Here is a 72,089-nt window from a genome sequence, read left to right as displayed (position 1 = left end):
CCAAGTAAGCAAAAGCAGCAGAGAATGTTCTTCTTGTTGGTGTAACACCAACAATATCAAGCAACGACAGTTTGTACCTATTTGTTTTGTAGGTATTGTCGATCAAGAAAACCAAATTACAAGAATTGGTTAACTTTACTGCATCAAGATGACTCCAGAACAAGTCACGTACAACATTATCATCCTTCAGCCTATGCCAGTGAATATATTGATCTTGATCAAGCAGCATCATCATTTGTTGCATTTCGGTGTTACTCCCTCTTATGGAAGAACAATAAGCATGTCTGGCATTGTAAATCTATTTGATTGTTGTATAATTGTTGTCATTGTGGTCCTTCAACGTCAACAAAATATTTCTTGGCTTCACCATGAACTTCGTCATATCAGCAACAACAATCTTCTCATCCTTTGTTAGTCAACTTGCATATGGATGCCCAACTAATGACTTTGCCATTTCGTGATTGTGAACCCTACAAATTAATTTCACCATCCATCATTCTCCTCCCAAAACTGGCTTCGCACGCAACTTAAACGGGCATCCACATTTTCTAGTGCCAGTGCATGTTCTTACCAAATTATGTTTCTTAAGCCTATACTCACCACTCCTTTCACAGGCTATCAACAGAAATAAGGCTCTTCCTCAAACACCAATATTGGTGTCTAACCTCATTATAACAACAACAAATCCAATGTCATGAGCCATCGATCGAGCCCATTATAAAACTTCATCACGGCTAGCAAATAGCTAGAACATAATTCAAATAAGGTCTGACATCAATAAAACTCTATGTAATATAATTACTATACCAACAACAACAAATTACACAAATACTTGAGAAGTATTAAAGGCATCAGAGCAATCAACGTGTTCTACTTTAACGCCAACATCTTCCAAATTTTCAACATTTATATCAACTTCTTTAGACATCATATTATCATACATCTACTGGTCTTCGTCCATCTTAATAAAAATTTAACAAATTCAATTAAATGATAAATTATACAATCTAATGTTACTTAATGTTACTTAATTATTAATCATTAGAATTTTTTTATTAATCAGTTAAACATGTAAATACATAATCATTGTCATATAAATTTGTTTAATTATTAATCATTAGTATATTAATTTTTAAGCAATCAAATGTTAATTATAAATCATCATCATTTTTTTTCACAATTCTAATTACTAAATACATTTTTTATATCACTATAAAATCATATCGCCAAATCAAATTTTCTGAAATTACTAAAACTTGCACAAAAAAAATTAAAAAAATAATAATAATTAAATTAGCAATAATTAAATTGCAATTTAATAAATAAAATAAAAATAAAGCAAATTTTTACGAACCTACGGATTGGCAATCCATATAAAATTTTTTTGCGTACCTCTTCTTCTCCGGCGATGAAAATCGACCAAACTTCACCGTGTACTCTTGAACAACGCACGTACACCACCAGACACCAAATACACTTTGAAACTGACCTTAATGGAAGTAGCTTGCACTAAGTGACCGAGATTTTGCGGAAAAAAATGGCACTACAAAAATTAAAATTTGCTCTTGCTATTTATAACCTAAGGGTATGTTTGGCATTTACAACTGAAAATACCCATAAGGGTATTTTCAACATTTATGAAAATTGTTGGGTGCCTCAGCAAAAATGCTGGGTGCCAGTTCAAGCTCTAGGACAGTCCCGAACTTTATCGGAAAGTGTACCGAGTCGTTAAAGTAATAATAAAACGGTAAGAAACTGAGTATCGAACTCAGGGAACTTGTTTCATTCGGTGAAGTTTCATTCAACAAGCAGACATTGATATAAAGCCATGTAAACAGAATTAAACCAAAGATGTATCTGCTGAAAATCTAAAATAACTACAAATACACTTATCAAAACGGGAGAGAAAATAGATGATTAAAACGTTGGGTCCTTCTACTGAATGCTTGATGTAATTAAATGATTTTTCTCTATTTAATATTATTTCTATGTTCTATGTTGAAGACTAAAATACCAAACACCGATTCCTCGCGTGAATGGACTAATTCTAATTAAACCTTGTTCTCGGATGTCTCGTCGAACTTAGCCTAATCGAACAACATTACAATCACAATATATGAAAAACTAAAACCATGCACTCTATGTCTAGCAATGTAGTTATCTAGCCCTGCTCTATCCAGTTCTAAGGATTAATACATTTTCCAATGCTAAAAATCCTAACTTTACACACCAATGGGTGATTAGACCAAAAGCATGCAACAAGTAAGTGCAGATAGAAGCAATGAACACATAAAACAACTTTAAATAGATAGTTAAGAATTTACATCAAGTTTCCGCAGAATTTCCCAATAGAGATACTTAGCCTTCCATCGCAAGGCAGCACCTTTCAGCTACAAGATGAGGGTTAAGAAGAAAATAACATATTACACAGTGGTGGGGATGTCTCCTCCACCTCTAGGAACCTAGAAATTACTCCTAAACCTAAGATCCTCTTGAAAGATGAGGTTTTTGGCTTCCTTGCTCTATTTTGCGCCTCTGTTCTGCTCTCCTCTAACCTCTATGCTTGATTTTTCCAATTCCAGCCTTAAAAAGGGTTTTCTGTCCTCGAAGGCTCGTTTAGCGCCATTTTCGCGCTTAGTACGAGTTAGTGAATATCCATTGAGTGAGCTGGGCACACTTAGCGTGGGAAGAGACAAACGCCTCGCTAAGCGAGCTATTGATGCGTTGAGCACGCAAGTGCTTCTCAGATTCTCCTCCAGATTCTCCTAACTCGCTAAGCAGACTGAGTGCCTCGCTTAGCGCATGATTCTCGCTAAGTGCACAAGTCTCGCTTAACAAGATACCAACTGTTAGCCTTCACAAATTTCATCCATTTACCTGAAATTGAAGTCGAAACACATTAAATTCACAATGTTGGGCATTTCTATTGAACAAAATTAAACTAAACCTAAAATATGTACAATCCTACAAAAAGAACCATAAATTAGGGAAAAGATAAACATTTTATAAAACTTTTCTATACAAAAGTTAGTCGTAAATGACGACTAACAAACTCCCCCAAATTTACAGTTTTGCTTGTCCTCAAGCAAAGAAAGAACAGTTCACTTGTCCTCAAGTGACAAGCTCACAGTGGTTATTCAAAATTGTGTTTGTTTCCAAGCATTCAATCACATGACACATGTGGCATACAATGCTTCAACCAACACTTTTTCACAAGATATGCTGCTTTTCAAAGATTTGAACATGATAATTAGGAACACAAGTGAAATAAGCTAGCAGACAAGACACATATCAAGGAAGATTCATCAGGCCAATGCCTCACGGTCACTGTTTCACTCAAGCACAAGTGTTTAAGGCTATTTCTCAATCAACAACCAACAAAAGTCTCAATCTTTGCAATTCATCTCATGCCATATAGTCACAAACACACAAATTGAATCCGAAGGACTTTTCTCAGCTTGTAATGAGGCTGGGCTGCAAAGAATTCATGGTTTTTCTAGGATGCAAAAATCTTAAGTTCTAGGAGAGCATTCATCCTTAGATCAACCCCCCCCCCCTTTTTTTTCTTTTATTCTAGCTTCTATTACTTGCCTTTCAGCATTTAGCTTCACTTATCTTTGACAACAGCACACACTTAGCTTTTATTTTTGAAATTTCTTTTATTTTTTTATTTTAGCAGCTTTTACTTGCTGCTTATTGATTTTACTGTGTGTGCTGTCATCTTCTTACCAGAATTGTTGTCACCCAATAAACTCCCTCAAATTTGGGACAAATTTGCCTTGAACTAAGATGCTCTCCTACAACCTAAGACAAGGTAGATGGAGATTACAATTTACAAGCTCAGGGTTGAAGTCAATCAATCAAATTTTCAGCTCAGTAAGGGTGCAAGGGATAATTCATTCATGAACAAGGTAAGCTTTTTGGCTAAGTAGCTATCTCAGTCAATCATGGCCTTCATTATCTTCAAACTCATGCATTCATTCAGTAATAAGAGATTCATGCAAAAATCAGTACTTAATGCTAGTCGTTCTCTCATAATTAAAGATCACACACTCACCGGGTTGTGACTAGTGATTACCTTCACAATCAATCTGTCAAACCAACTAACATTTTCAACCATGTACCTAATCCATGTTCTTTCTCTTCTAATTATTGAATATTCATTAAAAGCATATGATCTACGCATTACAATTCAGTCAATTCATGCCATTGATCAATCCAATTCATTCAACAAACACAAAATTTGCAAATCAAACCAAACCACTACAATAATAATCAAAATGCAAACTGTTCAACAAGCTTTAAAATTTACTAACTAAATAAACAACTAACTAAAAACATAAACTAAAAATAAAATGTATCTAAAGCAGGAAATAAATGAAAATCCTATCAATAATCATCCTGAGCTGGTGTTTGCTCATCCTGGGCTGGTGCAGGCTCGCCATGAGGTGAGGAGGGAACATCCTGGGCTGGTTGGGGTGTCTCTTGATCTGTAACAGACCAAGGATCCTAGGTGCTCTGCGTTGCAGTCATATCAGCTGCATAATCTGCATCAGCAGCACCATCCTCCTCCCCAAAGACCTCTAAAATTGGTGAAGTGACTGGTGAGGTCTGTGGAGTAGCCTCTAGAGTGGCCTCATGAGGTACCTTCGGCTGTGGTTGAGGCTCCTGGGCTGCGGAAGCCTCACCTCCCCCCCCCCCCAAAGGAGAAGGTTGGACTCCTAGCCAGGCCACCTGAGAATTGAACTCCTCCATACTAATAATAGGCCGATGCTGAGCCGAGTCGTGCATACTTTGCATCACCAGGCATAAGCCACGATGGATGCTCTGCAACATCGGCACTGTGCTGGAACTGATGATGATGGAGCAGAGGTGCCGGTCTGAACCGGAGTTGATGGAAATGGTGGTCCTAAAGTAGAAAGAGCTGCAGCTGGAGCTGGAAAGGGAGCAGGTGCAGAGGAAGCAAGAACAGGGGTAGCAGAGGAAGATGGACCCTGAGATCCTTGAGCCCGTGCCTTGCGGGTCCCTGGAAATATGATCGTGGGATCGTCAAGGTCCTAATAGTTCTTCTTTATGTATGCCAAATTAATGGCAGGACTGAGAGACTCGAAAGTCAGAGAATCTAAGACTACTCCTCAGGCCACGCAGAGTGTGGAAATGAAGGCTGGAAAGTCGAGCCTCGAGGAGTTGGATTGGTCCATCTGAGAAATATGATGCGAGATGAGGAAGCCCACATCCATGTCCATCTTCATGACTAGCCCATAGACTAACCTCGTCCTTTCCATATTCAAATCGGACGTATGAGAAGTGGGGCCAAGGTTGGAGTATGATAACACACTCCATGTCTGGGCCAAGGTAGTCAAGTCCTTCCTCAAGAGCTTCCAGGGCACTCCTTCAGCATTAAGACCAAATTCACGCCCTGGAATGCAAAGCTTGGAGGCAAGCTCCTGAGGCCTATGCGCGCCCTGCAGAAAATAGAATATGAGGGGTATTGCTCCCCTGGCTAAATGACTAGTGGTGTCTCCAGAAAGGCATTCAGCGAGGTCGCATCGAACTTAATCAGCCTCCCTCTAACTCGAACCTATTTTGGTGATTTGTCTTCCAGATCATACAGGTTCGAGTAAAACTCCTTGACCAGGGCCACATCAATGTGCCCGTCCATGAACTAGGTCAAGGCCTTGTGCTAGTTCCACCTGATCAGCTCCCGACGAAATTCGTCATATTCTGTGACAAAAAGATTAACATTCCTCTCTGAAAGGATGTTTCGGGAGTGAATGTTTTGAGAATAACGTTCCCAGGCCCCTTCAGAAGTGAATCTGGTAGTATCATAGGGCTCATAGGGACAGGATGTTGTGGCTATCCTTTTCCTCGAGGCCATCTGCATCAAAGATAGTCATAGGAATCAAGTTAGACAGGTTTTTATTTCAACTGAAAGCATATAAATAAAACTAAAAAACAGATTGAGCGCTTAGCGAGACTGGCTCGCTTAGCGTGCCTTATGAAAAATAACACTTACGCTCAGCGCGTAGGGGTGCGCTTAGCACAACAACATAAAACCAAGACTTAGGCTAAGCGAGACACCCTCGCTTAGCTAAACACTGCACAGTGGCTAAGTGAGCATGGCTCGCTACGCCTTATTCTTCAACAGAGAGATAATTGCGCTTAGCGAGAATGACTCGCATAGCGCGACACACTAAACAGGCTTAATGCCAGTAGGCACTTAGCCCAAATACACTACTGGAACTTAATTAGCTTAGCGTGCAGGCTCGCTAAGCCCAATTCCAAACTAAAACAAAATAGAGAAGAAATTGTGCTTAGCTAGCTGACTCGCTTAGCGCATGATCAAAAATTTAGAAAAACACCAATGCCTTGGGCTAAGCGAGCCTGTCTCACTAAGCCCATGCTTATTCAGCCAACAGGGCTGAGTGGCTTAGCGAGAGCACTTGCTTAGCCACCAACAAAAGACAAAAAGACTCTACGAGTCTGACCTAAGCAACTAACTCGCTAGGCGTGGCATGCCGGATGAGCGAGTTTATACAAACTAAAAATAAAAACTGGAAATTTAAATACTCGTTAAGCCCAAGTGCAATGGCTTAGCGAGTTCATACAAACATTCAAACATATGTACAAAAATGATGAACACGCTTAGCGGGACAGAGCCAGCTAATTGAGTTGATCACAAAACCCAAAAAATCAACAGAAATTGATGAACTCGCTTAGCGCATAGGCGTGCTTAGCGAGCACATCGAAATTTCCAGAAAACTTGGGGCTTTTCAGCCCCCTACCATAGGCCTCTATTAGGCCACAAAACCTAATCAAAACAACACAAAAGCATGTACATTGTGTGCGAAAATAAACCCCTAATAGCATGTTTACTAACAGCTAATTTAACAGCAGCATTGCAAAGCATAAAATCAAAACTTTAAAATAGCTACAGTAAGGCATCTATCCTAAAGTTCAGAACAAAATTAAAGTGTAAAGTTGGGAACACTTACTCGGATTGCAAAATATATAAGCAAAGAGAAAGCATAGATGCAAAGAGCAAAATGGAAGCACAGAGCAGAGATTCTAGATACTGAGAGAAAATGTGTATGTAAATGCACAAAAGTAATTGCCTAAGGTAGTTAAGCCTTATTTTTGGCAGTTTCGACTGCCTTGCTTAGCGCGGTTCACTCGCTAAGCGAGCACTCAATGACTTTTGAGTTTTTAGAATTCAAACTCACGCACTTAGCGGGTAAACTCGCTCATCCCAATTCAAAAAAAATATGACATTCTAGAGAAGAAATTGGGCTTAGCGCGAAGGGTCGCACTTAGCGAGTTCTGCAGCTCTGATTAGTCTTCAACTCTTGCTTAGCGGGCCGTGGGCCGGCTTAGTGAATAAAATTCTTCCAAGTGCAGTAGTGGGGCTCACTTAGTGAGAGACCCTAACTTAGCAAAATTCCAAACCTGAGAGGGATTTGGGCTTAGCGGGTATGACCCGCTGAGCTCAATTCAAAATAAGGTCCAACATAGAAGGAATTACGCTTAGCGCACAGTGGGCTCTTAGGTAGATGCAGCTGTGCACTTAGCGAGAGGACTCGCTTAGCCCAATTCCAAAAGATGAAACTCCAGGGAAGTTTTTGGGCTTAGCGCACAGGGCTCGCTCAATGAGGTCGATTTAGCCAATGAACAAGGGTTGATGCGCTTAGCGCAAGAAGTTACTTGCTCAGCGCGTGAAGGATTATTCGCTTAACGCACAGGGCGCGCTGAGCGAGTGGATGACTGAAAAAAAATTTCTTAGTGTTTTTCATCCACAGCTTTTAGAGAAGCTTGATCAACCCCATTTTCAATGCAAAGCATGTTGATTAATCATTCAACAATTATAAAGGATTGGGTTGCCTCCCAATAAGCGCTCGTTTAACGTCATTAGCTTGACGCATCTTACTTTATGGGTCTGGATCAAATTTGGTTCCCACCTTCAGAACCATTTCCTCTCCTCCATCTTTTACCTCTGAACAAGCATTCTAGTTTAGCAAATGTTTTTCTTCATCAAATAAATCAAAGCTGATCTTCTGATCAACAATTCCCATCTCAAGCTTTTTCTTCCCCATGTCCACTACCCGGCTAGCTGTCAGTATGAAGGGACGACACAAGATCAAGGGGATCTCAGTATCTTCTTCAATGTCCATCACTACAAAGTCAGCTGGGAAAGTGAAATGCTTCACTCTAACCAGAACATCTTCGATCACCCCATATGGCCTCACTATAGAACAATCTGCAAGCTAAAGTGTCATCTTGGTTGGCATTATCTCCAACTCCCCTATTCTTCAGCACATCAAGAATGGCATCAGGTTTATACTGGTTCCCAAATCCATTAGAGCCTTACTAACAGACACAACACCAATAGAGCATGGTATAGTGGCACTTCCAGGATCTTTGTGCTTTAGTGGAAGATCACTGCACTATAATTTCCCTCCACTACAATGGTGTCACTATGTATGTACTTGCTCTTCTTGGTTAGCAAATCTTTCAAGAACTTTGAGTAGAGTGGCATCTACTGAAGGGCCTCTCCAAAGGGTATTGTATTCTCTAACTTCTTGAAGATATCAAGGAAGCAAGCTAGGTGCTGCTCCTTGTCTTTCTTTGAGGGTACCAAAGGATATGGCACCTATTTCCCTATAAATGGACTAGCCTCTCTCTTCTTTTCTCGAGCCAACTCACTCTTAGTTTTTCTCTTCTCCTCTTTCTCACTCTCTTTTTTATTTTCATTTTTTCTTTTTCTTTTTCTTTTTCTTCTCTTCTACATTTATTTCCTTCTCATTCTTATTTTTCTCCTCTCCTTCTTTTTCTTCTCATTCTTATTTATTTTGTCCTCCCTCAACTGATTGCCTTCTGTTTCCTTCTCATCTTCCTCTTCTTCAACAACTAATAGTTCTTGGTTATCCTCTGGTGTCCTCTCCTTATCCTCAATCATGGTGGCCATCCTACCCCTGGTCATCACAGCCTTGCACTCTTCTTTTGGATTCTGCTCAGTGTTCGCTCCAAAAGTACTAGAAGATTTTTCTGCAATCTGTTTGGCCAGTTGCCCCACTTGGATTTCAAGGTCTTTGATGGTAGACTCCGTACTCTTGTGGTTGGACATTGAAACCTACATAAATTGAGCAAGTGTCTCTTCTAGTTTTTTGGTTCTCTCATATAGGCTAGACCCTTATTGCTAAGGCCTATTAGATGGTCCACCCTACTCCTTGTTGAATTGATTGCCAAGATGGGACCTTCATTGCCCTTGCTGCTGATTAAAGTTTGAACCATGTTGAAAACCTGAATATTTGCCTGCATTGTAACCTTGCCTGGGTTGATTCCCTCCTATGTAGTTCACTTCTTGAGAAGAATCATCAATGGGAATGCAACAACCAGACTCGTGAGTTCCACCACAAATGTTGCACCCTCCTACCTGCAAAACAGCAGAATGGGAAGGTTGATTAACATTAAATTGGTTTGGCAACTTACTTAAGGTTTCAGTCAATGTATCAAGCTGCTTGGACAACAACTTGTTTTGTGCCAAAAGTGAATCTTGAGATGAGAGCTCTAGCAGAATTCTTTTGGTAGGGAAATGAGTCCTATCACGCAATATTGCATGATCACTTGCAACCATATTCTCAATTAATTCCATGGCTTCTTCAGGGTCTTCAATTTTATTTTGCCCTCTGCAGAAGCATCTAAGAGCTGCTTAGATTGTGGCCTCAACCCGTCCATGAATATGTTGAGCTGAATCGATTCTAAAAATCCATGAGTAGGGGTCTTCCGCAGCAAACTACGGAATCTTTCCAAGGCCTTACATAAGGATTCATCTGAAAATTGGTGGAAGGAAGAGATGACAGCCTTTCCTTCTGCAGTCTTGGACTCAGGGAAATATTTCTTCAAGAATTTTTCAACAACTTCGTCCCAAGTCTTTAGACTGTTACCTTTAAATGAATGAAGCCATCTTTTTGCCTCTCCAAACAATGAAAATGAAAACAGACTCAACCTAATAGCATCTTCCGGCACACCAGCAATTATGACTGTATTATAGATTTCAATGTAAGTGGCTAGATGTCCATTTGGGTCTTCATTAGGCAAACCATGGAATAGGTTGCCTTGTATCAGCTGGATTAGTCAATGAGGATAGGTAATATTCTGCACTAGAACCTCTGGCCGCGCAATACTAGTGAAAAATTGTGGCACAGTAGAACTTGAGTAGTCTTCAAGGGTTACTCTTTTCGATTGCTCTGCAATCATTATGTCGGCCTCAGGCACTGCAGTTTCAGATTCCCTTATTTCTGGAAAACTGGAAGACGACTCAGAAGAGTGAGGTTCTTCAAGAATTGGTAACGCTGTCCTGTCCTACAGAAATTTTCTTCTCCGTTTTGCGTTGTTCCATCTGCAAGTTGCTTCAATTTCCAAGTCTAATGGAACCAAATCACCTGGAGAGGACTTTCCACGCATACACAGCACTAGCAAGAACAGCAGTTAACCAATCCAAAAGAAAAATAAATTTTGAACTAACTAAATATTCACACAAACAAATAATCAAAGAATAAAGAATTAATGACTACAAACTGAACTAGACTTCCCAAATGGAAAGAAGTTCCCCGGCAACGGCGCCAAAAACTTTGTTTGAGCTCTAGGACAGTCCCGAACTTTATCGGAAAGTGCACCGAGTCGTTAAAGTAATAATAAAACGGTAAGAAACTGATTATTGAACTCAGGGAACTTGTTTCATTCGGTGAAGTTTCATTCAGCAAGTAGACATTGATATAAAGCCATGTAAACATAATTAAACCAAAGATGTATACGTTGTAAATCTAAAATAACTACAAATGCGCTTATCAAAATGGGAGAGAAAACATATGATTAAAATGTTGGGTCCTTCTACTGAACGCTTGATGTAATTAAACGATTTTTCTCTATTTAATGTTATTTTTGTGTTCTATGCTGAGGACTAAAATACCAAACACCGATTCCTCGCGTGAATGGACTAATTCTAATTAAACCTCGTTCTCGGATGTCTCATCGAACTTAGCCTAATCTAACAGCATTACAATCACAGCATATCAAAAACTAAAACCCTACACTCTATGTCTAGCAATGCAGTTATCTAGCCCTACTCTATCTAGTTTTAAGGATTAATACATTTTCTAATGCTAAAAATCCTAACTTTGCACACCAATGGGTGATCAGACCAAAAGCATGCAATAAGTAAGTGCAGATAGAAGCAATGAACACATAAAACAACTTTAAATAGATAGTTAAGAATTTACATAAAGTTTCAACAGAATTTCCCAACAGAGATACTTAGCCTTCCATCGCAAGGCAGCACCTTTCAGCTACAAGATGAGGGTTAAGAAGAAAATAACATATTACACAGTGGTAGGGATGTCTCCTTCACCTCTAGGAACCTAGAAATTACTCCTAAACCTAAGATCCTCTTGAAACCTGAGGTTTTTGACTTCCTTGCTCTATTTAGTGCCTCTGTTTTGATCTCCTCTAACCTCTATGCTTGATTTTTCCAACTTCAGCCTTAAAAAGGGCTTTCTATCTTTGAAGGCTCGTTTAGCGCCAGTTTTGCGCTTAGTGCGAGTTAGTGAACATCTTCTGAGCGAGCTGGGCGCGCTTAGCATTGGAAGAGACAAACGCCTCGTTAAGCGAGCTGATGACGCGCTGAGTGTGCAGATGCTTCTCAGATTCTCCTCCAGATTCTCCTAACTCGCTAAGTGGGCTGAGTGCCTTGCTTAGTGCATGATTCTCGCTAAGTGCACAAGCCTCGCTTAGCGAGACACCAGCTGCAAGCCTTCACAGATTTCATCCATTGTACCTAAAATTGAAGTTGAAACACATTAAATTCATAATGTTGGGAATTTTTAATGAAAAAATTAAACTAAACCTAAAATATATACAATCCTACAAAAAGAACCATAAATTGGGGAAATGATAAAGATTTTATAAAACTTTTCTATACAAAAACAACCATAAATGGAGATTCATTTTGCATGCTCTCCAAACCACGCATTCACAATATAGTTCCTCTCCAAGGTTTTTCTACTTTCTCTTTGGGCTTTCACTTGTAATACTCGCAAGTTGTTTCATTCTCGGTCTAGAGCTCCAATAACGCAATGAAAGGTGTTGTGTTGGATCAAGTGGCCTCAAAATAATTAAGAAGGGGGGGGGTTGAATTAATTATTCCTAAACCTTTACTAATTAAAATATTACTCTTCTAAGGCTTTTACTATATTGTTAAGTAAATAAAAAGTAGAAGAGAAACTTAACCAAAAGTAAAAGCGGAAATTAAAATGCACAGTGGAAATTAAAAGAGTAGGGAAGAAGGAGACAAACACACAAGAGTTTTTATACTAGTTCGGCAACAACCCGTGCCTACATCCAGTCCCCAAGCGACCTGTAGTCCTTGAGATTTCTTTTCCAACCTTGTAAAAATCCTTTTACAAGCAAAGATCCACAAGGGATGTACCCTCCCTTGTTCTCTTTGAACAACCTAGTGGATGTACCTTCCACTAGAACTGATCCACAAGAGATGTACCCTCTCTTGTTCTCAGTCAAACCCAAGTAGATGTACCCTCTACTTGTACCACAAAGGATGTACCCTCCAATGTGTTAAGACAAAGTTCTCAGGCGGTTAAACCTTTGAAACTTTGTGAATGGGGATACAAAAGAATTATCAGTCGGTTAGTCCTTTGAAATCTTTTGTATATGGGAAAGGGAAGAATCAAAAGAATTCTCAGACTGTGTCATTTTGAATTCTTTGACAAGGGAGAAGGGAGACACAAAAGAATTCAGGCGGTTAGTCCTTCGTTCTTTTGGAAAAAAGAGAAGAGAGATACAAAAAGAATTCAGGTGGTTAGTCCTTGGCGAATTCTTTTTGGCAAAGGGAGAAGGGATGAAAAGAATGAATAGCACAAGTTTTCAAAGTTTAGAAAACCAGAAAACCTTGGAAAGCTTTTGGCAAAAGGAAGAAGAAGAAGAAGAAGTTCAAAGAAACTCAGAAATCAATGTGGAAAAAATTGCTTGTGTAAAGAATGAATTGGAAAAGATTGATGTGTAGAATGATTGATTAAAATGCAAAACAAAGCCTTGCTTTTATAGACTCTTCATGTCTGGTCAAGAGAACCATTATAAGAGTTATGACTTTTAGAAAAACTTAAAATCAATTTGAAAAAGTCAAAAACTATTTGAAGAGTTGCATCTTTTGATCTGTTCAGAAACTATCATTGGTAATCGATTACCAAATCAGTGTAATCGATTACACAAAGCTTTTTTGTGAAAGAATGTGACTCTTCACATTTGAATTTGAATTTCAACGTTCAAGCACACTGGTAATTGATTACCAAAACATTGTAATCGATTACAACATTTTGAAATCAATTGGAACGTTCCAAATTCAGTTGAAAACTTTTTCAAAAACATTTTGCTACTGATAATCGATTACAACAATCTGGTAATCGATTACCAGAGAGTAAAAACTCTTTGGTAAACAAGTTTTGAGAAAAATCCATGTGCTACTCAGTTTTTTTTAAAAAAAACTTTTTCATACTTTCTTGATTAATTCTTCTCTTGATTCTTGAATCTTGAGTCTTGAATCTTAATCTTGATTCTTGGAAGCTTGACCCTTGAATCTTGATTCTTGAAATCAAATTTCCTCTTGAACCTTGAATTGTTCTTGATTCAATCTTGAACATCTTGAACTCATTCTTTGATTCTTGAGATCATCATCTTTGTTATCATGAAGTGTTCTTGACCTTTGAGCTTTTTGTCATCACCTTTGTTATCATCAAAACTTCTTTGAATCAATCTTGATTCATCATGAAGCTTGCTTCTACAATCTCCCCCTTTTTGATGATGACAACTTCTAAAATCAAGAAACACACACACACACACACACACACACACTTTTTTCTAGTCGATCACTCTCATAGATTTCCATTCTCCCCCTTTGTTTTTGAATTAATGCTTCTCTTAAAATTAAGTTGATTACTCATGTGAGTTCTTGATTTAATCCCTATTTCTCTCCCCCTTTGGCATCAACAAAAAGCCAAAGTGCGTAACAAGTTTGAAGCATGCAAATACAACTAAGCATCCATACAACATTCATGGAAAAATATAAACCAAATCATGAAGCACGAACCATGAAGCAAGAACCATGAATAGATCAAATATAAAATCCACATAGTCAAATAACATAACTAATATTTGTTCAAACATACCATGCAAATAAAGAAATAGTAAATTGTTCAAATATAATAATAATATAGATTATTTGGATAAGTCACTGACATCTATTAGTCCTAATTCTCTTCTATGCTTGATTTTTCAAACTTCTGCCTTAAAAAGGGCTTTTCTGTCCTTGAAGGCTCATTTAGCGCCATTTTCGCGCTTAGTGCGAGTTAGTGAACATCCGCTGAGCGAGCTGGGCGCACTTAGAACGGGAAGAGACAAACACCTCACTGAGCGAGCTGATGACGTGCTGAGCATGCAAATGCTTCTTAGATTCTCCTCCAGATTCTCCCAACTCGCTAAGCAGGCTGAGTGCCTCGCTTAGTGCATGATTCTTGCTAAGCGCACAAGCCTCGCATAGCGAGACACCAGCTGCAAGCCTTCACAAATTTCACCTTTTTTACGAGAAATTGAAGTTGAAACACATTAAGTTCATAATGTTGGGCATTTCTAATGAAAAAAAAAATTAAACTAAACCTAAAATATGTACAATCCTACAAAAAGAACCATAAATTGGGGAAAAGATAAAGATTTTATAAAACTTTTCTATACAAAAGTTTGTCGTAAATGACGACTAACAGTGCCCCAAGCAATTCCCTTATTGGTTTACTCTAAGCCCAATTTAGGTTGGGCAATTGATATTTACACCTCCATCTTTTAATAATATACCACTCTTTCTTGTTTTTCCCCCAAAAATGTCCTCAATGAAATTAAATATCATCACTGAAATATTCCTTCCTCTTATGGTAAATTGCAATGTTGAAAGAAATTGAAGAAACCATAAGGGTGAAAGTGAAACACATTTTCTGAAATCTAAATCCCCCCATTCACGTTTTATTCTCCTTGTATTTTTGCTAGTAATTTTTTATGCATAAGAATATGATTGCAAGGGTAAGTGTACCCTACACATAGTAATAGTGGACTTAAGTCTAGATATCGTACCTAAAGGACTAGTTGTGTTACTGTAATAATTTAATTCGTTATAAATTAAACAATTTGGATTTTTTATCAATAGTTGAAAAATGTGTTCAATTACTCATGGAAAATAAAAATTGAAAATCTGATAATAAAGAGGTTGGGGACTATGATTGTAATCATGCTTTTGAATCCCCTTAATTCTTTGATTATTTACTGAAAATCTCTCAAAAGTAGTTAATAGGTCCTGGTCAAACACTCTTTCTCTTAATTCAAATCCTACTTGGTCAGTTAGGGTTCAAATTACGAGAAAATACAAGTCCAGGGAGATTAGTTTACAAGCAACCAATTCAGAAATTCCTAAAGTATGTTTGATAATTCATATTTCATAGGACCCAATTATTCTACCGTTCTATCATTTATACAAATTAGGCCACAAGCGCACAAAAAATTAAAATATAGGGCGATCAATTCTAAAGAAAATTAAGCACACATTAGAATAAAATAATTGATTGAATAAAGACAAATTTCAATTAAGAAAATCATGATTCATCTGCAGATTACATCATAGCCCTAGAAAAGGGAGTTAACTAGCTAGCAATAGGCACAAACAAGCATACAGAGAACCTCACGTACATGAGAAAGATAATAGAAATTACACTTCAAAGCCTTCGTAATCCTTCTCACATGCTCCCCAGTTCAATAAAGCTCTCACACTATGACTAGCTCATTCATAGAGTTCAAATTCCAGTGAACAAAATAAAAGATAAAACCAGACCCCCTAATTTTCCCTTTTATAAAATAGAAAATATAACTGACGTAGACAAGAGCATGATCATGTTGTTGAAGAGCACAACTGTTCTCATTGAGCGGGCAACTCAAAATTTGAACTTTGGAGGCAGCATGACCATTCTTCTGGAGAGTACAAACGTTCTCAAATACTGACGACATTGATGGGTTTTTTAATGAAAAATTAAGAATGACCTTCTTGTAGTCGGTTAGGGTGTTTTGGGATGAGCATGGCCGACCTCCAACGAATACGATCATGCTCTTCATTAGAGCACTCATCTGATACTTTTTCAACCTCTTTATGCAAGATTTCCACATTTTTTCACTCTTGTCCTAGCTTTATCACACTTTACAAAATTCCATGAGTTTTGCCAATAAAATCATGTAAAATAAATTAAAAACAAGGATAAACTCATGTACAAGAATGCAAATATAATGGTTTATCAATTTCCAATTGAACTTAGACAAAAACAAAGGGGAACTTTGACTCTTTGAGAAATCTCCACCCTCTGAAATTGGAGATTCATTTTGCACGCTCTCCAAACCACGCATTCACGATATAGTTCCTCTCCAAGGTTTTTCTACTTTCTCTTTGGGCTTGCACTTGCAATACTCGCAAGTTGTTTCATTCTCGGTCTAGAGCTCCAATAACACAACAGAAGGTGTTGGAGATAGGGAGGAACCGTACATAGTCAAGGAAGGAGAAAAATTAATTTCTCTCGACAATGCATGTATATTAACATACACTACTACAAAAGTTGTTTACTACGACGAGCCAATAACATCGGTTGGTAGAACCCATCTTTAAAGATAATGGGATGGTAGTATCGTAATAAAGTTGTAAGTTTAAGGACAGTTATTAAAAAAACCGTCCTAGTTGAACTCTGTACAAAGACGGTTTTACAAAACCATCTTTGAATGATTATACTTTTTCTCGCTTTTTTTTCCTCTCTCTCTCTTATCTTATCGAGCACATTGACCTTTATTTCTCTCTTTTATTCTTGCTTTCTTTCTCTCTGTCTCTGTCTCTCTCTCTCTCGCTTTTCTCGCTTTCTCTCTCTCTCTAGTGAAGGACGGCGTGGGTCTGCGCTGTTGGAGGCGTTGATGCCGTCGTCATGGGGAACTGGCCTGTGGTACTTAGAGCGATGGTGGTGTTTGAGGGAAGGGTTATGTGGTTGGGGTTTTTTGTGGGGAGGGAGGGTATTTGGGGATTGGGATTGGTGGTTGTGGAGTGGCAGAGACGATGGTGGTGGGATCTAGGGGTGGCATCGTTTGTTTTGGAGGGGGGTATTTGGGGTTTGGACTTGGAAAGATAATGTTCGAGAGAAAAAATAACGTCGAAGATGAAGAAGAAGGAGAGGAAGACGAAGCGGAAGAGGAAGAGAAAGAGAAAGAGAAGGGTGAGGGTAACTCATCCCTATCAAAGAACTTACTTGACCTTGCACCACCAAATCATTCCCTACTGATTCAACTGAACAAGACTATCGTCACCATTCACTATTTAGGTCAATTACTCTCTCTCTCTCTCAACACTTCACAAAACCCTCTTTGATTTTCCATTTTTGCGTTGATTTTGTTCTTCAATTCGAACCCAATCGACGTTACAATCGCAATTTCAAAAATGTGTGTTCCAATGTCAGACCCTGCCAAAACCTTTTTGTATTTAGCAGCCTGATAAATACTAAGCTCCTCATGTATTCTTCTTTCTCTGTCTCTGTGCTAATTCAGTAATTTATTTTGGCTTGCAATTTCTTCATTCATTTTGTTTTCTTCTATTACCAAATGAAGGATATTGCTTTAGAGAACTTTCAGTGAATATGTGAAGCGTATGAGATTCTCTCAGATCCAAACAAAGGGCAAATATATGATATCTACGACATGGAAGGGCAAATATAATAGATCTTGTAATCCTGCCTTTCAAATAATGCAAATTTTCATAGGACAATATAGATTCATCTTTTCCTATACTGAATTAACTATTTCTCAACTCTTTTAGTTTGGCACAGGTTCTTTTGAGACATGAGTTCATTATACTCATCGTGTTTCCCCTAAATCTCTTGGCTGCATTGTGGGAAGAGTTGGGAGGTATATAAAATCTTATTAGATGTAAATTTAGTTTGGGCATCATTTTTCAGTTTCTGGTAAAGCACAAGGTATGCCTAGTTGACTCTTGATCTCATGAAACTATGGATCTTGTCCTGTGTGGGATCAATGAGTACCTAAATGGTTTATTTTGTTTTGCAGTGGCCACTCAAACAAATTAGAGAATTGATGCAGGTGGAAGGCCTTACAAATGATGAAGTGAAAAGTCATTTACAAGTGACTGTTTTTTCATTTTATTTGTTGGGTATTGAATGTATGATGGGGTCAACTTTATTCAAAATTGAACTCAATTCTAAAATGTTATCTTCATTGCAGGTAATTGATTTGGCAAAAATCTGTGACATTACATATAGGTAGAATTAATAGGTTATAGACAGTGATATTGTCATAACGTGCAAATCATGTAGCGAGAAAACCACATGATTTTTTCAAATTAAGTAATTAACTTTTTTGTGGATCTAATTTAGTTTGGCATATCAGGTACTGATTTTCCTGGTTTGCAGTAGTAGCTAGTTTGGTAGAGAGAGTAAGATAACTTATATGTATGCTTATCATGTAGTCATTTGTTTTAATAAATATGTGATACATGTTTTAAGCTATTGTATCAATTTATTAATATTTTTTTATCCTTAATTAGTTATTCAAGTAAAGGGTGAATGGGATGCTGGCAACCTCAAACTCTCTCTACCACCACAAAATGATGGCATCATTCGCACAGTTCAGGTATTTGTGACATACATTCACTTGCTGTGACCTTACCTAAGGAGTAGACCCACTGTACTTATGTCTTTGACTAATGGAGTATCAAAGGAAATGGAGTATTCTGATATCTGCATCATTGGGTATTATTGTCATTGGATGTGTTTGCATTTTGATACTGACTAATGAAGTATCAAAGGAAATGAAACTTAGAGCATAACAGATCAATCACCTGGAAGCAAGAAGGAAGGCAGAGGCATCAAGCAACTACAAAAGTCAATTTCTTGCAAATATAAGGTTAGTTTTTCAAGATCAATGTGAATTTAGAGAACATTAATTAAGCTGAAATCATATAAAACAGAGGATGAATAACTCCAGTCTTAGGTGTCCATCTTGTTTTTATCAAACATGCATATATCATGTGCTTTATTTAATTTATGGGTTAAATTATTTAATTTAGAGAATATGGAAAACTATGTCTCAGTTGATCAGGGGTTTGAAGGAGAAAGAGACAACTACGTTATTTATTGACAAACCTTATTATTGTTTGAAACTATGTTCTTTGGTGACAATAATATAGGATAAACCAACATTATCTTTAATATCTTTGTTACTGAATAAAAAAATCAATGCTTGACTTAATTGCTGCAATAGTGGAATAGAGCTAGATTAGTTATTTTTGTTCATTATACAAAAGTACAGTAAGATTGACTATCCAAATGTGCATGCATCCAGTGACTTCCAACCCGAAGCTGTACTTCAAAGCTAGAAGAACTTTAATGCATTCGTCATGAAGTTAACATAGGAGGAGGCAAAAAGAATGGCAGGTACTATAATCTCCTTTCCATACAACTATTTTTCTTAATTATTCATTATATTTTATGGAAGATAAAGCATAGTGTTAATTACTTTGGAATTGCAACAGAAATGGACAACATTATCTCTGTTTTCCCAACCAAGAAGAATCGTCTTCGCACAACAAGGTCGTGGAACTTCGTAGGGCTTCCTCAGAATGTGAAAAAAGCAACCACAGAGAATGACATAATTGTGGGAGTATTAGACACGTGAATTTGGCCAGAGTCTGAGAGCTTCATTGACAAAGGATTTGGTCCTCACCAACCAAACGAAAAGGATCTTGTCATAACTTCACCTGCAACAAGTAATCATTTATTTTAAAAATTATATTTATACTCTTACATTTCTTTTCATTCTTATCAATAGTATTATTAAAATTGGTCAGTCCATCACATGTCGGCTGAATAGTTTTTTTGAATTTATTTATTTATTTTATTCAATTTATTATATTTTTTACTTTTTTAAATTCATGTAGTGCATGGATTTCAATATTAATTTTATATATAACTCCCATTTTTCTTGTATTTATCTATTTTTTTAATTCAAAGAGTCTCACGAATGGTGTTATAGACTTTATTAACCTCAAATTCTGGCAACAATTTGGGCCTTTCTCTTTCCTCAATGACAAATTATGCACCATGGTTACTTTCTGTGGCTGCTAGGATGCACTTTTGACAGAAAGATTGTCACCAAGGTGCAATTGGGCAATGGGGCTATTTATGGGGTATATATCTTTTGTGTAAATTCTCCATATATATAGCTTGATTTGAATTTATTTTCATTTAAAATATATTCAAAGAAAGGCTAAGTTTAATGGATGAGTTTGCCTATATCTACAGGGAGTTTCAATTAACACATTTGATCTTAAGAAAAAATTCTATCCACTGGTTTACGGTGGTGAATTGGTGATATACCTAATATTGCTGGAGGACATAACAGCTCCACATCCAGGTATCTGCAAATGAATTCTACACTTTTATTGGTTGTATTATTATTTTTTTTAAGGAAAAAATTGGATTTCAATTTAATACATTGTTCATTGCTCAGGTATTCCCTAGAGGACTCTTTGGATAAACATTCAGTGAAGGGAAAGATTGTTCTGTGTGACCTAATTCAGGCTTCTGACGACGTGGGTATTTTATCTGGGGCAGCTGGTGTTATATTTGGACTTAATTACCCTCAAGATTTGCGCGGAACATATGCCCTACCTGCTTTGCAGATTGCTCAGAGGGACCAAAGACTAATACATTCTTACATAACTTCAACCAGGTATAAATCCATGTTTTATTTTAGTTTTTCTATAGGGAAAAATAAATTTAAGCCAACTCAATGGGGGTAAGATAAAGTCTCGTCAATATATCACAAACTCAACCCCTCCTCATCTTTTTGAGGTAAAGTTTAATTTTTTGCTGAATTTTAGATAAAGTAAATGTATTGCGACGAGAATTATATTGGCATCTTCCCTCATGTCACAGCCACACACACTTTTCTCTAACAAAATTATTGCATCCGCATCGATCTATCTTGAGTAAATTAGGTGTACGGTTGGCTTTTTAACTTATTATATAATTTCTGTGAAAAAAAATTATTGTATTATTTAATTTCATTCAAGAGATATAAAAACTATTCATGTTACCTTTTAATAGTGTATTTTGTTATATTATTTATATCATATATTTTAATAAAGGAGGCTCTTCTGTTCACATGCACTTTTATTATTTTTAAAATGTCAATACATTTAAATATTAAGATAACTCAGCAAAAGAAAAAAAGTTCAAGAGCAATCCATTCGAGATACTTTAGTGGTATGTTAGAGTAACAAAATATACGTGGAAAAGAAAAGCACGTACGTAGATTGAAATCTAATAATACATTGTCCCTTTTTCTTTTGGTGGAGCCTTCCCAATCCTACCAGTTATCTATATCCTCCCTAACTTTTTTCTTTTTTCAAGAAAAAAGCTCAAGACTTGACTTATAATCTGTGTTTGGCTGTGAAATGAAATAAAAAAGAAATAACTTTAAGTTGTTAGGATTCGAAGAAATACGAACAAAAAAGTTTCTTTATTCTTATTTGATTCATTAGATAAAAAAAATAATTATATAAATAACATTTAAAATTTTATAAAAATAATACAAAACTCTAAATAAGAACATTTTTGTCATTATACAAAAAATATACTTTTACTATTACACATGATTTTTAACAATAATTTTTGTTTAACCCTTTTTAAAAATATTATTAAAAACTTTTAACAATATTTTTAATAAGTGTTAGATAAAAAAAATTGTTCCTGAATGTGACATGTGTAATATTGTTTCATTTAAGAATTTTTGCTTAGTTTCCAGAAAATTAACAACTCTTGTAGTTTTCCTTATATTATGTAGGTTCCAAAACAAGCGACTTACATTGAAATTCAGATTTTCCTTCTTTATTTTCTTTTTTCTTCAAGGTTGTGTTATATATATATATATATATATATATATATATATGTGATGTGAGAAACTCTCAATCAATTTGTATTCTTTGGATTAATTGCTTTCTGGTTTGTTTATGCTTACAATTAGGAAAAATAACTTCAAGTTGATACATAACCTTCATTTATGTTTTGTTTAGCCTGAGGTATCCTGATTACTCTCGGGCTCACCTTTTTTTTTTCTTATATGGGATTCTTTTGCAAATCTTAATGTTGTTCCAGATACCTCATTGTCTGAGGATCAAAACATACAAAGAAAGGACAGTGAAAACCCAGTTGATGAGAATGATGCTTCAAATTTGTTGCCTTCAACTGAATCTTATCGATCCATGGGCGAGATTTTATCTTCTATGGACCCCGAAAACCATTTACCCATGCCAGTGATTGAATCAGGTTCTGGAAAGCAAACAATTACACTAAGCGATCGACATTCTAGGGAAGGAGCAATGTGAGTTGTTATTTTTGTACCATTTACTGCTTAACAACTTTGAAGGATATCTAAACTTAGTGTGAATATAGAATGTGAGTTGTCACAGGAATCACAATTACACTAACAACCATTTATACGACAATGATACATTTATGTGACACTAACAATATACTTGCAATAAGTTGCCATTAAAATATGCAGACTTAATATGGTAACAGTGGATATACTTAAATTGTGGTATGTGAGGCAAAACTAATATTTTCTTCCCAGTTTTTGTAGTTTTCAATTTTCAAGGTAAATAAATACATGGCATCTAATAATTTGTTCTGATTAAAGTAGCCAAGGAAGACGTCGTCAGTGGAATAAGTTGATTCTTTTAGAGAAGAGGAGTAAAATACTTAGCTTTGTACTTTTTTTTTTCTTTGTATAATGTGCTGTTGGATTGTGATTCTTGATAGAATTTCAAGTTATTCATCAATGTCTTATAGATTTTTTGGATAGGTCGTGTTAGGTTCTCTAGCTTGGCTTTTTTCATCAACTATAATAGCTATGTTTTGTTATCTCCTTGCATTATGTGATATGCTTTATACCTGTATGCCTTTTTTCACCTTTTTTTTATTCTTTCAATTTTATACCTTTAAAACAAATAACTAATACTTTTGATGCCTATAGGCTTGCTATTCTAAAAAAACCGTTTTAGAATCCTCAAAATATTTTAATTTTTTTAAAAAAAAATACATTGTAAGACAGTTTTATAAAAAAACCATATTTCTAAAATCGTTTAAAAAAAACATATTCTAAGACGGTTATATGAAAAACCGTCTTAGAAAATCTACCCTTCTAAGACGGTTTTTAATTGAGAACCATTTTAAAAATACATCTTTCTAAGACGGTTTTTACCTAAGAACCATTTTAGAAGGGTACATTTTTCTAAGACATTTTATGGAACCATCGTAGAAATTAAAGACTTTCTACAATGTTGCCTACGACGACAGTTAATAACCATCGTAGAAAGTGTTTTTTAACCGACATAGAATAACCTCTTTCTAGTAGTATAGAAGGGAGGTATAAAATTGTAGATGATTTAAAATTGACGATAATTTTGGAAAAGAAATAAAAAAAAAGAGGCATATATATCACTAACATTTTGGTTTTATAGGCAAAATGGTTTTCATTCTGAATATTTTTTGTAATACATATGATGTTAGTATATTAAATGTTTAGTTAGTTTTTAATTTCTTATTTACTTTTATGCATGGTTCACTTTTTTTTTAATTTTTAAAATGAGATAACCTTTTATAAGTTCACTTGACATTGCATGCAAACACTTCAAAATTATGTAAGCTCTTATCAACACGTATATATCCAATTCTTATCAACATATATGTATATCCAAACACAAATAGGTTACTAGTTGAATTTTAATTACTTTTATAATGAGCTTTTATATAATAAGAACTTATTCAAAAAATTATTGAAGTTATTTTTTTTCAAACAAGTCTTTAAATCTAATAAACTTTAATTATATCTTTATATAAATATGCATTAAACTCAAGCTTAAGCATTGTTTTCAATTGAGAACTATAAAGAAGGATCTAATATACATTATTAATTTTGTGTCAAACTATCAATTCTGTTAGTTGCCTATTCAATATTATCTAAACTATTATATACTTATCTGAACTATTAGGCTGTCTTTCATATTACGCTAAAGTATGTTATAATTGTTATTTTTTTCATCTCATCTATGTAATTCAAAAAATATGAGTTACATAAATACCCACGTGAAGTGATATATTGTAGTCAGGTAGAATTAAATAATGTGGTTTTATTATTCATCTATCCTTAGATGTAAGATCATTTGTTGTGCCATTATAAGATTTACTTAATACTTTACTTATCTATTTTTTTTTGTTTAAATCATAAAATATCTTAAGAATCTTGAATAATTAACTATTAAAGGAGTTGTTTCGTGAGTAGTTTCATACTGTGTTGCCTGATCTTTGTCGACAAAGTTTCTTTTGTGCAGTATTATACATATAAGGCAGGTTTTAGAAGCAACAAGACCAGACATGAGTTTTGTGACTGAATATCCATAACAAGGAAGGTTAGATATGTTTTTGGTACAGTAACTTGGTGCATTGTCCTTCATTTTCACACATGGAGAGGTTTTCTATTTCTATTTTCTTTCTAAAATTTATCTGTTTTTGTGTTTACTGATTGTGCTGAAGTTAGATTGAGAGACTTGCAAAGACTTAAGTTTAAAGGGAACAACTTAAGGAAGCACAAAATATCAATCGTGATCCTTTTGCTCCTGGAGATTGAATATCAACTTTAGCAACTAAAAGTAGTCACATTCCATATAGATACATCTTAATATGTAAATATAAGTTTTAGTCATGGTATTTCCTTTTGGAAGTTATAGGAATTCTAAACTGATACATTTACTTCAAGACTCACTGGGTACATCTAATAACTTCTTAGAAGGTGCTTTGCCTTCTGATATAGGCAGGGTGAATGGATTCAAGCGATTGAATTTGCCAGGAATGACCTTTTTGGATAGCTGCCTTTGTACATAAGTGAAATTTTTGCTTAGACACTTGTCTTTGTCTAAAGTTTTATAGATGATTATTGTGTTTCTAAGACAATAGTATAAGTAGTATAAGATGGTATATGGTGGTTTAAATATGTTTGGTTAAGGTAGCTCTTCACAATTGCTTTGGCACAGTAATATAGCGTTAATATGCAAGACTTGAGAAGTCAACTATTTATTATGTATAGTCGGTTAGTTTGAGATTTATAGGGAAGCAAGTGAGATGGTTGCCAAAGTTGTAGAGGCTAATAATATCTTGAGTAGAGGCAGGATTCCACATACAAATATACAATGACACTACTGAGGTGTTCAATGTCACTACTAAGAAAACATTTTTTACGACGATTCTGAGGGACTTTTTATTACGGTTTTCAACGGTCGTTGAAGTTGCCATTGTGAAAAGTCTTCACTTTCCATGAAGGTTTTCAAACCCTCTTAGAAGGGTATAATTTCTAAGATAGTTTTGACCTGGAACCATCTTAGAATGTCTTTCTTTTAAAAACAAATTGAGAATTCTAAGACAGTTCTTCAAAAAACTGTCTTAGAAAGTCTACTTTCTAAAATGGTTTTTGGGTTTGTCTTAGAATGTCTTTTTTTAAAAAAATAAAAATAAATAAAAATTGAGGATTCTAAGAAAAATTTTCTAAAAACCGTAGTCTTAGAATGTCTTTTTTTTAATAAAAAAATTAAAATTGAGGATTCTAAGATGATTTTACAGAAAATCGTCTTAGAATATCTTTTTTTAAAAAAAATATATAAAAATTTATAATAATGAAAATATTATTATCAAAAAATTGTATAGATATTATTAAAAAATATTATTTTCTTTATATTTTTAAATCAAGAAACAAAAATAAAATAAGATGATATTTGTAATTATAAGGAAAAATAAAAAGTATTATGTGCAAGAAAAGTGTCATTTGCCAAGTTAATTATATAATGGCGATAGGATCTTATATTACATGAGAAAATTTTCACAAAATAGTAGAGTCTACATTCTAACCATATGCCATGCAAACCAAATTGAATTTGGACAGCAAAGCATTGTAGGCATAATGGATATATGAAGAAAATAATTGTGAAGCAGGGTTCTATCTAAAATTTGGACAATACATAAAAAATAGGCAGAATATAATGGTCAAAATATAATAGACAGCGCATTGAGAACAAATTGTTCACAAAATATAATATACAACAAGGATTTTATGGATAGTTTCTTCGCCTCATACAAAATCATTGCTTTCCAACAAATACAGTAGGTACTAAAACATGTTAGTATTAACTTACTTGATCCAAAAACAACAACACCTGAATTTTGCATTACTAGCTCTTAATTGATTAAAATTCTTAAGAGTGTAGGTACCTTTGCAATTCTCTGGACAACAAGGCTTCGAGTTATTTATGAGTTGGCCATATGTTTCCTTGAATAAATAAAAAAATTAAATGCTTTTCATATCCATTTGTCTCTTGATAGATTCACCTCGACATGGTGGAGTGATTTCTTCACTCGCACTTGGAGATTATCCACCATTTCACCCTATGCATGGAAATAAATTTAACTAGTAAATCAATTTATTTTTCTTGTTAATCAAAAAATGTAAATTTACTATGGTAGCCTTAGTAGGAATAGTGACATAAATATTTGGAACTATTCGGTTGTAAATTGTTTTCAAGGAACAATTTTATTTTTTTCAATTTTCTGGTCCATAGGGACAATTAGTATATAATTATGTTGAATAAATTAGGTGATAAAAAAGAGAACATATAAATGATGATTAATGGTATTAACAACAACATTGTTTAATGATTAGGGATAGTTAACTTTTGTGCATGTGTTACGGCTAAAACTTACATTTTTTTCATATAGGACTAAAATTTAAAATGGAGATAACCATAAGAACCAAGTGAATAATTTAATCAATTAATATAAAATTAATACTTATGTGAAGTAAGATGCATAAAACATAAATAGAGAAAGGCTCTTATGATAAAGCATGGTCCTTCACCAAATAGAAATTACATATGGTTTCTATACTCTTTGACCCTTTTATTAGAAAAGTTAAAGTCCCATTAAATTTTAGAACATAAAGATTCATTGTTGGTTTAAAAACAATTGGTAATTTAAAATTAAAGCAATTCAGAAAGCATCATACAGATGTTTGCACTCAAAACAAAAAAAAAATGCATTAACTAGCCGTTATAAACATAAACTAGCATATATACCTTAAAAGGGGATGTTGGAAGCACGGAGAGAGGCAGGAATATGGTGGGAGAGGGTTGGAACAGAGGAGGAATGGGGGGTATCAAATTTGTGAAACATAACTCCTCTACAGTGGAACAATCTTAAGTAAAAAATGAAGAGCAAAAAAGAAACTTGAATGGAAGTAAAGATAGACCAAGCGACATTTATAAACCCCTCTTACAGGGCTCATTACTATATCTCTTTAATAGAAACAACAACATGAAAATACCGGATTGTAGAACCATTATTTAGAGAATCCACTATCAACAACACAGAAAATTCCCTACATAATATCTCTTAAAAAAGTTTGAACCCAATTAACAACTAGTCAGAAGTTCGACTTTATGTAATGGATAAATTATAAATAACATAAGAAATATATAAAACATACATGCAGGAGACAATTGGCAATCATTGGATCCACGTTGATTTTTTTAATAGTATTTAATCTAGTTAAGGTCCACTAAATCTGCAAAGTACAAACTGATGAGGTTGATAAAGCAAGGTGTTGGTTTCAATGTGGGTGAGTTACCATTTGGTTAATTAGTCAAACATGTCTATAAGGTAAACTTATACCAGTGTACTAATTAAAGGTCTCTACTCTCTAAAATGAAAATATAATGAAATTAGTAGCGCTCACGACCTGATCAGAAATGAACTAAAAATTGCATGCTTGAAGAATTTGGAGATGACGAGGGCGATACTCATGACGACCATGAGGTAGACCTCAAGGGCGGAGGTGGAAGCGAGTTGGAGGCACCTAGCAGTGGGGGAGGGGGTGAGGAAGGCAAGGAAGCATGGGAGGGGGGAGAAGGCAAAACTATCTACTTCAAAGATGGTTCTCATGGAATTATCTTTGAAATGTTGGCAATAATTATAAAATTGCCACCATGTTCAAAATGACAACAGTTTTGGAACAACCATCGTTGAGCACGCGTCGTAGAAGACTCCATTTGTATTAGTGTGTGAATGTTTCCACTCTAGTTTTGTTTCTAAAAAGAGGAAAACAATTGGTTATGTTCAGTAAAACTAACTAAAAAGCTAGTTGGAAGCGGAAAAAAAAATTCTACATTTAGTGGACTTAGTAACATTTACTAAAATGTTACCAAATCATAATAAAATAAAATTTTGTAACATTTATTATATAAAATGTTACTAAAAGATCTTAATATTAAAACTTGACTCTCCAACTATTCACTTTGACTACTGCTTCTCTATTATCGCTTAAACCTTTTAATTTTTAAAGCAACTTTCATTCGTGTTCACCTTAGCTCATTGCGGTAACAACACTCTCACTCTCTCTCTCTCTCCCTCCCTCCTCCTCACTGTGATCCCTCAAGAAGCTTTCATCTTGCTTTCTCTTCCTTCAATGGATTCACCTTAGATTTCAATTTTGAGGGTTTGAAGTTGAAGAACCCTAATCAGCACAAGCGTTGGAATTTCAATTTCGTCCACAAATCTCATTTACTTGCCCTTCTCGTTCACGCATCTAGCTTACTCGTTCTTTTTGTGTCTTCTCTCTTCCGATATCAAAAATTAGGATCAATTGGAGCTACACAAACCTATCTCCAGAGGTAATATTTCATTCATCAATTCATTTTGTTAAATTTAATTTGTTTTCTTTTCATAATTATTTCCAATTTTTGTGTAAGATTTGAAGTTGATTTAGCTTCTTGTGGTTGTTAGTGTAGAAGAGGTTCTCTATATGTATTGTATCATGTTTTGCATTTGAAGTGTTTGATAAATGTCTTGACTGGCTAGTATTATATTAGCACTAATGCATGCAATGTTGAAATAGTATTTTTTTTTTATCACTAACACTAGAAAATCAACATTGAATCTACTATTACTGAAGGTAAATACCTACATGTTGCCTGGCCTGGCAGGGGTGCCAATGTTGAAGATTACAAAGTTCTCCTTGAGAATGACTGCCCAGTAAAATAATGGTAAATTAAATTAATTCGTATATAAGCATCCTATCCATGTTTTTCATTTCGTGAGAGTTTAATAAGTTTTCTAGAGTTGTTGTAGGGAAAGAGAAATTGGAACAACTCCTTGTTGTGATGAGGCAAATGTGAAGAGAGGACCATGGTCAACAGAAGATGACTCCAAGCTGAAGGAGTACATCAATAAGTATGGCATCAGAGGCAATTGGATTGGTCTACCTCTGAAAGCTGGTATAAAATATATACATGTGTGAGTTATAATTCTACTTTCATTTATTTTTGGATTTTCATGTAGTAGTAGCATGTAAAAGGTCAATTAGTCTCTGCCAATTAGTTTATTGGTTTTCTAACTATATGATATGATGTCTTTATATAGTAGAGAGCCTGAATCAAATGAGGCATTTGAGGGGTGTTCACTAGTTGTAGATACTGCCCGTAATTTATGGATTCCTATCAGTTAATATGTAATGCTGGAAATTGGTGTTTATTTATTGTCTTTCTTTTAGTTGAATATTAGGGTGATAATGTTACAAATCTAGGACGAAAAAGAAAAAATTATTGGATACATTATTTTTGCCAAAAATTTTCCCTAGTTTTTTGAATTTTTACTTTCTTTAAAATATTTATTTATTGGCATAGCTTCATTGCATCCTACGTCTCAAACAATTGTTGTGTTTAAAGAAAGTGGTTCAAGAAAAGAATTATGTATTTGAAACAACATATTAGGCATAGACCATGGGCATTTGGGCAGTGGCTTCCAACGAGCAAATATTAAAGAAGAGTATGAACTATCATTTATAATTGTCACCAAAAGTATATGACCTTATAAAGCATCCTAACACAAGCAACTAAGGATTATTTTTCTTTATTGTATGTCTAACTTTTGTATAATTAGACAGCTTTTATAGGAATGTCATTTGAAAAAAGCTTAGTGGCAAGTTTCCAGGGATCTCTTGCATCAGAAAGAGGATTAGAGGGTGGTTTATTTTTAGTTCAGTACCAACCCAATCCTTTTTCAAGTGACTCAAATGCTCCTAGTTTAGAGTCTCGAAAGTTCAAATGCATTTCATGCATTTAACCTCTCCTTTGGCTCATGTTTTCCATTTTCTTTTTACCTCATAACAGCACATTACTTGTTCAAATTTTTCCTAAATGAGACAATTACACATTGCTCTAGTAATTAAAACAAACACTTCAGTCAGAGAAAGAACATTTGAGGGTCACACAAACTAGAACAAAAATAGAAAACAAAAAAAAAAAATCAAGGGAGCAGTTCGATGTGGATACTATGGTCACCTTTGAGGGATTCCACAACGATGTCACACCGACAAAAAAAATGAGACGAGAAGCTTAGGCATGAGTCAAACAAGGGTTATTGATAGAAGGTTTCTTGAGACGTATTGAGATAACAATGTCGCAAGAAATAATTAAGTTATATTATTTAAAACTATTTTCGTACTTGCTTGATTCACCTTGTTCAACATCGGTTTTTCAAATAACCATTGTCGAAATCACCATTCCAAGACGGTTATTTTAAAATTGTCTTCGTATACATTCAACATAATTAAAAAATTGTCATCACTTTGTGTTCAACGACAGTTTCAGACAACCATCGTTGTTAGCGCGTCAGAAATTACATTTTTCTTTGCAGTAGTGAAATCCATTGTTAAATCCCTAGAATTAAAAAAAAATGCATTAAAAATATTTATGCAATACCATTTGCTAAATCAGAATTGCCAAAAACTCTCACTATAAGATACAATCAAATTAAAATAATAGGATTAAATATATTTATTTTTTCTCAACTAGTTTAGATAGGGATATTATAAAAGTTTAGTTTCTATTCATATATATATATATATATATATATATATATATATATATTTTTATTTTTTTTTTCAATTTTACATATGTTCTAATGCATGGTTTATAAAGTTCCACTAGTTAAGGCTTAATGTACAACTAAATTTTAAACACAGTTATTGTCCAATCATGATGTGACCTTTATTAGAGTTTCAAGAGTTGATTAAGAATAAACTCAAGTCTGGGATGGTTGTTTCTAATAGCACTAGCATGATAGTAATTACATAAGTAATTAAAACATGTCCTACTATTGGGTCTAGCACATACCATTTTTGAGAATCCTTGATGAAATAATTGGATCTACAAAGAAGAATTAATATAGTTGCTTCATGGTTGGAAATGTGAATCCTAAAAAGTCCAAGATTATGAAACAAAATACCAGGTGACACTATTAGGTTGTCACATAAACAAGCAATTTAAGAGAAAGCCTAATAAGTAGTCAAAATACAGAAGAATTGAAAGTTAGACCCAGTCTAGAGACAATTTCTAGTTAAAATGTTTCATACTTCAAACTAAAGGATAAGTATGTGAATGAACCCACATCCTCCAACTTCTCTGTCAAGTTTATTCTAGGAAAGCCATAGAAGAACATTAACATTACTAATATGGTAACTTAACTCACATGTTAGGATGCTTCATAGGGTCATATACTTTAGGTGACAATTATAAATGACAGTTCATACTCTTCTTTAATATTTTTTTTGTTGTAAGCTACTGCCCAAATGCCCATGGTCTAAATGCCTAATATGTTGTTTCAAATACACAATTCTTTTCTTGAACCACTTTATTTAAACACAACAATTGTTTGGGATGTAGGATGCAATGAAGTTATGCCAATAAATAAATATTTTAAAGAAAGTAACAATTCAAAAATACCAGGGAAAAATATTTGGCAAAAATAATGTATCCAATAATTTTTTTCCGTCCTAGATTTGTAACATTAACACCCTAATATTTGAATAAAACAAAGATGATAAATAAACACCAATTCCTAGCAATGCATATTAACTGATAGGAATGCGTAAATTACGGGCATTATCTACAACGAGTGAACACCTCTCAAATGCCTCATCTGATTCAAGCTCTCTACTATATAAAGACATCATATCATAAGTTAGAAAACCAATAAACTAATTGACAAAGACTAATCTACCTTCTACATGCTACTATTACATGAAAATCCAAAAATAAATGAAAGTAGAATTATAGCTCACACATGTATATATTTTGTATCAGCTTTCTGAGGTAGACCAATCCAATTCCCTCAAGTGTCATACTTCTCAATGTACTCCTTCAGCTTGGAGTCTTCTTCTGTTGACCATGGTCCTCTCTTCACATTTGCCTCATCACAACAAGGAGTTGTTCCAATTTCTCTATCCCTACAACAACTCTAGAAAACTTATTAAACTCTCATGAAATGAAAAACATGGATAGGATGCTTATGTACGAATTAATTTTATTCACCATTATTTTACTAGGGAGTCATTCTCAAGGAGACTTTCTAATCTTCAACATTGATGCCCCTATTAGGCCATGCAACATGTAGATATTTACCTTCATTAATAGTAGATTCAATGTTGATTTTCTACACACTACTAGAAAATAGGGTTTTAACATCGGTTATTAAGGACATCAGTTTTAACAACATCTATTTTCTACAAAAACTGATTTTGTATAGTAAGAAATAACAAAAAAAAAGTAAAATTTGTACAAAACAACATCAGTTTTAACCAAAACCGATGTTAAGTTATACTTACAACATCAGTTTTTATAAAATTCGATGGTAATTTATACTTACAACATTAGTTTTTAGGAAAAACCAATGTTGCTTTGTACTCCCCAACATCGATTTTTAACCAATGTTGAGTTCTGGTAATGAAAACCGATGTTGTTATTCAACAACAACATCAGTTTTAGAAACCGATGTTGTAAGTCCAACTTAACATCGGTTTTGGTAAAAACTGATGTTGTTTGTAAACAACATCGATTTTGTCTAAAAACCAATGTTGGTTATTGGATTTTTTTAATATGTTGTCTATTTTCTTAATTACCCCAAATTAACCTGCAAATTTAAAATCAGAACCAATCCAGATACTGTTCAGTCTATTTTCAGACTGTTTTTAGCAGAAACTCCATAAAAATTGAATATTATTATGAATTAAAAAATTCAATACATAAAATGAATTGTAAAAAATGTAAATTAACTAAACTACAATTCTAAAATTACTTAAACACCAATTGTTTCATTTTTAACTTTTAAATAAAATGTTGCCCATTGGATACGAAGCGCCTTCATTCTCTTTGGTTCTAATGGCCGTGCATCATTAAAATAATACATGATATAATAAAACATAAGTTAATAATATATAATAGCAATTATAACAAATTGAATTACGTTTAAAGTAAACAATTACCATTTTCCAATTATTCTTGAAACTTCTTAAGATTATCGTTGGCATCCAATGCATTACGTAGTACCTGCACTTAGTGCTTCCTTTTTGCTTATTACACTAAATACATTATGAAATTTAGATATTCAAAGTTAAGTACAAATTAGTCTACACAGTAATATAATAAAATTTTGAAGGCAAGATGCATTGTTTAAATGACTTACTTTAACAACAAACAATCCATCTAGCAGCAGACTTGGATTTACTTTGTTGATTATCGTCAAATCCTTTCAAAGCATTGTTCAATAAAAACATGCATGCGTATTGTACAATTAAAATATTGATGTTCCCAAGTAATGCTAATGTAAATGTATTGGAAAATATAACTGACCTATTAATAATTCCTTTCAGGTAGTTGTCTGGCCTATTGTGCAAGGAACAAAACCAGATGACAACATTGTCCTTAGGACATATGACGACCATTTGCCAATGTGCACTGTAGTGGAGAATAATGAGTTATTATAGTGCATAAATTATTTAAATTCATTTGTTCAGTTTAACTTACCCATTCAAGTAAGCTCCTAAGTACACATCCCTCTTTGAATTCGGCATCTAGTTCTTAATATAACTTTCTGATTCAATTTGTGATTGCCTAGATCTCTATATGGACTGTGGCTCGAGGAATCCATACACATTGGCATTCCCCGCTCACATACTTGTCTCAGTCATATGCCTATTGTTGTTAAAATAAAGTAAATTATGTATGAATTTAAAAGAATAATTTAGCTAATAAACAATAATGTAAAGTGACTTATAGAATCCACAATTGTATAACAGAGATGCTAAGACATTGACCACCATGTGTTATTTAAGATAGATCTTCATGCTTTATGTACAAGGGGAAGTTGTCATTATACACCCCAAACATGGTAGCATTCCACATAACCTACAACGGCTTCAGAAAAAGCTGTGGGATAGTCAATGTCATTAAATATAGGGGATCATTGACATCAGGATCTGGCCTATTTGCAGGTTTCGCCGGTCCCACAGCTCCATATTTATCCTACACAGTTAATAAACATAATTTAATGACAATGAACACTTTAATTGGAAAAAATCATTTAATGACAGTGAAATACATGTTCTGGGAAACGCTTGACAAGATGTGTTGGCCAAGAAGGGAAAGTGTTAAGTGTCTGCCCCATTAACTGAACCTCTTGAGTGGGTACAGGAATGCGAGCATTAGCATTGCGAACTTCCTCAACACCAACCTTCACTTGATCATTTCCTAAAGGGATGTTGTGAATGGTGGTCGACCCCTCATAAAGTCTTCTAAAGGCAACCAGATGGGGAGGATTTTCTTCGACATACAATCCACATTTCTCTGACTCACCCGTGTCTGGGTCGTTCCCTGAGGGATCAACATAACTCTCCTTTGTGCTGACACGAGCAGCAGAAGGACTAACCTTAGGCTCAGGAGGCAGTGTGAGTCCTTGTGATTGCATCTGTGATTGAAACTAAGACTAGATCTGGCTGAAGGACAACATTAGTTGTCGAGTCACTTTTTCTATGATCGACTCCTCCAACTGGTCCCTGATTTTTTGCATTAGCTGCTCCAGGTGTTTGGGAGCCATGGATGAAGACGCATGGGAGGTCCTTGGAGCCGGTCCAAAGTATTATTTTATAATGACACTAGCTCCAATAGCACATGACCAGGGTGTTTTGGTCACCTAATGGTAGCAGTCAGTACATCCTGATGTCAATGGGCGACAAAGCTTCCTTGTGAGGCATGCTCCTCCAAGGAATCTTGTGAAGAACAAATTTATTGGTTTACTCAATCAAACAATGATTATAAATAGCGACAATTAACAAATGAAAGTGACTTACAATCTTGTTAGCAATTTCCTTTGCTGCCTCAGATGTCATTTGACCAGTTTTCTTGGTGCGGGCCATCTTCCACTTCACGTGTCATCGAATGGGAGATGGAGGATCAATGATGGTGTCAGTGCTTCCCGAATGGGTTGCTTCCTCCAATTGTTTCTTTTTCTTCTCCTCTATCAACTTGTTTTCTAGATATTCATAACCCCCACGAGACAACACGTGAGGGGCAGTGTTTTGTTTCTAGGTATTTTTGGATGACTTTCCTTCTCTAAACCTTTGTGACGTACTATGTATGGCAAAACTTCATTACTGTTATTCAGTACATACAAATGAGCTTGTTGCAAATCTTTTAGACTTGGAGTGATAACATGCAATCCTCTTTAACCTTTACCTCCCACTTTTTCATTACGCCGAGACTCGGGAAGCCCAATAGGTTTTTCCTTTTCAATAAGCTCTGAACAAAACTCAACTTCTTTTGCAATGTACCTCTCCACAATAGATGCTTCAGGATAATATATATTCTTTGTATACCTTTTTAATTCATGTATCGCTCAATCGGGTACACCCACTACAAATAAACAGGACCACAACATTTAACTTCCCTCACCAAATGAACAATTAAGTGAACCATGATGTCGAATAACGCAGGAGGAAAATACATCTCCAACTGACACAATAAAATGGTAGCCTCATTTTCTAGCTCATCTAACTTGGCAGGATCAAGGACTTTGCTACATATGGCATCAAAGAAAAAGCATAACCGAGTTATGAAATGTCTAACTTTGTTAGGAAAAATGTCTCAAAAACGGCTAACAATTGTTGCATCAAGACGTGGCAATCATGAGACTTTAAGCCTACTAAATTTAGATCTTTCAACTGCACAAGGCTCTTAATATTTGAAGAGTATCCCTGTGGGACATTGACACAGCACAAACACTCACAAAATTTCATCTTCTCATTTCTAGACAAAGTATGACAAGTTGGAGGCAAGTTTATTTTCTTACCATCAGACCTTGGATGTAACTGGGCTCGTATACCCATGTCAGCTAGATCTTGACGAGTATTAACCATCTTTTGTCTTACCTTGAATGTTAAGGAGCGTCCCAATGACACTATCACAAACATTTTTTGTCTACATGCATAACATCAATACAATGTCTAACATCTAGATCGGACTAGTATGAAAGATCAAACAAAATCAACCTTCTCTTCCATATGCAAATCTTACTTTTTTCCTTCATCTGGTTCTTTCTAAATATAGTATTCAAGTGTTGAACCCGCTAAAAAACCTGCTGACCAATTAACGATATCAACACACTTCCATACTCTTGACTTCCATTAAATGCTTTTTTCAATCGTCAGTAAGGGTGATAAGGTTTCAGAAAACGTCGATGCCTCGTGTATACTATTTTTCTACCATGTTTCAGTTGTATGTAGCTTGTGTCTTCTTCATGGATGGGGCATGCACAATGGCCCTTAACATTGTACCCGCTCAAATTCCTATATGTTGGAAAGTCATTAATGGTACAAAAAAACATTACACACAAATCAAAAGTCTTATTTCGAAACCCATCAAACACTGAAACTCCTTCGTCCCACAACTTTGTCAAGTCTTCAATCAAGGAACTAAGATAAACATCAGTATCATTTCCTGGTTGTCTTAGGCCCGATATCCTTATAGAAAACATCATGTATTTTCGCTTCATGCACAACCAAGGAGGCAAGTTGTAAATTACTTGTAAAACTGGACACGAATTGTGTTGAGTGCTTAAACTGCCATATAGATTCATTCCATCAGTGGCAAGTCCAAGCCTAAGATTTCTTAACTCTTTGCTGAAATCTGGATACAAACGATCAATCTTCTTCCACTGGGAGGAATCAACAGGATGACAGAGCATTTCGTCGCAGTTTCTCCCATTTGCATGCCATGTAAGGTCTTTTGCGTCGTCTCCATTAGCATACAGACGCTTAAACCTTGGAATGATCAGAAGATACCACAACACCTTTGCTGGGGGAACTTTCTTTGAGTTTTTATCAATACTACACTCATCTCCATCCTTCACTTTGTAGCGTGATACCCCACACCGAGGGCATTTGTTCATCTCTTCAAACTCATGTCTGTACAATATGCAATCATTAGGGCAAACATGAATTTCTGATTCCCCATACCCATCAAACATAATATCTTTTTCGCTTGATAGTAACTTTTTTGGCAGAGTGTTTTCTCTGGAAGCATATTGTGCACTACATGAAGCAGTGAACTGAAGCTTTTGTCACTCCACCCATATCTGGCCTTGACATTAACTAGACTTAACATTGCTAACAGCAGCGCCAACGAATTCTTGCACCCCGGATACAATGGCTTCTTTGAATCACTTTGCAATGTATCATACATAGGGGCATGTTCTTGCTGAAAAGATTCTTGTCAAAGATCACAAATCATTTCCTCTAAGCAATCTCCCATTTGTACATTAATCGGTTTAGATTGAGACTCCCTCTGCATGTCTATGAATTCACCATGCCATATCCATGTCATATAATTCTTCTTAATCCCATCACAAAGTAAATGTTCTCGTATGTCGTCGAGTAGTTGTCGTCTCCCGTTCAAATAGTTTATACAAGGACAAAAATATTTTCCATCGTCATCCAGTCGACTTCTTTCGATGGAAAATTCCAAAAACTCTTCCATGCCTTTTTCGAAGGGCTCATGCGACTTATGTTCTGTTGGACCTTGTGGCCTCAATAATCTTAAGAGGGATAGGCTTAGAATGCAGAAGAAGCAACAACAATCAATTTAATAATGTTCTATAAACATGCAAGGCAAAATTGATTGCAATAACATAAATGAGATAAGGGAAGAGAGAATGCAAACACAATTTTATACTGGTTCGGCCACTTCCCGTGCCTACGTCCAGTACTCAAGCAACCCACTTGAGATTTCCACTATCTTTGTAAAATCCATTACAAAGTCTGAACCACACAGGGACAACCCATCCCTTGTGTTCAGGAATCCTTTACAACAAGAGACTCATAGTCTCTTAACCAATCTCATTTAATAAGAAGAATGGAAGAATAATTCTCTCTTCAAGAGAAGAATATTACAATAAAGATCATGTAGGAATCCTTATAGATTTTGCAAGTGTTTGGCCAAGGATTTCTTTTGAGAGAGCATTTGACAATGAAGTTCTTTTGGAATCTCTCTCATTGTCTTTTGAGAGGATAAGAAATTTTTGCCAAGCAAAACTCTCTGCCTAAAATTCGTGCCCAAGTCACCTATTTATAGGCCTTTGATGGCCATTCACAAATTTAATGAAAAGATGTGACTGTTGGCGATATTCCTTGAAAATCCTCTCTAGTAATCTATTACAGAATTAGTGTAATCGATTACACAGTTGTTTTTCTTGAACAGTTGTGACCCTTCATTTAAAATTTGAATTCCCAACGTTTAGAGTCTCTGGTAATCGATTACATATGATGTGTAATCGATTACACACTTTCAAACCATTGGTAATCGATTACACACTTTCAAACCATTGGTAATCGATTACATGTGCCTTGAATGACTTGAAACCTTTCATTGTGAGGCAAGGCTTGATCTTGAAGAAATCTTGAATCAAGGCTTTGTTTGTTGAAACAATCTTGTATTAATCTTGAAGCAAAATTAGCCTTGTTTGATTCTTCTTTTGACATCATCAAAATCATGTATACATACATTCACATGTTCATCCAACTTCGATCCATCTAATTATTAACTTCGATCCATCCAAAGACAACTCCTAATCCTATGCATGGTTAAGCTTCAAAGGAGAGGCCATTCTTAAAATTTTGAATCATAAGAGTTTGAGAGGTGTAAGTAAAAAGTTCCATCTACATTGTCTTCCTTACCTTCCCCCTTTCTAAGCAAATAATGTCAGACATGAACAATCTGATCCTATTAGAGTGTTTCTTCCACTGAATAAAAAAGAGAACAAGTCATGTAGGATCAGATTTTAAAGATACCAAAAAATATACAAATATCAAATTTGAAGTTTGAAAGGCCTTTTGTTTGGGAATATTAAGGTTTAATCAATTCTTCTAGTTAGCATATAAAATTTTGACATTGTATAGGACACTATATACCACCATTTCTATCTCAAACAATTTTTGTTGTTTACAGAACATTTTATTCCTAGCTAGGTACAGTTCAATCAGTTTCTTATTAGAAAATATTAGCAAAATTATAAGCCACAATTTTAAACTAGTCGAACGAAAGGCATTAGGCACACTCTTGTCTCACTAAATCAACAAAATGTTTATCCAAAGAAAGTGAACGACATTTCTATATCCAACAAATTGAAGAAGGAACAAAACACTTGCTTAATATAAGTTCTTTAACTAATGTACATATAAACAAAATGAGGTACCTAAAAATCAACAATCTCCGACTCTAAGCCTAGCTCCCTAACCTCGTAGACCTTGACTTGCGGCGGCTGAAAGCAATAATGAACTCATTGAACAATGACGGTGATGACGATGAGTGTGACGGCGAAGACAACCGTGACGATTGATGGCAGTGACAACAACTGGTTGAGGAGGATAATCGCGGCGATGAGAGTGGTGAGTTGCGGGGAGAAAAGGATTTGGGGTTTTAGTTTAAGTAAAAACACAACATTGGTTTTTTAAAAAAATTGATGTTAACATCAGCTCGTTAACATCGGTTTTTTAGAAAACCGATGTTAACATCGGTTTTTTAAAACCCGATGTTACTAAACTTATGTTATTTAGAAGAATGCCACTGTGTTTTGTTGGACCTTGATACCTCAATAATCTTAAGAGAGATAGGCTTAAAATGCAGAAGAAGCAACAACAATCAATTTAATAATGTTCTATAAACATGCAAGACACAATTGATTGCAACAAAATAAATAAGATAAGGGAAGAGAGAATGCAAACACAGTTTTATACTAGTTCGGCCACTTCCCGTGCCTACATCCAGTACTCAAGCAACCCACTTGAGATTTCCACTATCTTTGTAAAATCCATTACAAATTCTGAACCACACAGGGACAACCCATCCCTTGTGTTCAGGAATCCTTTACAACAAGAGACTCACAGTCTCTTAACCAATCTCATTGAATAAGAAGAATGGAAGAAGAATTCTCTCTTCAAGAGTAGAATATTACAATGAAGATCATGTAAGAATCCTTATTGATTTTGCAAGTGTTTGGTTAAGGATTTCTTTTGAGAGAGCATTTGACAATGAAGTTCTTTTGGAATCTCTCTCATTGTCTTTTGAGAGGATAAGACATTTTGGACCAGCAAAACTCTCTCTTCAATTTCGTCCCAAGTCACACATATATATAGGCCTTTGATGGCCATTCAAAATCCAAATGATAAGATGTGACTATTGGCGATATTCCTTGAAAATCCTCTCTGATAATCGATTACAGAATTAGTGTAATCGATTACACAGTAGTTTTTCTTGAACAGTTGTGACCCTTCATTTAAAATTTGAGTTCCCAACGTTCAAAGTATCTGGTAATCGATTACATATGATGTGTAATCGATTACACACTTTCAAACCATTGGTAATCGATTGCATGTGCCTTGAATGACTTGAAACCTTTCATTGTGTGGCAAGGCTTGATCTTGAAGAAATCTTGAATCAAGGCTTTGTTTGTTGAAACAACCTTGTATTAATCTTGAAGCAAAATGAGCCTTGTTTGATTTTTCTTTTGACATCATCAAAATCATGTATACATACATTCACATGTTTTTATTAACATCGGTTTTTTCGAAAACCGATATTAAACTAGCGATGTTAAAACTATTATTTTAAGTAGTGACACTAACAACCACAAGAACCTAAACCAACTTCAAATCTTACATATGCACAAATTGGAAATAATTATGAAAAGAAAATAGAAACTAATTTAAAAAAATGAATTGATGAATGAAATATTACCTCCGGACATACTTAGGTTAGTGTAGCTCCAGCTGATCCTGATTTTTGATATCATAAGAGAGAAAACACAGAAAGAATGAGTGAACAAGATGCATGAACGAGAAGGGCGAGTAAATGAAATTCGTGGACAAAATTGAAATTCCAACGCTTGTTCGAAATTAAAATCTAAGGTGAATCCATTGAGGGAAGAGAAAGGGGGATGAAAGCTTCTTAAGGGACCGTAGTGAGGAAGAGGGAGAGAGAGAGTGAAAGTCAGAGTGTTTTTACCGCAATGAGCTAAGGTGAACGTGAATGAAAGTTGCTTTAAAAATTAAAAGGTTTAAACGAGAATAGAGAAGCAGCAGTCAAAATGAATAGTCGGAGAGTGAAGCTTTAATATTCATGTTTTTTAGTAACATTTTTATCATAAATGTTACAAAATTTTATTTTATTATGATTTGGTAACATTTTAATAAATGTTACTAAATCCACTAAATTTAAAATTGTTTTTTTCGCTTCCAATTAGCTTTTTAGTTAGTTTTACCAGACATAATCAGTTGCTTTGCTTTTTTTAGAAACAAACTTACAGTGGAAACATTCACATTGAGCACCTCAATAGTGTCTAAGCTGGAATTTCATTTATGTACAAAGGCGGCTATCTAGAGAGGTCATTCCTGGAAAATTCAACTACTTGAACCCACCCATCTTGCCTATATATCATAAGGCAAAGTACCTTCTAAGAAGTTGTTAGACGTACCTTGTGAGTCTTGAAGTAAATGTATCAGTTTAGAATTCTTGTAACTTCCAAATGGAAATACCATGATTAAAACTTATATTTATGTATTAAGATATATCTATATGGAATATGGTTACTTTTAGCTGCTAAAGTTGATATCAAATCTCCAAGAGCAGAAAGATCACGATTGATATTTTGTCCTTCCTTAAGTTGTTCCCTTTAAACTTTAGTCTTTGCAAGTTTCTCAATTTAACTTCAGCAAAACCAGGAAACACTAAAACAAATAACTTTTAGAAAGAGAATAGAAATAAAAAACCTCTCCATCTGTGAAAATGAAGGATAGTGCACCAAGTTATTGTACCATAAACATATCTAACCTTCCTTCTTATGGATATTCACTCACCAAACTATGTCAAGTCTTATTGCTTCCAAAACCTGCTTTATAGCCATAATATTGCACCAGAGAAACTTTGTCGACAAAGACTGGTGATAGAGTAAGAAACTACACGTAGGATACAATTATCCTTGCAATCCTATTTTTATTCATAAAAAATTACAAGCAAAAATACAAGGAAAATAAAACATGAATGGGTAGATTTAGATTTAAGAAAATGTCTTTCACTTTCACACTTCTGCTTTCTTCAATTTCTTTCAACATTGTCAGTTACCATAAGAGGAAGGTATATTTCAATGATAATATTTAATTTGACTGAGGACATTTTTGGGGGAAAAACAAGACAGAGTGGTATATTATTAAGAGATGGAGGTATAAATATCAATTGCCCAACCAAAATTGGGCTTAGAGTAAACCTATAATTAGGCTATTTTTATTTTAACTAATTAGAAACAAATTTTGTTGTAAAATATTTTACATGTGTATTACTTAAAATAATTTCATGATTACCTTTCTTATCACAGATATATTTTAATTAATATAATTTTAATTAAAATGAATATAAAATATTTAAATTAATACAATTTTAGTTTTAAATAAAGTTTTTATTTAACATTCTTTGTTTGGTTGTGGGCCACTATTTATTAAAAATATTCTTCTACAATTATTTTAGTTCATTTATTACAACATATTTATTTTATGCAACATTATAATTTTGGTTTCCCTATAATTTTTAATTTTATAATTTTAGTTCCTTCGTCTGTTGATCGGTATGGACTTTTGAATGGATCCATTTTTTCACTCAAAAATAAAATTTTAACTATTAGTCAAATATGAAATTTGTACTATTTCAAGTTGATGTTTTTAGGGAATGATGATTATATTGTATCACTGATAATAAAAGGTTTAATATAAGAAGGGCTATGATCAAAAAACTTGTAGATAAGCAAAAGATGTAAATAACCTTGTCAAAGGATGGACAACTTGATCGGTTAGTTGGCTTACAAACTGAAAATGATAGTTTTGCAAAGATGATAACCCTTGAACACAACTCCTTAATAAGTCTCTTGCTTCATTGTTATGGAATATTTTAATCTTTATGCAGTCGAGGATTTTCTTGCAATTAGATTCTCTAGTGACCTTGTTATGTGCTTATGAGGATATCCCGCTAAAGGCATTAGAAAGAGCTTAGGCTTCATCCTCCAAGGGGTTGGGATCCTTGAAAAATTGACGCATTGACATTGCATTTGACAAAGTCATATGGGGGAGGATTCCAGCGAGTTCGGAATGCTAAATCTCGACCTGAGGATGCGCTGCAATTTTGTTGAAGAGTCTGCCAATCAAATACTTATTGTGTGGATTGTTGCATGCATACGTTGATTGGCTTTCCCAAATTGTCCCAAACCTTGTCATTATGATGCTTCCATTGAGTCCACAAAGCATAAACAAAAACTTCAATTTTAGGATATGGTATTGTTGGAGAGCAGTGAAAATGAATTCTCTCAACACCTATCCTCTTGCTGTAGAGCTATCTTCAACATCTATCTCTTGTTGCTCATGGTTTCAAAATATTGATTTTCTATATGTACATGTTTTTTTTTTTGGCAAATTCATAATTCCAAGGGGTGGATTAAGTTTTGAGTTGCCACTACTTGTAATATGATAAATTCGTGAGTTATGAAATCCTTTTATTTACTTGCATTAATTGAGGTTCATGTAGGTTTATTAGATCTTGTGTAACCTATAATATACGAATTGATATATTGAAAATAAGCTGATATGAAGTGCTCATTTTAGGGATGCCAAGGTAAAGGTGACAATGGAAGTTGGTGAGCATGCATGTAGAAGTATGTAATTCACTCCATTTATTTTCTATTTTACCTTTCACTTTGCTTGAGCCCCTTAGCTTTATAGTTCTAATTGATGTCAAATTTAAGTTAACAATGTTGGCATCATATGCGTAGAATTGAGTAAATGATGATTTTATTATAATTCTTTGTGTATATCTTGTTTAATGGAGTCAGTCTGGAGAGTAATTCATTGAGAGATATGAATTGACCTTTTTAATTGATAGGTATATTCATACAACTCTCTGATAGGCATTGGCATGTTGGATAGAATGTGATCACAATGTAATTATTTTAACTGATAAGCATATGAATTGACTCTAATAGAGTAGTCTATGAGTGCTTTGTAAATATTTTTCTTATTTAGTTATATCTGAATGTAATTAAATTTAAGGATTTCAATATTGACTTGAAAACCTATATTGTCCAAGACCCATAAAATACACGTGGCATCCTACATGGCACTCAAAGACATGTGTCCACCCTCCACGCCAGCCTTGCTACAAGAGCACGGACGCCTAGTCCTTAGCAGCCCGGCTCCCCTGACAAACAGGTTATCTCTAACCTATTAATAATCAAATGTATTTGAATATCTAATCTATTGGTAGGTAATTAATTATCTATAATGCCACACATTAACTACAAGGTACGAGTATCAGCTACCTTTTATCTATAAGAAAATGTTTATCTCTAACATTATCTTTAAGCTCTTGGCTATTATCTACAAGCCGAGAATTATTTGCAAAGGCTACAATAGCCCCTACAAACAAGGGCCAATAACCATACTCAACTATATTAAATACAGGTTCCATCAAACCCTCTACGCGAGATCAATACCCACTCAGGACACGAGCAACAAGCCTATGCCTCTCTCTCTCTCTCTCGCTCATACGAGTGCTTTACTTTCCTCACTCATATTCTTACTTGAGCATTGGAGTCCTTTGTTTTGCAAGTCCCCCCTCCTATCAAAGGTATCTCTCCAAGCCGACATGTGATGTTTGGGACCCTACTCAACCACATCAACCTTGACGTGTCACAGTTCCAGATTTTGGTATGAAAATTTGGCGCCCACCGTGAGGCTACGGTAAAAAATACCCTGCGGCCTCTTGTCAATTCTCTCTCATTCATACATGGTTAGAACTCAGTTTGGCCTCAAATGCGAGACCCCTAAGCAGACTCCCATCCTCATTCGATAGCTATGAAAGACACAAACACTCTACAACAACTCCAAAACCGCATCACGGAAATGGAGTGACGCCACAAGGAGGAGTTGACAAAGCTAAAGGTTGACCATGACCAACTGGGGGCTCGTCTCAAACATTCCCAGGGCGACGAGAAAACTGCCCACACCTTGCCTGAACACACCCAAGGGGAATCACACCCCCGACGCACAAGTAACACTGCAGATAGCTTAAGTCTCTCCCACATGCACCGTCCAGTAGGGTGGACTATCTATCAGAATGCTTTTGTCAATTGCATTATGGAGGCAGACATACCCTTAGGGTGGAAACCACTTAACCTCGACCGGTACGATGGGACAACAAATACAAACGAGCATCTGGATGCTTTCCTGACACAGGCAAACCTCTACACCAATGACGACACGATTCTATGTCATGTCTTCCCTATGTCCCTCAAGGTGGCAACATTGACCTGGTACGGAGGACTCCCACCTAGGTCCATAGAAAGCTTTGACACCCTGATTGAATGATTCAATGCGTTATACGCCACCAGTAGGTCTTACTGCATGACCTTGACCGCCTTAGCCAGTTTGCGACCAGAAGACGATGAATACCTTAGAAAACTCATGGACAGATTTGGGCGCACAGGTGTCCAGATCCAAAATCTTAACCCCAAGGTAGCATTGCATTCCATGCTCATCGCCTTACACCCCAGCAAGATCATAGATAGTCTGCGCGAAAAACCACCCGGTTGCATGGATGAGCTATGCGAGCGAGCCAAGGGCTACATCCAGATGGAAGAAATGTCTAGATTCCGGAATGAAGTCCACCAAGCCGGACAGAGGCACAACAAGAATGAATCAAACACCAAAGCCAACTTGCACAAGTCAGACAAGAGGCATAAGCCAAACAAGCGCTAGCTTCTCTTCAAATGGCCCAGGTACGATTGCTACATACCCCTAACGGCCAATCACACCATGATTCTTGAGGAAGCATTCAACCTTGAGGTACCCATCCGACTACCCCAGATGAAACGTCCTAGGTCGGGCTCAGAAGCAACCAAATACTACAGATATCATCGTGGTATTGCTTATAACACCGAAGACTAATATGCCCTAAAGGACAAGATAGAAGAACTTATACAGGCTGGGTACTTAGCCAAGTTTGTTAAGAGACTAGACAGTCACCAAGTAGAAGCAAAACTCGAAGGACATAAAAGCACAGGAACCAGGAAGCAGACAGAAGAAGAGCAAAAGACTGAGGCTGACAAAGACACTAGCAACAATGATGTGAGCGACAACCTCCATAAGAATAGGAACCTGCCCAGCAAATCAGAGGTGTAATCAACACCATTGTGGGCGGATTTTTCTATGGGGGACAGTCCAACCAATCCTGAAAATATCACTTGCAAGTCATCCAGGACATTGACATTAACTTTGTTGACGCACCCTTACAGCGAAGTCTCCCTCCTATCACCTTCACGGATAGGGACTTCAAGGGCATCAACCCTGTCAACAAGGACGACCCTATGGTTGTCTCCATCATCATTGCGAACTTCATAATGTCCAAGGCCCTCATCAATAAGAGCAATCCAATTGATATCATGTACTAGAAAACCTTCTAGAGACTCGAGGTCTAAACCAACACCGTCCATCCTCACTCCGGTCCATTCCTCGGCTTTGTAGGTGAGAGAGCAGAGACCAAAGGGTACGTGGACTTGATGACCACCTTTGGTCAAGGTAAGCTCTCCAGGAGCTTCACCATGAGATGTCTACTGGTTGATGTGGACACATCATACTTTGGCTTAATTGGCAGAAAGACACTTAACGAGCTTGGAGCCATAGTCTCCACGCCTCATTTGAAAATGAAATTCCCTACACTGATAGGGGAGATTGTAACCATCAAGGCTGACCAAAAGCAAGCACGATAGTTTTATGTAGAAAGCCTAAAGGTAGCACTATATCCTTCCATCTGGGAGCCTGCTAGTCCTTACCCCATAACTGCTGAAGGCACTCAATTCATGACTATGGACGAAGTGTCTCAAATTCGAGCCCTGGCCGTCTACCAAGCTAGCCTAGGCAATGAATTTGACATAGATCCATGAGATGACACCTCCGGCAGAGGTCCAAAACCCATCGAAGAGCTTGTCTAACTACAACTTGATCCTAAACCCGGGCAATGCATGCGGCTTAGTAGGGACCTCACCAGTCACTAGCACCGGCGTATTGCTGACATACTACTTAAAAACACAGATTTATTTGCCTGGCAACCATCTGATGAAGTCGTTAGCTCAGCCCTCGTACAAGAGGAAGGGAAGCATCAGCTCCCTATCTATTTCACCAGTTGCATGCTCCATGACTCAAAGAAGCACGGCCAAATGATCGAAAAGGTGGCGCTAGCACTCATCACCTTGGCCCAATGACTTAGGCCCGACTTACAGAGTCATAAAGTGTAGTCAAGATGAACTACCCCATCAAACGGGTTTTGAGAAGGCCTGAACTCGTAGGAAGGATGGTAGCTTGGCCCTAGACTAGTGGACCCTTTACATTGACGGTGCATCCAACATAAAACAAAGCGAGGCAAGGGTCATCCTCGAAGGCCCTGACAATATCACTCTAGAATGAGCTCTCAAGCTCAACTTTAAAGCCTCCAACAACTAGGCAGAGTACAAGGCACTCATTGCAGGTCTAAAGCTAGCAAGAGAAGTCAGAGCCTAGAGGCTACGTGCTACATAAACTCAACTTGTCTAAGGACAGGTTGCCAATAGATACTAGGCCAAGGAAACAGTATTGCTCAAGTACTATCACATAGCAAAGTCTCTCATAAAAAATTTCGAATGTTTCAAAATGTACTACATCCCCAGGGAAAGTAATACACGAGCAGACCTGCTCTCTAAGCTGGGCTGCACCAAGAAGGCTGGGCACCTTAAGATCATCATCCAAGAGATGTTCCAAACTCCCATCATAGATGTTGAGGAAATTATGGCCGAAGAAGAGGAAGAACCAAACTGGATGACTCCCTACAAGAATTTCTTAATTCGGGGGGTCCTACCACCAAACGAGGACAAAGCCCGAGGCCTCAAATGGAAGGCTAACTACTACGTCATCCTTGATGGCGACCTATTCAAAAGAGGGTTGACAACACCCCTACTCGAATGCCTAAATTGTTGACAGACAGATTACATCATGAGAGAACTTCACGAAGGGATCTTTGGTCTCCATACCAGAGGACGTTCCTTAGCCTCCTAAGTAGTGCGAGTCGGCTACTACTAGCCAACACTCAAAGTAGATGCCCTTGACTTTACCAAGAGGTCCAGGCGATGCCAAGAGTTTGCAGACGTGCCACACACTCCTCCTAACAATCTTCACAGTCTGAGCTCCCTTTGGCCTTTCTCCATGTGAGGAATGGACATCCTGGGACCACTACCAAAGGCCCCAGGAGTAGTCAAATACTTACTAGTCATCATCGAATACTTCACCAAGTGGATATAAGCAATACCACTATAGGAAACTATGGCCAATGAGGTGGAGAAATTCATCTGGAAACACCTTATTTGTAGGTACGACCTCCCATACGCCATTGACACTTAATTCAAAGCTCAAACTTACGAAGAATTCCTGACAAGGCTAGACATCAAGCACCTAGTCACCTCTGTCAAACATCCTCAGACTAACGGACATGTAGCGGCAGCTAATAGAGTCATCCTCAGGGCCCTGCGTACTAGACTCAACAAGTCTAAGGGCCTATAGAAAGAAGAACTCTATAATATACTCTGGGCGTACCACTGTTCACCCTAGACATCAACCAATGAAACTCCTTAGTGACTCACATATGGCACAGATGCCATGATCCCCATTGAAGTCCGGGAACCGTCGACAAGGAGACTATTGTTCCAGCAATAGCAAGATGAAGAAAATATGAGGTTGGAACTTGAAACCACTGCGAAAGTATGAGAAATAGCAAAGATTAAGGAAGAAGCTGCTAAACTATGAGCAACAAGGAGATACAATACAAAGGTTCGACCATGAGCCTTTCAACTTGGCAATCTCATTAGGTGAGTCCGAGGTAAAGCCAGAAAAGATCCCTGAGCGGGAAAGCTTGGCCCCAACTGGGAAAGTCCCTTCAGGGTCATAATCAACTTCGATAACGAAGTGTAGTGACTATAAGAGCGGGATGGCAAAGAATTCCAAGAACATGGAATGCAACCCACCTGAAGTTTTATGGGTAACCTTCATGTTGTCTTGAATCCTCTTGACCTTTTCCATAGCTTGTTCTATTAGCTCAGGTCCAACAAAACAATATGTTCCATCTTGATACCAACATAGTGGTGTCCTACATTTCCTACCATATAGATCCTCAAATGGTGTAATCTCAATGCTTGAGGAAATCTATTATTGTATGTTAATTCTACCAAAGGTAAAACATCATTCCATCTTCCAAGATGATCCAAAAGACATGATCACAAAAGATCCTCAAGCGACTGAATCGTTCGCTCAAAACAGTCCATATGTCAGAGGGTGATAGGTGAAACTAAGTTTCAACTTAGTGCCCAATGCCTCATGCAAACTTTGCCAAAACCTCAATGTGAACCTCAGGTCTCTATCAAATATGATGATAGAAGGCACTTCATGTAAACACACAACTTCCTTGATGTACAACCAAGTCAACCTTTTCAAGTTATACTACTTAATGTTAATGGCTAAAAAGTGAGCACACTTTGTCAACCTATCAACTATAACCCATATAGCATCAAACCTTCTAACCCTCTTAGGTAAATTCACAACAAAATCCATTGCAATACTCTCTCATTTCCACTCAGGAACTTCTATTGTTTGTAACAAACCACTAGGACTCTGATGTTCAATCTTGGCTTTCTAACAGGTCAAAAAAGTCACCACATACTTTACTACATCTTTCTTTATGTCAAACCACCAAAACATCTTCTTTGTCGTGATTAGGTGAGGCTAAGCTTATTCTTGTGTCCTTCATTCAAAATAATTTGTTTGATCTTTGAATCTTGAGGTACACAAACTCTATGCTTAAACCTTAAGATACCATCATTTCCTAAATTGACATCCACGACCTTATTAGTTCCTAGCAACTCTTTGATTCTACATAAAGTTAGGTCCAATAATTTTTTCTCTTTGATGGTCTCGAGCAAACTACTTACAACTATGATCATGCCACAACTAATGTAATCATGATTGATGTGTCATCATTTTCTCCTATTTTTTAACCCTTTTTGTCACCATTTTAATTACTTATTAGCCTTAATTGTCAAATTAATTATGCAGTTTTATCATTTGGGCCTATTGGACTAATTTTTTGTTTTTAATTTAATTTCAGGAGAATTATAAGCAATTATGCTTGAATCTGGAATTGGGCTTGGACTTAAAGAGAGCAGACAATTTTATTCTACCAAATCTTATCTTATCCAGATTTTATCTAATCTAGATATTATTTCATCTAGATTTTATCTTATCTTATCTTATCTATGTTTTATTTTATCAAATCTTATCTTATCTTGTCCAGATTTTATTTTATTAATGGGCTTGGACTTAAAACAGATTTGTAAGCTTTGGGGGCTGAGAACCTATATAACAGCACCAAGGTTTTAGTTTAAGGGTTCTTTTCGTTTTGGGAGAAAGAATAATTTTAGGTTTTGCAATTCCAGTTTTTACTATTCACGTATCAATACAATTTCGTTTTCTGCTTCAATATGCAATTTCGTTTTCTACTGATTAATGGAAGGCTAAGTCTCCATCGTTGTTTTCTCTTGAGGATCAAGCACAGCTCTCTTTGAGGTTTTATTATTACTATTGAATTCTGCTCAGTTTTTCCTCTTCACCAATTACTCTGTATTTGTTGCTATTAATCCATGCATGCTTAGTGCTTGATTAATTGTCTTTGTGCTTAATTTACGTTCATGCTTAATGATCAGTTTCGTTCATGATTAATTGGTGTATGTGTTGCTTAATCACATAATGACAGCCTTATGTTAATTTTCGCTTAGTAATTTAATTTAAGATTGGATTAAGTGGTTGAACTGATTAAGGATAAATTCTCATAACCTAGGATAAGAGACTTGCTTGTGATTCAAGGGGAAACAACATGTTTTAATTCTGATATTTTCTAATTAAATTTGCTCGCTGTTTAATTTACAAAAAAATAACCCCCCCCCCAATTTGTTACTATTTTATTACTGTTTGTTATGAACGTTTGGTTGACCATTGCTCGTTGGGAGATGACCTAGGATCACTTCCTAGATACTATATTTTTAATGTTTATTTGATTCGGGTACGGCCTCGATCAAATTTGGCGTCGTTGCCGGGGAGCAGTGGGCCAAAGGTTCATAATAGTGTTTAGTTATGTTATTTTGTGTAGCATTATGTTTTGCATTTCAGTTGCATTCCCTGTTTAGCGACTGATTCAGCTTTGTGTTTTGCTATGAACAGTGTTGAATAGTGATTAGCGACTGATTTTGCAATTTGATTTGCGATTTTTGTTTTGATAGTTAGAGTTGTTATTTTTGGCTGATTTTTTGTGTGGTAACTTCTTTTGATCCATATTTTGTGTGAAAAATACCAGGAGCACTTGGTGTGGCAGTATTTGAGAAAGACAAAAATTTTGGGAACTTATTTTTAGCAAAACTTAAAACGGCCATAACTTTTGCTCTGGATATCAGAACGACTATTATTATATATGCATTTGGGGTAGAAAAATATTTCCTATATTGTGGCAACCTGCTTTAGCCGGTTGAGGTCTCCCAAGCTCCAAAAATCAGCCGTTTACTAAATTTTTTTTTATTTTTCAAGTATTATTGTCCTATTTTTCTAAACTTTGCTTAGGTAGTTTTCATAGTTAGACTTTGAATTTTTGTTTGAAATTTTTTGTGCTATCTTTTCATGATTTTAGGGTATTCATCACAAAACTTCAGCTCATTTTGATATCGTTTGAGTATAGTTGTAGATTTACCCCCTTGTTAGGTGCTTCTTGAGAAACACATTATTTGCTGCATATAGTGCATGACTAGGGGCAATCCAGGTGATTTACAACCCTTTAATCCTAAATTAGATAGAACCTTTCATAGATTAGTTAGGCATAGTGTGCATCCTGGTCATTTTGTGCATTCTGTTGAGGGTGATTCTGAATATTCTGATTTTGAACATTCCACTACTAACTTTCATACTGAGAACATGGCTCAACCTCCACCTCATGAGAGGACTCTTAGGGAGATGGCTGCACTTGATTTCACTTATGAAAGCTTGTGCATTCAATATCCTGATGAGGGTGTTCCATATATTCTCAAGACTGGACTAATACATTTGCTGCCCAAGTTTCATGGTCTTGTAGGTGAAGATCCTTATAAGCATCTTAAGGAGTTCCATATTGTTTGTTCCACCATGAAGCCCCCTGATGTCCAAGAAGATCATATCTTTCTAAAGGCTTTTCCTCATTCTCTGGAGGGAGTGGCAAAATATTGGCTACACTACCTTGCTCCCAGGTCCATTTTCAGTTGGGATGACCATAAGAGGGTGTTCTTGGAGAAATTCTTCCCTGCATCTAGGACCACTGCCATCAAAAAAGACATTTCAGGCATCAGGCAACTTAGTGGAGAAAGCTTGCATGAGTACTGGGAAAGATTCAAGAAATTGTGTGCAAGCTGTCCTCACCACCAGATTTCTGAGCAACTCCTTCTTCAATATTTCTATGAGGCACTTAGTAACATGGAGAGGAGTATGATTGATGCTACCAGTGGTGGAGCTCTTGGTGATATGACCCTTGCTGAAGCTAGGAATTTGATTGAGAAGATGGCTTCCAACTCCCAACAATTTAGTGCAAGAAATGATGTTATTGTTCTTAGAGGAGTCCATGAGGTGGCCACGGATTCATCTTCATCTACTGAAAATAAAAAGCTTGAAGGAAAACTTGATGCCTTGGTCAACCTAGTAACTCAGCTTGCCATGTATCATAAATCTACACCTATTGCATGAGTCTGTGGTCTATGTTCTTCTGCAGATCACCATACAGATCTATGTCCTTCTTTGTAGCAATTTGGAATCAATGAGCAACCTGAAGCTTATGCTGCAAACATTTATAATAGACCTCCTCAACAGCAAAACCAACAACAACAGAATAATTATGACCTTTCAAGCAATAGATACAATCCAGGTTGGAGGAATCATCCAAATCTGAGATGGACAAGTCCTCCACAACAACAACAGCATGTCCCTCCTTTCCAGAATGTTGCTGGTCCAAGCAAGCCATATGTTCCTCCTCCAATACAGCAACAGTCACAACAAAGACAACAAGCAACTGAAGCTCCTCCTCAACCTTCCTTAGAAGAGTTAGTGAGGAAAATGACCATCCAGAATATGCAATTTCAACAAGAGACAAGAGCCTTCATTCAGAGTCTGACAAATCAGATGGGGCAGATGGCTACTTAGATGAACCAAGCTCAGTCCCAAAATTCTGACAAATTGCCTTCATAAACTGTGCAGAATCCGAAAAATGTGAGTGCCATCACCTTGAGGTCTAGCAACCAAATTCAAGTACCTCCACCAGTAGCAGCACCTACACCTGAAAAAGAGGATGAGATAGTTGCACAAAAGAGAAAGCTTCCTAACAAAAAATTTCATGCTGGTGGACCTTCTTCTAGTAATTCTGACTTACATCAGCCTTATATCCCTCTTCCATTCCCACCTAGAGAAATTTCAAACAAAAAGATGGAAGAAGCAGAAAATGAGATCTTGGAGACCTTCAGAAAAGTAGAGGTGAACATACCTCTGCTAGATGCCATCAAGCAGATTCCAAGATATGCCAAGTTTCTAAAGGAGTTGTGCCCCACAAAAGGAAGCTCAAAGGAAATGAAAGGATTAGCATGGGCAGAAATGTGTCAGCATTGATAGGTAAATCTGTTCCTCACATTCCTGAGAAATGTAAGGACCCAGGTACTTTCTGTATACCTTGCATTATTGGGAACAGTAAATTTGAGAATGCCATGCTAGATCTAGGAGCATCAGTTAGTGTCATGCCTTTGTCCATTTTCAATTCTTTATCTCTTGGACCTTTGCAATCTACAGATGTGGTGATTCATTTGGCAAATAGAACTGTTGCTTACCTCGCAGGTTTCATAGAGGATGTGCTGGTTCGGGTTGGTGAACTTATTTTTCCTGTTGATTTTTATGTTCTTAATATGGAAGAGGGATTTTCCCATGGTTCAGTTCCAATTATTTTAGGCAGGCCATTTATGAAAACAGTCTGAATCAAGATAGATGTTTATGTTGGCACATTGTCTATGGAATTTGGTGATATTGTTGTTCATTTTAACATTCTTGATGCCATGAAACATCCATCTAAGGATCATTCTGTTTTTCGTGCTAAGATAATTGATCAGATTGTTGAGGATTATATGTTTGATTTTGATTATGTTCTTCATGGTAGGAAACATCCATTTTTATCTAATCTACATACTTGTCACTCCTTATGCATTGAATCTGAATCTGAGTTTGAATTTGATCCTGTATCTGATTTTTATGCTGAGAGTGAATTTGAATTTGAGTCTGGTTCTGATTTTCTGGGTGTTGTACCTCATGATGTTGAATTTTTAGAGTCAAAATGCACTAACCATGTTGTAGGAAGTACATATACTTCTGACTTGCTTTATGAGGTACAGGCTGAGGAACCTTCTTCTTCTCCTACCCTGGTTCCTCCCACTGTTCAGCCACCACCCACACCAGAGTTGAAGCCCTTACCATCAAACCTCAAGTATGCTTACTTGGAGGACAAGGAAAAATTTCCAGTGATCATCTCTGCCTCCCTTGCTGCTGAGCAAGAGGAGAAGTTGTTGCTAGTGCTCAAGAAGCACAAGAAGGCCATTGGATGGACTTTAGCAGACATTCCTGGTATTAGCCCATCTACCTGCATGCATAGGATACTTTTAGAGGATGGAGCTAAGCCAGTGAGGCGGCCACAACGGTAACTCAACCTCGTCATTCTAGATATGGTGAAAAAGGAAGTGACCAAGCTCTTACAAGCTGGAACCATCTACTCCTTTTCTGACAGCCAGTGGGTGAGTCCAGTCCAAGTGGTTCCTAAGAAGACAGGCCTCACAGTGATCAAGAATGAAAAGGATAAACTTATCCCCACAAGAGTGCAGAACAGCTGGCGAGTCTGCATTGATTATAGGAGGCTGAATCAGGTAACCAGAAAAGATCACTTTCCCCTGCCTTTCATTGATCAAATGCTTGAGCGCTTGGCAGGTAAGTCTCAGTACTGTTTTCTTGATGGTTTTTTTTGGTTATTTACAAATTCATATTGCTCCTGAGGATCAAGAAAAGACCACATTCACCTGTCCCTTTGGCACTTTTGCCTATAGAAGGATGCCCTTTGGCCTATGCAACGCCCCTGGTACCTTCCTGCGGTGTATGCTTAGCATTTTCAGTGATTTTTTAGAGAGCTGCATAGAGGTGTTTATGGATGATTTTACTGTTTATGGATCCTCTTTTGATGCATGTTTGGACAATCTGGATAAAGTTCTTAATAGATGCATCGAAACTAACCTTATGCTGAATTTTGAAAAATGTCACTTCATGGTAGAACAAGGTATAGTTTTAGGGCATATCATTTCCAGTGGGGCATAGAGGTATACCCTGCAAAAATAGATGTTATTTCACAATTGCCTTACCCCTCTTGCGTGCAAGAGGTTCGTTCTTTTCTTGGTCATGCAGGGTTTTATAGGCGCTTTATCAAGGATTTTAGCAAAGTGGCCCTTCCACTATCCAATCTGCTGCAAATGGAGGTGGAGTTTGATTTTGATGACCGGTGCAAAGAGGCTTTTGATTGCCTCAAGCATGCGGTGACTACCACCCCTATCATTCAGGCACCAGATTGGACAGCCCCATTTGAGTTAATGTGCGATGCATCCAATTACGCATTGGGGGTTGTCCTTGCTTAAAAGATTGATAAGTTGCCTCGGGTGATCTACTACGCTTCCAGAACGTTGGATGATGCTAAAGCAAATTACACTACCACAGGGAAGGAGCTATTAGCGATAGTTTTTGCTCTTGAAAAATTTCGTTCATATTTGCTTGGTACTCGTGTTATTGTTTATACTGACCATGCAACTCTGAAGTACCTGTTGAAGAAGGCTGAATCAAAGCCTAGATTGATTAGGTGGATGTTTTGGCTCCAAGAGTTTGATTTGGAGATCCATGATCGAAGTGGTGCATAGAACCTCGTGGTTGACCATCTGAGTAGGATTGAGCGTGCGTCTGAGGACTCAACCATTCAGGATGATTTTCTGCATGACCATTTGTACATCCTGTATAGTATTTATGATTCCTTCCCCGCTCCTTGGTTTACAAATATTGTGAATTATTTGATTACTTCTATTTATCCTCCCTTAGCATCTAAAGCTCAAAATGATAAAATTAAGAGTGATGCTAAGCATTATATTTGGGATGACCCCTATTTGTGGAAGTTGTGCAGTGACCAGGTTATTAGGAGATGCATTCCAGACCATGAGATTGACTCGGTCCTGCAATTCTGTCATTCTTCCGCACCAGGTGGCCATCTTGGCATACAAAGGATAGCTCGCAAGGTGCTTGACTACGATTTCTATTGGCCCACCATCTTCAAGGATTCGGGGAGAATCTGTAGCACTTGTGAGCCTTGTCAAAGAGCAGGCGGCTCACCTTCATGGAGACAGCAAATGCCTCAACAACCCATGTTATTCTGTGAGGTGTTTGATGTCTGGGGTATAGATTTTATGGGGCCTTTCCCTGTCTCTTTTGGTTTTGTTTATATTCTACTTGTTGTTAATTATGTTTCAAAATGGGTGAAAGCCAAACCCACCAGAACTAACGATGCTAAGGACATTGTGGATTTTGTTAGATCTAATTTTTTTTTCAGGTTTGGAGTCCCTAGAGCCATCGTTAGTGATCAAGGCACCCATTTTTGTAACATATCCATGTATGCCTTGCTCAAAAAGTATGGGGTCGTGCACAAAATTTCCACACCTTACCACCCCCAAACTAATGGGCAGGCTGAGATTTCAAACAGGGAGATAAAAAGGATCTTGGAGAAGATTATGTAGCCGAACAGAAAGGATTGGAGCACTAGGCTAGATGATGCTCTTTGGGCGAGTAGGACTGCCTACAAAGCACCCATAGGAATGTCACCTTATCGGGTTGTCTTTGGCAAGGCATACCATCTTCCTGTAGAGATAGAGCATAGAGCCTACTGGGTTGTAAAGACCTACAACTTCTCTATTGATCAGGCTGGACAGGAAAGGAAGTTGCAACTAAGTGAGCTAGATGAGATCCATTTAGAAGCCTATGAGAATTCCAAATTCTACAAGGAGAAGACCAAGAAGTTCCATGACAGCCTGATAGCTAAGAAGGACTTCGTGGTTGGACAGAAAGTTTTATTGTATAACTCTAGGCTCGGACTCATGAGTGGTAAGTTGAGGTCAAAGTGGATTGGTCCTTTTGTGGTGACTAATGTTTTTCCTTATGGTACAATTGAGACCAAAAGTGAGTCCATAAATAAGAGCTTCAAGGTCAATGGACACCAGCTGAAACCATTCCTCACAAATTCCTCCTTAGTGGATGTAGTGGTGGAGGAGACCTCCTTACTTCACCCTACTTCTCTTCCGCCATTACTTAAGGAGTTTTCTTTTTCTGTCTCCTTCTTTACTTTTGATGCACTTGTCCAAATTTATTGATTGTTTTGATTGTTCTTGATCTTATGATTGTGCTACATTGAGGACAATGTGTTCTTTAAGTGTGAGGGGGGGGGGGGGGAGATTGTTCTTTAATTTTTTTGGGTATTGAGATTGTTCTTTAATTTTTTTAGGTATTCTAGTTTAATTTTATTAGGTTTTTTCAAGGTTAATTTTGTTATTTTGGTTTTATGTTTTGTGTACAACATTGCATGTTCCTCTTTGAATTTTGGGTTATGTACAGGTAATGGGTAATTGTTTTTGAAATAGGAGTCTCTTGGCATTTTGTGAATTCAAACCCTTGTTTTTCTCTACATGTCAAGTTAGTTTTGAAAGTTCGAATTGAAAGTGATAGATTTACCCTTGGTGAGAATTTGAGCCATCATCATCTATTTTATTCGATGTGTTTTGCCCCATTGATTGCTTGCACAATAGCCTTGGCTTGACTCTTGTTAATACTTCCTTCTTCACATGCATGTTGAGAGATGATTAGGCATTTTGTTCTTATAAGCCTCTAGCCAAATGAGCCTACCTTGAATTAATTCCTTTGATAGCCCCTTTGAGCCTATGTTCCCCTTTCTTTATTTTGAAGCTCATTACAAGCCTTAAGTGAAAAACCATAATTTCACCCTACCCTTAAGGAATTTTGGAGCTTTGGAATTGTTTTCGGAATAAGTGTGAGGGGGGGGGGGAGGGGTATGTTTCATTGGATGATATGTTTTTATTGGCCATGCTTGATGATGTATACATATATTGCCTAATTGTTGCTTTATTTTTCAAATGCTTTCAATTGCTACTGTCCACGTTCAAAAAAAATGAAGTTGAATAAGTGAGGTCTTGGTTTGAAGACTTGGTTGATTTTGTTTTGGGTTTACTTTTTAAAGCTTAATTTGTAATTTTGGTTTTGGGGTTTACTACTTTTCTTACTTCCCACTTATTCCCCATTGCTCCTCTATTCCTTTGGGTTTTAGCTACTATCCCATACTTTCATCTATCTTGTCCTTGGCCCCATTACAACCTTAAAAGACCTTTTGATCCTCATGTGCATGTGCTTGTGATGTGGTTGTCAATTTTCGAGTCTTGCCAAGTCTATGTGGTGTTTGTTTTCATGGGTGCTCTGAGAGTAAACAGTAGCCTAGACACTTGAGAGATAGAGTGCATATCTTGTGAGGCTTTATCACTTTTCATTCTTGAGCTGATTCACTATCTAGCCATGTTTGAGATGCTTAGATGATTTTCATGATGGCCTTGATTCTTTAACTCTTTACGTGTTGGATGTTACCCATTCTTTTCATTCCTTGAGATTCATTGAGAAATATGTAATTGTTTTTGTGTCTGTTTGTTTCTCTTTAATGTCTCTGGATTTGTCCCTTGCTTTGTTTTTTTTATTTTGCCCAGGAGTGCAAAAGGCTAAGTGTGAGGGGATTTGATGTGTCATCATTTTTTCCTATTTCTTAACCCTTTTTGTCACCATTTTAATTAGTGATTAGCCTTAATTGTCAATTTAATTATGTTGTTTTATCATTTGGGCCTACTAGACTAATTTTGTGTTTTTAATTTAATTTCAGGAGAATTATAAGCAATTGGGCTTGAATCTAGAATTGGGCTTGGACTTGAAGAGGGCATACAATTTTATTCTACCAAATCTTATCTTATCCAGATTGTATCTAATCTAGATATTATTTCATCTAGATTTTATCTTATCTAGATTTTATTTTATCAAATCTTATCTTATCTTGTCCAGATTTTATTTTATTAATGGGCTTGGACTTAAAACAGATTTGTAAGCTTTGGGGGCTGAGAACCTATATAACAACACCAAGGTTTTAGTTTAAGGATTCTTTTCGTTTTGGGAGAAAGAATAATTTTAGGTTTTGCAATTCCAGTTTTTACTATTCACGTAGCAATAAAATTTCGTTTTCTGCTTCAATCTGCAATTTTGTTTTCTACTGATTGATGGAAGGCTAAGTCTCCATCGTTGTTTTCTCTTGAGGATTAAGCACAGCTCTCTTTGAGGTTTTATTATTACTATTGAATTCTGCTCAGTTTTTCCTTTTCACCAATTACTCTGTATTTATTGTTATTAATCCATGCATATTGAGTGCTTGATTAATTGTCTCTGTGCTTAATTTATGTTCATGCTTAATGATCAGTTTCGTTCATGATTAATTGGTGTATGTGTTGCTTAATCACATAATGACAGCCTTACATTAATTTTTGCTTAGTAATTTAATTTAAGGTTGGATTAAGTGGTTGAACTGATTAAGGATAAATTCTCGTAACCTAGGATAAGAGACTTGCTTGAGAATCAAGGGGAAACAACATGTTTTAATTCTGATATTTTCTAATTAAATTTGCTCGCTATTTAATTTACAAAAAAACAAACAACCCCCCCCCCCCCAATTTGTTACTGTTTTATTACTATATGTTATGAACGTTTGGTTGACCATTGCTCGTTGGGAGACAACCTAGGATCACTTCCTAGATACTGCATTTTTAATGTTTATTTGATTCGGATACGGCCTCGATCAATGATCCATCTCCACATACAGGTTTCTCTAAAATTTTCCACAAGTTCCAACTCTTTTACCATCAACGTTGACATATGAATTTTTTTCCTACTAAGAACATCTTCCATAACATTAGCCTTGTCAGGATGGTACATCAGTTGGAAGTCATATTCCTCAAGGAACTCCATCCAATGTCTTTGTCTCATATGCAAATCCATCTGACCAAAACTTCAAAATTTTGTGATCACTAAACACATCCAGCTTTTCTCCACAAAGGTAATGTCTCCATATCTTCAAAGCGAACACCAGTGCATCCAATTCCAAATCATGTGTAGGGTAGTTCCTCTCTTGTGTCTTCATCTATCTTGAAGCATATGCCATAACCTTCCTATGTTGCATTAACAATCATCCTAATCCTTGGTGAAATGCATCATAGTAAACCTCGAAAGGCTCATTAGGGTTTGGCACATAAAATCAACACTAGTGAGATAGTTAACCTACACTTCAACTCGTGGAAACTTAGCTCACAATCTTTAGTCCATGCAAAAGGTTGACCCTTGTGGCTAAATTGTGTCAACAGTGCAACTATCTTCGAGAAACCTTTTATGAATCTTTGATAATAACCAGCTATCCCAAAGAAACTCCTTATCTCTATAACAATTTTCAAATGTTCCCATTGTAGCACAGTCTCTACCTTTGCTAGATCTATGATGATTCCACTTGCTGAAATCACATGCCTTACTTCACCTTATTAAGCCAAAACCTACACTTTTATAGTCTCGCATACAATTGTTTTTCCTTCAAGATTTCTAACACAGTTCTCAGGTAACTCTCATGCTCCTCATGAGTACGAGAATAAACTAGTATGTCATCAATGAGTACAACAACAAACTTGTCTAAGAAAGGACGGAAAATTATATTCATATAATCCATGAATATAGATGGAGCAATCTTTACTCCAAAAGCCATCACAACATACTCATAATTCCCTTATCGAGTTCGAAAAGTCATCTTCGATATATCCTCATCCTTAACTCATATCTGATGGTAAATAGATCACAAGTCAATCTTGGAGAAAATCACAGTACCTCTTAACTGGTCCATCAAATCATCAATCCTAGGTAACTAGTACTTATTCTTGATTGTGACCTTGTTCAACTGACGATAATCCACACATAGTCTTGAACCAATATCCTTTTTCTTCACCAACAATATTGGTGCTCCCCAAGGTGAAACATTGAGTCTTATCATTTGTTTCTTAAGCAACTCCTTAACTTGCTTCTTCAACATAACTAACTCTGCAGGTGCCATTCTATAGGGTACAATCGACACTGGTCTCACTCCAAGAACTAAATCAATGATGAACTTGATCTCTCGCTTTAGAGACAAATCATGTATATCTTTTGGAGAAACTTTGGGAAAATGTCTAACAACATCCACAAAGTTTAGGTCTAGATAACTTTTGACTTCTAGAAAAGATAGAACCATGTATCCTTGAGCTTTTTCTTCCAAAGCAGCATGTGCTTGGTTGGCAGTGATAAATCCAACATCTTTGGGATTTAGAAAGATAAGGGTTTATCTATCACAATCCATAAGAATATGGTTGGTAGATAATCAATCCATGCCTAATATAATATCTATGTTTGAAAGAGGTAAACAAATCAAATTTATTCTATAACTATGTCCACTAATAGAGATGGGACAACTTGCACAAAGAACTGAAGTTTCTACAGAAGTAGAAGTAGGGGTAGAAACAAGAAAGTCAAAAGAAAAAAAAATAGGCAATCCCAATCTATCCTCACAATCTAAAGAGATAAAAGAATGAGTAGCGCCTAAATCAAACAATACAGTTAGGAGGTTATCGGCTATGTCATAGTCATTTTGTATCAAGTCTTTAGATTTTATAGCTTCAACTCTGCTCATGGTGAAGACTCTGCCTTTCGCAACTAGTATGTTGTCTTCATTGTATTCATTGTGGCCTCAACCTTTGGTGCTACTTTGTATTCTTTATCAATGTGATCGGGCTTTTGACAATTATAGTAAACCTCAATCTTTTGATAACACTGATTGACGTAGTGTGTTCCTCCACATCTGTAACATTTAACCTTGCATTTCCTGTTTAAGAAGTGATTAAGGTGCCCTTGGCAGTTGGGCCACCATGCCTGTGTTGCTACTACTGATAATTAAAGATCTTGTCTTTTGCTGGTCTTGGGGCCTACTGCACGTTTTTTCTACTGGAATCTTTTCCTTAATCCACATGGTCAAGCTTCACGAGTCCTAACAACTCTATTACCATACTCAAGACACTCAACTGTCTTGATCCTTTCAACTAGCTTTGGGAACTCTCTAATAGTCACCGAGATGATTGTTTTCTGTATCTCAATTCTTTCTCCTTCTTCATAATTTCAACATCTCCATTCTTTTGAAGTAGTCTAGGTGCAAAATCTAGACAAGTATTCGAATTTGGATGAGTACTCGTTCATAGTCATGTTCTCCTGAATTAGTCGTAGAAACTCCATCTCCTTTGCATGTCTAGCACCTATTGGAAAATACTTTCTTAGGAAATGTTCTTTCAAGCTTGCCCCTGTGATAGCCTCTTCACTAGATTCCATGAGTTGACTAGCTCCATGCCACCAATACTTTGCCTCACAAATCAACATATAAGTAGCAATACGTCATTTTTTGGTCATATGGACAATTCATAGCTCTGAAGATTTTCTTTAACTCTTTGAGTGAAAGATCAATTCTGTTTTGGTCTGACTCCCCTTTGAACTGTGAAGGATCATTCTTCTTGAATTCAACTAAGCCTTGAACTTCAGAAGGTATAACAACCTCGTGTTACTTAGCCATGGTAGCTTGATATTGAGCCATGGAAGTTTGGTGTTGTTGCTCATGCTAAGCCATAACAGCATGATACTAGGCCATAATGGCTTGTGGCTAAGTAATCGCTATAGTCATCGCCTCTAAATTCTAGGCTATCTGAGCCAAATTCGGGATAGAAGTAGAAGAAGAAGGTTGAGACCGGGGTTGTCCTCTCATCGTGATCCCGCAAGGGTCAAGAACCACAAGCCATTAGCAACCATTATTTCCTTTAAGAAATAATGCACAGAAAGTCCAAAGACTTTACACACAACAATTATTTCTATCACAAAAATAATTCCACATGCACAACAAAAGACACAATAAACCTATTCCCCATAGGTTCTTTCCCAAAACACATAGTTATCTCGAATACCACAAATTGTAACGACCCGCTTCGTCACAATACAACTTAACTATTATATCGTAGAAACACTACTAGAAAGAATGGATTTAACATCACAACGTTAACATCGATTTTTTCAAAAACCGATGTTAACAAAAACGTGGTGGCATATTCGTAAATAACACGAGTTCATTAAAAAAATGATGTTAACATGAGTTCGTTAACATCAGTTTTTTCAAAAACTAACATTAACAAAATCATGTTAACGTCGCTTTTTTGAAAAATCAACGTTGTGTTTCTTGAATTAAATTTGTCTCCCCCTCTTCTCGCGCTCACTCAGAATCATCTCTCACTTCCACGCTCTCATTCTCACTCTTACTCTCACACACTCTCCGCGGTGGCACGGCAACACCCTCATCTCTCACTCTCGGGCTCTCGAGCACTTGTTCTCACTCTCACTCTCATGCACTCTCTGCAATGGTGTCGCAACCCCTCATCTTTGACTCTCGTGCTCTCATTCTCGCTCTCACTCACAACTCTACTCACTCTCGCATTCTTGTTCTCGTTCTATGTCATGAAAGGTCAGTCTTCTATGAATGCTTGTTTCTGTGTTTGGTTTTGATGGTGATGGTAAGTGAGAAGCTAGGGCTAGTTCCTTCTATTATCTAAATTTACAGTGCATTACTAACATGAAAATTCTTGTTAATTCACGTATTGCTTTTGAATTACAACACTCTATCACTCTTGTTAATGTGTGTATCTTACTATCTCATGAACTTGGGTTTTGACTGTATTTGTGTGCAAATTGAGTTTAACCTTGGTTCTGTGAATGATATACCTTACCTCTAGTCATGTTAAAATAGAACCTAAGTGTAGATTATCTAAGTCCTAAGCTCTACATATTAATACACTATGCAAGTTATGCAACATATGTGCTTATATATGTTGTTGAAAACATGTTACACTAGTACTTCTGCCCTGTGATACGAGCTGCATTGTAATTGACACAATTTTCTTGGTTTTTAACGCCCTTTGGTATTGTTGTAGGCTTGTTTGTCCTCTCTGTGATGCAATTGTTCCCATGTCATTTCAATTTTTGTACATTATTATTATTATTTTTATAGTGTAACTTGTCTTGCTGAGTGATTTACTGTGTGGCTGCTGTAATAAAGCAATAAAATGCCCTCTTTCGAAATTCAATTGGTCTCATAATCTATAGATCCCTTATTTTTCTTTTTCTTTTTATCTAATCTTGATGACACCTTGTGTCAAGTTTCGTTTTATTAATTGTTAAAAAAAGGTTTAGTTTTATTAATGAAATCTTTTATTGGTGTTAAAAGAGATATTTATTATAAAAATTTTGTAACAATTTAATTTTATATATATATATATATATATATATATATATATATATATATATACACGCAAGAACAAAAAATAAATATGTTAAATATGAAAATTTCTTTGAATAAAAATTCAAATCTTGTTTTATCATATTGTAAGAGATTAGTTAATATTATTAGGTTTGTCCCTTCACCAAATAAAGTGAGTAAAACTCAGGCTTAAGGCACCTGAAAACATTTTTTATTTACTATATATGTTTTTAGACAATTATCGACTACCTAGAAAAAATTATATTATTTTTTATGAGTAGTTAAATGTTTTTTTAAGTCTTTCATCCTATTATAAATTTTATTTTCCCACTAATAATAATTACTAATTAACGTAATTTTCCTGATATTTTCAGTCTTCATTATCCCATGACCAAACCATTTTTTATTAATTATTATCGTTTTCTATAATTCACTTGTTAAAAAAACTTGAACTATCTGTAATAATTTGGTCCTAGCATTTTGAAAATCTGTAACGCTCGTCAGTTTTGGAAGCCAAATTCAATGGCTGTTAATGGGTGGTAATGACAACTAATGAATTGTAACAGTCAATAATGAGTGGTAATGGCTGGTAAATGCATTCTTGATGGTAGAATGCCTATATAAGAACATGAATTTGGCCCCTGAGCTCATCCCTTTGAATTCAGACTTATACACCATCTAGAGAGAGGAAGAGAGAGCTTGGAAGAACCAAAACAAGGAACTCTTCATGGCAATGGCTGGAGGTATGATTTGATCTGTAATTTCCGCATTTTATTAATAATCTGTGTTTCTTTTGTAGTTTGTAATATCACAGGTTAAGAGATTTATTCTAACATTTGGTATCAGAGCAACAATTGCCTCTGCCTTGTCCATTTTCGATTTTCGGTATTTTCCGATTTGATTTCGTTTATGGTATGAAGGGCCTTGTTTCTTAAGAATAAAATTAGAAATCTGTATTTCATTTGATTTCCTTAATTTTGGCTTTTGAAACGTGAAAAATGGTGTCCAAATGAATGAAAAACGACCGGGTCTGCGTATGGGTCGGGTTTGACCTGCTAAAGGTTGAAGATGATGAACAGTGTTAAAAAAAAAAAAACAAAAACAAAAATCCTACGTTTTGTGCTAGTTGGGTGTCAAACCCTTCACCCTAAGAACAATATAATATGTGCAAACCACTAAACCAGTAAAGCTTTCCTGATATGCAGTCATTTTTAATACCTTATATACTCATTCTGCTTTCCAGTTTTTGGAATTTTGATTTAATTTATGCATGAATATATTCTGGAAAATTTTATTCTATGCATATATATATGAAATCAAATGCATAATATTATATTTCAATTATAAAATTATATGAGAATCTTATTCATAATTATATTGTATCTTGATTTTGAAATGCAAAATACCATTTATTCTCATATAATAAAGTTTTATGTCTAAGTGATCTTTATAATTTTGATTAATTATGGATTAGCCACAACATCTATATTTGATTAAAATTATATATTAAGTTGGTTAAAGATCATATAAGGAATTAGACATAATATTGTAATTAATTATACTTATATAATGAATTTTATCTCACAAGAATTTTTATTATATTTGTATAATTAATTGGGATAAAATGACGTATTATTTTTCATGATTTACTCATAGGCATCATGATGTATGTATAATTTGTTGATTTTATCATAAAGTAAATATTTGCGATAGAAATCAAATTATTTTCATGTTGTACACGTAAAGCATGAATATTGAGCAAGTAATTTGATTATTCTATCATAAGGTTTAATTGTTTCTTATTGAATTAAAAATTTAGCCCACAAGCAATTTTTATGTCACAAGATTCAATTTTATGGTATGTTTACATTGGTAAAAGATACAATTAAGATTAGTATGTCTCAAATTTTGACATAAGCCTTTGAATTTTGCAACTTCTCAAACTATTAGTTTTTCTGATATTCAATGTGATGTTCCCGAACTTAAAGGAGATAACTATAAGATATGGAAGGAGAGAATTCTTCTACAATTGGGGTGGATGGACATAGACTATACTATAAGGAAAGACGAACCACCTGCAATCACTGATGAAAGTAGCCCAGCTGATGTTGCGCTATATGAGCGGTGGGAGCGATCCAACCGACTCAGCGTGATGTTCATTAAGACCAAAATCTCGGCTGGGATACGTGGTTCTGTTGACCAGCATGAAAAGGTCCAAGACTTGCTTAAGGCCATTGATGAACAGTTCATCACTTCAGACAAGACTTTAGCAAGCACCTTGATCATGAAGTTCTCTTCTCTTCGGCTCACCAGTGTGAAAGGTGTGCGTGAGTACATCATGAAAATGTGAGATATTTCAGCTCAACTTAAGAAATTAGAGGTTGATATGTCTGAGTCCTTCCTAGTGCACTTCATTTTGAACACCCTTCCGCATGAATATGGGCCATTTAAGATTTCCTACAACACACATAAAGATAAATGGTCTATCAATGAATTAATGACCATGTGTGTTCAGGAAGAAGAAAGACTTGTAATGGAGATGGGTGAGAGTGCATTGCTGACTACTGCTTATGGAAAGAACAAAGCAATTAAGTCTCAAGCTTATCAGAAGGGGAATGGTAAAATACCACCTCAAGCTGATATTAAGAAGGTGGCAAAGTGTTTCTTTTGCAAGAAGAAGGACACATGAAGAAGAATTGCCCCGGGTTCTAGAAATGGCTTGAGAAGAAAGGTAAATCAATCTCATTAGTATGTTATGAATCTAATATGGTTAGTGTTAATATTAACACCTGGTGGATTGATTCTGGATCTACTATTCATATTGCAAATTCTTTACAGGGTATGCAAAACCTAAGGAAACCAGTGGGAAGTGAGCAAAGCATTTTATCAGGCAATAAGCTAGGCTCACATGTGGAGGCCATTGCAACTTGCATTTTGACTTTAAGTAGTGGCTTTATTTTAAAATTAGAAAGGACTTTTTATGTACCAAGTTTTTCCCGAAACTTGATTTCTATTTCAAGGCTTGTACCGTTTGGATATTCCTTTAATTTCAAAGACACATTATTTGAGTTATTTTATAATTCTGAATGTGTTGGGAATGGTATCTTGTCTGATGGTCTTTATCTTCTTGGTTTACAAAATAATGCCACTTATAGTTCTATGCATGTTCAAACTGGTATTAAAAGGTGTAATATTAATGAGAATTCCTCTATGTTATGGCACCGGAGATTAGGACATATCTCCATTGAGAGGATTAAAAGGTTAGTGAAAGATGGGGTACTCAATACTCTAGATTTTGCTGACTTTAAGACTTGTGTGGACTGCATTAAGGGTAAGTAGACCAACATGTCTAAGAAAGGTGCTAATAGGAGTTCAAGCATATTAGAAATAATTCATACTGATATTTGTTGTCTAGATATGGATGCACGTGGTCAGAAATATTTTATCACCTTTATAGATGATTATTCACGATATATGAATGTTTATTTGCTTCATAACAAATACGAAGCATTGGATGCCTTCAAAGTCTTTAAGGCTGAAGTTGAGAACCAATGTGGCAAGCAAATAAAAATAGTGAGATCAGATAGAGGTGGAGAATACTATGGCAGATATACTGAGAATGGACAAGCACCTGGTCCATTTGCAAAGTTTCTTCAAGAACATGGGATTGTTGCCCAATACACTATGCCTGGTTCTCCAAATCAGAATGGTGTGGCAGAAAGAAGGAACCGGACATTATTGGACATGGTGCGGAGTATGCTTAGCAACTCCAATCTTCCTAAATCCTTGTGGGCTGAAGCACTAAAAACGGCAGTGTATATATTAAATCGTGTTCCAACCAAGGCTGTCCCAAAGACACCTTTTAAGTTGTTTAAAGGTTGGAAACCGAGTTTGAAACATATGCGCGTTTGGGGTTGTCCGTCTGAGGTGAGAATATATAACCCACAAGAGAAGAAACTTGACCCGAGGACCATTAGTGGGTATTTCATTGGATATGCCGAAAGGTCTAAAGGTTATAGGTTTTATTGTCCACATCATATTACTAGGATTGTGGAATCAAGAAATGCCAAATTTATTGAAAATGATTTGATCAGTGGGAGTGATCAATTGAGGGACTTAGGTTCTGAAATTGATTATATAGAATCTCAACCTTCCACATCAAATGAAAGATTGGTTGTAATTCATACCCCTCAAGTCCAAAGGGATGATGAACAACACATGATTGGCATTCCACAAACTGTTGTTGATAATCCAGTAGATCAAGTTGATCATCAAATTCATGAAAATGATGAACAACCAGTTGAACAACATGATCCCCAAGAAAATGTTGATGCAACATTAAGGAGGTCTACTAGAGTAAGAAAATCAGCTATTCCTAGCGATTATATTGTATATTTGCAAGAATCTGACTATAATATTGGAGCTGAAAATGATCCTGAAACTTTTGATCAAGCCATGAGTTGTAAAGAGTCAAATTTATGGTATGATGCCATGAAGGATGAGATGAATTCTATGCAAAGTAAAAAAGTTTGGAACCTTGTAGAGTTGCCTAATGGGGCAAAGGCCATTGGATGTAAATGGGTCTTTAAGACCAAAAGGGATTCATTAGGCAACATTGAGAGATACAAGGCAAGACTTGTTGCTAAGGGATTTACTCAAAAGGAAGGAATAGATTACAAAGAGACTTTTTCTCCAGTATCTAAGAAAGATTCTCTTCGTATAATCTTGGCATTAGTTGCTCATTTTGACCTTGAGTTGCAACAAATGGATGTGAAAACAGCTTTTCTTAATGGTGATTTAGAGGAGGAGGTTTATATGAAACAACCTGAAGGTTTCTCCTCTAATAGTGGTGAGCATTTGGTTTGCAAGCTTAATAAATCTATATATGGTTTAAAACAAGCTTCCCATCAGTGGTACGTTAAGTTTCATGGGATAATTTCTTCATTTGGTTTTGATGAAAATCCCATGGATCAATGCATATACCACAAGGTTAGTGGGAGTAAAATATGTTTTCTTGTTTTATATGTAGATGATATTTTACTTGCAGCCAACGATCGGGGTTTGCTACATGAGGTGAAACAATTTCTCTCTAAGAATTTTGACATGAAGGATATGGGTGATGCATCTTATTTCATCGGCATTAAGATTCATAGAGATAGATCTCGAGGTATTTTGGGTCTATCACAGGAAACCTATATTAACAAAATTCTAGAGAGATTTCGGATGAAAGATTGTTCACCAAGTGTTGCTCCCATTGTGAACAGTGATAGGTTTAATTTGAACCAATGTCCAAAGAATGACTTTGAGAGGGAACAAATGAAAAACATTCCTTATGCTTCAGTTGTTGGAAGCCTCATGTATGCTCAAGTATGCACAAGGCCTGACATTGCTTTTGCAGTTGGAATGTTAGGAAGATATCATAGTAATCCAGGTATTGACCACTGGAGAGCTGCTAAGAAAGTGCTGAGGTACCTTCAAGGCACCAAAGATTACATGCTTATGTATAGACAGACAGACAATCTAGATGTGATTGGTTATTCAGACTCAGACTTTGCTGGTTGTGTTGACTCTCGTAAATCAACATCTGGGTACATTTTCATGATGGCTGGTGGAGCTATTTCATGGAGGAGTGTTAAGCAGTCTTTGACTGCTACTTCTACCATGGAAGCTGAGGTTGTCTCTTGTTTTGAGGCTACATCACATGGTGTATGGCTTAAAAGTTTCATTTCTGGGCTGAAGATAATTGATACTATTTCAAGGCCTTTAAGAATTTTTTGCGATAACTCAACTGCTGTCTTTATGGCTAAGAATAACAAAAGTGGAAGTCGAAGTAAGCACATCGACATTAAGTACTTAGCCATTAGAGAAAGAGTAAAAGACAAGAAAGTGGTCATTGAGCATATAAGCACTGAGTTGATGATCGTTGATCCTTTAACTAAGGGCATGCCACCGTTTAATATCATGTAGAAAGAATGGGACTTGGTTCCACTTTATGATTGTATACTTATATGTTAAAATTGAAACTTTTATATTATGATATTTTCTCATATTTGGGTGCACATTGATTTATTTGAGAAAAATTATATTTTGGACCAAGAATAAACATTGGGTTTATTCATTAAGTTTTATTACCACTTTGAGTATATTGCTTGGGAAATTAAGTATATTGTAATACATGGATGATATTACTCGTTATACGAGGAACTATCGCTATGATTCGTATATTCATTTCTTAAGAAGATTGAGCATTAAGTCAAAATGTTTGGACCAAGTGGGAGAATGTAATAATTTGGTCCTAGCATTTTGAAAATCTGTAACGCTCGTCAGTTTTGGAAGCCAAATTCAATGGCTGTTAATGGGTGGTAATGACAACTAATGAATTGTAACAGTCAATAATGAGTGGTAATGGCTGGTAAATGCATTCTTGATGGTAGAATGCCTATATAAGAACATGAATTTGGTCCCTGAGCTCATCCCTTTGAATTCAGACTTATACACCATCTAGAGAGAGGAAGAGAGAGCTTGGAAGAACCAAAACAAGGAACTCTTCATGGCAATGGCTGGAGGTATGATTTGATCTGTAATTTCCGCATTTTATTAATAACCTGTGTTTCTTTTGTAGTTTGTAATATCACAGGTTAAGAGATTTATTCTAACACTATCATATATACGTAACATTGACTTTTAGATATAGATTAAGAGTATCATATAACATGGCATATATTAATTATTAATGTTGATTTTTTTATAAACTTAACAATTATTATGCATGATT

General features: G+C 36.0%; 1 protein-coding gene and 1 pseudogene across 1 annotated transcript; both read left to right on the top strand.

Moving 5' to 3' along the window:
• Positions 1 to 55,872: 55,872 nt before the first annotated feature.
• On the top strand, positions 55,873 to 57,941 carry LOC114402043 (annotated as a pseudogene).
• Positions 57,942 to 67,352: 9,411 nt separating this feature from the next.
• On the top strand, positions 67,353 to 67,664 carry LOC114402042. Its single transcript, XM_028364587.1, has one exon. It carries the CDS (start codon positions 67,353 to 67,355, stop codon positions 67,662 to 67,664), a length of 312 nt encoding a protein of 103 aa, XP_028220388.1.
• Positions 67,665 to 72,089: the final 4,425 nt, after the last annotated feature.

The sequence above is a fragment of the Glycine soja genome, chromosome 20 (assembly GCF_004193775.1).
Source record: "Glycine soja cultivar W05 chromosome 20, ASM419377v2, whole genome shotgun sequence".
NCBI classification, from domain to species: domain Eukaryota; kingdom Viridiplantae; phylum Streptophyta; class Magnoliopsida; order Fabales; family Fabaceae; genus Glycine; species Glycine soja.
Note: the sequence above shows the minus strand (reverse complement) of the source record. Positions and strands in the feature narration are given on the sequence as shown.

Bases quoted from the DNA above. Each gene is read 5' to 3' on its own strand.
- LOC114402042 (XM_028364587.1), top strand. From the start codon at position 67,353: ATGGACATAGACTATACTATAAGGAAAGACGAACCACCTGCAATCACT.